Raw genomic sequence first — 72,089 nt, forward strand, 5'->3', positions numbered from 1 at the left:
ATAAAAAGTTAAAAAATAAAATATGTAAGATTTATTAACATATGACAATCCCTTCAAATACCTTTATAAATCTATTGAGTGTTATGAAGAGTTCTGCTCTGGGAGAGTATTCCACTGTCAACTGAAAAATAAAAATAAAACAAGAAACACACAACCTAAAAGTTGCAAGTTATGATTTATTTGGTGGCCTTATTGAGGACTATTGCCTGGGAAGGCAACCTCTGATAGTTCCTTGGAATTGTGCCAAAGAGGTAAGAGTGAAAGTGAAAGTGAAGTCGCTCAGTCCTGTCCGACTCTTTGTGACCCTATCTATGGACTGCAGCCTACCAGGCTCCTCTGTCCATGGGATTTTCCAGGCAAGAGTACTGGAGTGGGTTGTCATTTCCTTCTCCAGGGGATCTTCCCGATCCAGGGGTCGAACCCATATCTCCCACATTGCAGGTAGATAGTTTACTGTCTGAGCCGCCAGGGAAGCCCAAGAGCTAAGAGAGGAGTCTCCATATATGAGTTTTTGTTGTGGAGGGGAAAAAGTAGCAGAACATCAAAAGATTACTGCTAATCACAAAAACAAACAGCAAACAAAAGCACACATCTCAAGTTAATGTTCTAGTGCTTTTCTACCCATGGGAAGATGCAAGAGTCTGTAGTCATTGAAATTATTTCTTGATTATGCATCTTAATTATCTAGAGCCAGTATCCTGTTTTTCTCCATCCTGAATTCCCCTCAGGGCACACTAATGGGCAGGCTCCCATGACTGATAGAGTGCCTATTGTTTACTAAAATGGCAGGCAACTTTTTTTGTCACACAACAATAAAAATAAGTGGTGCTAATCTACAAGGTTTGAAAGAAATAAGCAAGGGTTAATCTGCACACCATAAAAGCAAGCCAGAAGGAAGTAAATAAAATTTGCTTCAAACTTCTGTTCTTGTTTTAAATATATCTGTTACTTTTTTTTTTCTTTTCTCCCTCCTGATAATAAGATCAATTGAAGAGAATAAGAGTTAATACTTAAAAGGAGATATAGCTGGTTGGAACCTTATTATTTCCTCTCCATTCCTTTGACTTTTCATTGTCTTCTCTGTTTTATCCACATTGATGCAGTTATACCTTGGACATTGTATGAAGAGATAGTATTTGATGCTGTTTTAGAATAGATGCTTCAGAAAATCTTCAGTTAAACTGATCTCACTGCTGCTCTGGGAATTTCTGTATTGTTCTCTTGGGATATCTTTATTGCTAAGAATAGCCTTTTAAGGTCAAGAATTAATTGTGTCTATTATGATGTATCTCATATGTTTGTTGATGATTAATGGGACGGGCAATCAGTACCTTAATGAAATACTGCTTTTCCAATATTTAGAACAAACTACTGATTCTTATTATGATCTTTATCCTAATATTAAATCTAGGAATAGCTAAATGTCAGAATCTTTCCATTAAAGACTTCAGCTGAAGCACTGCATCTCTGTTAAACTGTAATCAGGGAGTTGGCACAATGACACTCATGCTGCTTGAGTATAGCCACATAGGAACTCAGAATACATATTAATTAAGAAGGAAGAAAGGGAGGGAGGACGGGCAATCCTGCTTTTGCCATCCATCTTATAAGAGAAGGGTGAGTTACTTTTAGATTCACGGATGTCTCTCCAAAGCATTCCAAAGGTATTCAATCATGATGTTTGGATTCCTGATGGCTGAGGTGTCACAGAGGAGGTGCCTGGGTCACTGAAAGGAAGGGAAGGAAGGTAGAGTCCTATTGACAAAATAGGAAATATGTCACTGGACAGAAGAGAATATCCTGAAAGATGATGTTTAGAGAAGGGGGGAGGTGTCAGCATGGGGGAGGGGGGCTGAACAGGGGGTAGGGAAGATGGAGAACTACACAAGTTCTTTATAAACAGAGGCTCTTTTAATTTTTCAAAAGAACCCCATGGAGGCAATATAACTTGCACATCATAGATAAGAAAACTAAAATTTAGAAATATTAGACAATTTGTCTCAGACTAAAGAGTTTCTTGGGCTTCCCTGGTGGTTCAGACTGTAAAGTCTGCCTTCCAATGCAGGAGACCCAGATTAGATCCTTGGATCTCCATGATCCCCTGGAGAAGGGCATGGCAACCCAATCCAGTATTCTTGCCTAGAAAATCCCAAGGACAGGCGAGCGTGGCAGGTTACAGTCCAGGGCGTCACAGAGAGTTGGACATGGCTTAGGGACTAAACTACCACCACCACAGAGTTTCTTAGTAGAAAAGCTGTTAATAGAACCCAGACTTTGCCCCAAAGTACATACTCTTTGTACCATACCACCCTAGGCGGGTTTGGAGCTTGGGAAAACTCACATCTCAGGCTGTTAATTTTGGTCCCCTGGAGGTAAGACCATCCTCAGCAGATGTGTACAAGGCTGCATACCTGACAGCTGGTTATTTTCAGTGGATTCTCACATCAATCCCTTTCTCCTTCCCCGTGCTCTGAACTCCAGAGATCATTTCCAAACAATCTTTCTGGGTCATAAGTACAGCTTTTACAAGGTGATACTTTTCCCTTCCCTGTAATTTCTGTCCTCAAACCTCCCAGATAACCTGGAAGGCATAGAGTCTTTTAACTTTTATTACTTTATGAAGTTTTCTACTCTAGCACACATGTGTTCTTCAGTTATTCAATAACTGCTTTATGACAATCATGATGAAAGGCCTGGTTCAAAATGTTCAGTTGAAACAATTAAAATTACTTTATATTCTTACACTATTACATGCTAAACAATTTTGCCTACTTCTTCAAACCTTATTCCACTTTCCATAAGCTGTGGTATGACTTAACCATTTGTTATCTCACGATTTCTAGTTATCAGCACAAAGGGAGGCTCCTCCTTGAGGGCAAAAAACATTATCTGCTATTTTGTTTTTAATATCCTACTCACCTGTGGTTGTATACCATCTTTCTTTTTTAATAAGGCTTGTATTTTTGTTTCTTGATTTTTTTATCTTTTCAATAAATGTTTTTTTCTTTTTTGATCAATTTGCCTTGCTTTTTATTTTTCTATTTTATTAATTTCTGCTTTTATTTTCAATGAAGTTAACATAATTTTTTGCAATTTCTTCTATGTTTCTTGGTTTGTATGTTGTTTTGCAATAAATACATTGAAGGTTGTATAGCTTTTTTATACTCTCCTGATTTTATGTAGGATTTTTGTTTTTCTTCTGTTTCTAAAGAATTTGTAGTTTCCCATTTGTGCTTCCCTTTAATCCAGGTTTAACACATTCTTAAATTTTTAATTGTGCTATATCAATCAGGGAGAAATGTGCTATTTATAATGTCTGCCACTTAAAATGTGTCTGTCTAGAAAAAACAGTGTTGACAATGGATAACTAACAAGGACCTATTGTATAGCACATGAAACTCTGCTCATTGTTATATGGCAGCTTGAATAGGAGAGAAGATTGGGAGAGAATGGATACAGGTACACGTGTGTCTCTTTGCCGTTCACCTGAAACTATCACAACATTGTTAACTGGCTATACTCCAATGCAAAAGAAAAAGCTTTAAAAAATAAAAGAAAAAGAAAAGAGTGGATCTTTATTTGTGATCTAGTTAAGTGTTGAGAATGTTCTGTTTGTATTAAAAAAAAAAAAAAAAAAAAAAAACACCTATTTTCCATTTGGGGGGTGCAAAGATATGTGTGGTTGTATTACATATATCATTTAAAATGATTTTTAATGGTCTAGATGCTTCTGCAAGCGATAGCAGTTTTTCCCCACCTACAGTTCAAATAATTGCAAGATCTCAACGCCATTTCATAAAACCTTTGACAGGACAGAGAGATACTTGTTTCTACATTCCCACAAATGTACAGTCACAGGGAGTATGCAGGGAGGCTGTCAAAATCTGATAAGAAAACTAAACAATAAATAATAAGACCTAAAAACGGGTGTAAATAGTATTGATCCCACCACAAAATGGCTTGGTGACCTTGGACAAGTCACTCCTCAAGGTTTCTATTTCCTCATCTCTCAATGGGGATGGTCATACCTGTGCTCCCAACTTGACGAGGTTTGTCAGGAGAAGCCAAGAGGTAAGAAATGTGAACATAAAGTAATAAATAAAAAATATTAGGAGAGGTTGCTAATATTTAGATACAAGATAAAGAAAAGATAACAAAATGTAAAACGGCCAACACAGACTCCAAGGTGCTCATTTTCTATTGGTTCCCTTCCCTGCCCCCAACACCTTCAGGTTCTTTTGAGGACACATCCCTCCAGCTTGGAGAAACCCCCGCCCAATTGTGTGAGTCTCTCTCTTCATTGCAAAGACAGGCAGCTTGGAACCTGCCGGAAGCTCGTTGAGGAGGGAGCCAAAACCTGCCCGCAGCTGAAATTCGCGCTTCAGCACAATGAGGCCATGTATGGTGTCTTCCTTAGGCTGTGGGGGTTGACTGGCAGCTGTTGCCCAAAGACTCGTCAATCCAAGGACGCTTTCGCACCGGACGCCCCCAGGTCTTGGGCATAGTCAGCTACCGAGATATTTGGGCTGGAAGCTTCAAGGGCCTCTGAGATCTCATCCAGCAACCGCGGCACTCTGTCTAAGCACTATGTCCTCGGTAGAAAAGGGATCGATGGTGTTCTGCATGAGGGTTTTCAGGGAAGATGCTCCTCACGGTCCCACGCCTCCTGGGGAAGATAATTGAGCGCCGAGAGCACGAGCTCTTGTTTCGGCGGTGCCGGAGCCGCGGCAGCCTGCCTGGTGTGTGCAAGCACCTAGCCTCCTCCGAGCCCTCTCTTCCCAAATTGCCTTCCTGCCGCAGTCCGAGCCCAAATTAATTCTCTTCCCTGGGCACGATCCTTCCGTTTCCCCGATGGGATCCAGCCTTTCAACCATTAACCTCCCAGCTACCGGGAGAAGGGAAGGTGCAGGATGGAGGGTGTTGGGGGCGGGGGGCGGGGAGGCATTTTGCACGTTCAGGGGCGCCAAAATTAACTGCCAAAGCTAAAAGGGTTTCCTTTCTTCCGTTTTTGACAGACGAATGCGGTGGGATGCCTGCTGGGCCGACTGCCGCCCCGACCCGGAGCCCTGGGTTCACTTCGCAGCCTGCCGCTGAGTTTCAGACCGCAGTACTCAGCATCCGTCCGGCTTTGCCCCCTTGCCGAAGTCTGCAGATCGATAGATGCTGGGCGTAGGCTTTTCCCCAGGCTAAAGCCCCAAAGCCCCCACCTTCGCCTTCTATTTATTTGCCCGCTCCCACCACTACCATCGAAGTACATGCCCCTCTGGTAGTGTTGGCGCTGCCACCCGAGCGAGGGAAAGGGCGCCTCCCCATCCCCTCCTCCCCATCCCCGCCGCGACTCGGGGATTTACTGCGGCAGCCGGAGGTGACAGTGACGCCTGAGCCTCCTCCGCTGCTCGCAGAGCCCCAGCTTCCCCAGCCTCCGGAAAGCGCCTCCTTCTGAGAGGCTGGTCCCTGGAGAAGTGCTAACGTGCTGCAGGAAACCAAATTTAAAAATGTAGAAGTCGCTGGGCTGCATTCCTCCGAGGACGAGCCTGATCGCCCAGGACCGAGAGTGGCAGCGTGTGGGAAGTTGGGACCACAGAGCAAGGGGGGAGGGGAGCGGTGCAGCCGGCATTCCCTTCTGAAAGGAGTCGTGGGGAGCCGTGACCGGGTGGACACAAGTTTGCCTGGGAGTGTTTTCCTTCCGTCAATAATTAATCACCGGGATCAGGCTGGCAGAATTGGAGTTTTAGCAATAGTGCAGAGGGCGGGGCCGAACACCTAACTCCTGGAGGTTTGAGGTGCCCAGCGCAGTAGGAAGCTCGCAGCAGTTGGGGAGGAGCCAAAGCGCTGTGCTCACCTAACCCGCAGGAGATATACCCAACCCAACCGGGAGGTAAGCATCTTCCAAATACATGCTTGAACGGTAACGTCGCTTTTAAAGGCTAGAATTCCTGTCTTTAGAAGGAAAAAATAATACCGAGCCATAAAGCAATGTATCAGCTTATTATTTAACTGCACTAAAAATTTTAAGAATTGAATGGGTTTTTCCATTTGCCTTGAACTATGTTAGAAACTAAGATGTTTCAGTCAACAGAAGCCAAACTTCACTACTGAAACTTTTCCAGCCAAAAGAAGAGAAAGTTACTTTGTTAATTACTTTTGGTTTTTGTCTTTGTATAATGCAGTAACACGATTCAGAGAAATGTCATTGAGAGTTGCTTGATTTCATTCTTAAATATTTTCTTTATCTTGTTTCGTGTTTTTATACAATACTTTTTGCCCATAAGCTACTTGAGGCAATGATACACACAAGTCAATTGCCCCCAAAGTAAAGAATTTCCAACAAGGGATACATTTGAACATTTTATCATGATTTCTTATGCTGTATTGCTGTTTGTTTTAGTTGACAAGTCTTGTCAGACTCTTTCGCAATCCCCTGGACTGTAGCCCACCAGGTTCCTCTGTCCATGGGATTTCCCAGGCAAGAATGCTGGAGTAGGTTGCCATTTCCGTCTCCAATTAAGCAGTATGTATTTTCTTTAAGGTGATTAAGTGACCACGTATAAGTAACTAGACTTCTAAACCCAAGGAGAAAAGTACATATAGATAACTTTGAGAAGGGGGTGAGGATATGGCATAATGGATAGAAAAGAGTTTAGATATGAACAGAAATTCTAGATCTGTGTCAACTAAAATGACTTTCAACTGGTTGGCATTTAACATATGAACCCAGCCCTTGATCCAATAAAGAATTTGAAGAATTATTAACTTTAAATTTTAGCCCTAAAACTACAAATAAATGCACCAAGAAAGTTGGGGCAATTGTTCTCCTATATGACTTTGTGGTCTGGTAGTTCTTTGGAATTAAATAAATGTTAAGAAATGCATGATTATTTTTGCTTGTGAGTTTTGTAGGTTAGTGTGTAAAATTAATTTTCACTTCTGAATTATTCCTATACTTTTTAAAGGACATCTTTTTATTGTTATTTTTAATTGGTTTTTTGTTTGTTTGTTTTTTCATTTATTTTTACTAGTTGGAGGCTAATTACTTTACAATATTGAAGTGGGTTTTGTCATATATTGACATGAATCAGCCATGGAGTTACATGTATTCCCCATCCCAATCCCCCCTCCCACCTCCCTCTCCACCCGATTCCTCTGGGTCTTCCCAGTGCACCAGGCCCGAGCACTTGTCTCATGCATCCAACTTTTAATTGGTTTTTATTGGAGGATGGTTGCTTTACAGGGTTGTTAGTTTCTGTTGTGGAGCAAAGTGAACCAGCTGTAACTCCTCTTATTTGGATTTCCTTCCCATTTAGGTCAACAGAGCACTGGGTATCGTTCCCTGTGTTACCTATTTTATAAGTTGTTGTTTGGTTACTCAGTCGTGTCTGACTCTTTGTGATCCCATATACTGCAGCCCACCAGGCTCCTCTGTCCATGGGATTTCCCAGGCAAGAAGTGGTATATGTATGTCAGTCCCAATCTCTCGATTCATCCAGCCCCCCTCTTCCACCCCTGGAAACCATAAGTCCATAAAACAGGCATCGTTTTGATGATTGTTTCAATGGCTGTTGATGGTTTTAGGCATAGATTACTAGAGCAACAGCAAACATGTGAAATGAACTATCACCCTCATTACCCAAAGATTTCTATACAACTGTTTGATAACAACAAATTAACAATGGTTTGCCAAACCAAATTCATGGGCATTCTAGAAATGTAGTGGATATGAAGTTGAAAGTCAACCAATCCTCAACTTCAATTGGCTTTCTTAATCCACTGTTTGTAAATTTGCAAATACTTATGTAAAAACTGTCCTTTGTAATTCTGTATCTACTGGGCTTTTATGTCAGCATAAACTATTTTACTACCAAGTATACAAGATGGAAAATCTTCATTAAAAATTATCTAAATGGGACTCAACTTCCAGTATGGTGGTATGAGGAACTCTGTGAACCTACCTGCTTAAGCAAAACAACAATAACTTTAAAATTACTGTTGGAAATTGTACATAAGCAACTATTTGGTCTCTAGAAATTGTCCTGAGGAAATACAACAAATGAAGAAAACTTTGTTAAAGACAGTCTATTAAGTTTCAGTAAGAATAGCAAGAGTTTGGATTCTGAGCTACAACCCACTTCCTTCACCAGCTCCACCTGGACATGCTGGTGCTCTGCTCTGAGGGGGACTGCAGCCAAGAACACTGGGCTCACTCGAAACCTAGACCACAGCTGAGGGCTGTGTCATGTCCCGAGAAAACAGGCCACCAGCATCTCATCCACCACCAGTGTTGCAGAAGCTCTATTTTAGTCAAGAGCAAGTGAAAGGTCCGAGGCTCTCTTCTTCCAACCATCCCCCATTCTTAAGGCGAAAGAGAAAAAACTCAACAACTCAAAAAGAACTAACCCATTTTACAATGGGCAAGGGACTTCAGACATTTCTCTAAAGAAGGTGCATAAACAGCCAATCAACACATGAGGAGGTGCTTACCACCATTAGTCATTAGGGAAATAAATATGAAAAACACAAGATACCACTTTATACCAACCAAAAAGACTAATCAAAAAGAAAGATAATAACAATTGTTGGAAAGGGAGTGGACCAGCATGTATTAGACCTGCATAAATTAGAACCAGCATATATTGCTGGTGGGAATGTAAAATGAGTAAGTTGCTGTGGAAGATAGGTTGTGAATTCCTCAAAAAACTGAAATTTACCATTTTAGCCCAGCCATATATCTCATATTATTTCACTCCTAGGTATTATCCAAGAGAATTGAAAATCTAGGTCCATGTAAGAACTTGTGCACTGATGTTCACTGCAGCATCACTCATAATACACAAAAAGAGACCATAACTCAAGATCCCATTGACTGGTGAATGGATAGATAAAATGTGATATGGAATGCAATAATGGAATATTATTCAGCAATGAAAAGGAAAAGGTATATGCCATAACATGGATGAACATCTAAGACTATACTAAGTGAAAGACCATATATTATATAATTCCACCTATATAATATGTCCACAACAGGCAAACCTATAGACCGAAAGTAGATTTTTTGTATGTGTGGTTAAGTATGACTGAAGTGGGGGCGGGGGTGGAGTTGAGCAGGAATGGGGAGTTACTGCTAAAGGGTACAAGGTGTCTTTATGGGCTAACAAAACTGGTCTAAAACTGATTAGTAGGGTTTGCATAACTGTGAGTATACTAAAAACCACTGAATTGTGTGCTTTGGGTGAATTGTATGGTTTTTGAATTATATCTCTTTATTGAGCTGTTTTTAATAAATTATACAAGGTATTAAAAGGAACATATAGGTTCAGAATTTGGAGTTCATGAATCTTCATGTACCACCAGACCAATAGTTTACATGAAGCTCTTTCCTAAGGGCTACATTGAAATAGATGAAATAATTGAGTGATACAAGTGATACAAATGTGATTTGCATATGTTTACACACCTGCCCAAGCTATTCTCTGTTTTGAAATGTCAAATGTCTTTAATGCAGTCCTATAGAGAATTGGTGTGCAATGCCCTAACTTTTTTAACTCATGCACTCATTAGATTAATACAAGTTCAGTGAGGCCAGTTGTTCCTCCTGTTTCTAGATAAGTCTAGCCCGTTATCAGTTCTTCAGGCCAGTTGTTGAGAGAAGCCTCAGTAGGTGAGAGAGGGAAGGAGGGTACCTGAATCTCAGCCAAAAGTGTACTTGTCTGCCACTTAGACAGCCCCAGTTTCACTCACACTAGAATGGCTCAGAAGTAGAAGTCTTAAGGAGAAAGGATGAGCTGGAACAGCCACAGTGGTACTCAGCACACTGACATGTCACTGCTGGGATGCATCTCTAGTGGTTTCAACAATCTCAAATACAGAAGCTTCCAAATAATTCATATTCCCCTCTGCTCATCTTCTGTATTTTGAGTTTCTATAAACTACCTGATCCTGTACTAAAAACCATGGAATCGGATGATAATGTTTTGTTCAAAAACAGGAAGACAAGATTAGTGAGTCTGAGTTTCAGAGGGGTAGTCAACAACACCTGAACTTGTTGTCAGGAACAGGCATGAGCACATGGAGCCAAAGGATGCCCTTAGCTTTAGGGATTCAAGCAAGTCCACCGGCATCAGGAAACCTCAGGATTTTCCACTCTCACCAGGCCAAGCTTATCCTTCCATATTTATGTTTAGAAGAGCACCCCATGCTGGTGAAAATGGGTTCCATGCAGTTTTTGACCATTGAAGATTTTATAGAGATCCTATTGTCATGTTTTGTCAGATTTCTATAAAATAATTTTAAATGTCTAACCAATTGTCCATAAATTAAATCCATGTAGGAAAAATCTGATTGTAGTTATTATATATTTATTACTATTGCTTTGATCAGGATTAATGATTCTTTTATTCAACATATTGATGGTGCATCTAACTCTGTACCCGGACAATTCTAGGCCCTGGATGAGTAATAAAACAGACAAAATTCCTACGCTTAAGGAATTTAACATTCCAGAGGGGCTGTCATATAAATATGTAATTTTTAAGTGAATTATACAGTGCATGAGTAGGAGATAAGGGCTCTGGAGAAAAACAGAGAAGGGAACAAGTTACAATTTTAAACTGTGGCATCAGGCTAGGAAGTACAATTATGTAATTAGATAATATAAAGATCATATATGGGGTGGGCCATGAGGATTACCTGCTCCAAGTTAATTTTTTCTCCCTGGAGCTTCATTTCCCCTTCCCGTCAGCATTATTTTACTATCTTGAATTTACTGCTGTTTCACCAAAGAAAATATTACATTAGCCCCAACATTCCAAGCAAGCATAAGGAAGACAGAACTTCTTGCCTTTTTTAAAGACAACTACAACCCAATCCAAATAAAACTACACCCAAATAAAACACCACCTTATGACAACAAAAATTCTTGTTAAGGAAAATCATTAGCCTGGTCTTTCAGTTTCTTCTGGCTTTTCTCTCTCACTGTGCCCTGGATTCTTGTAGTCTGCTAGAGGATTGTGTGGTCAATGATTAAGAACCACTTTCCCAAAGTTAACACCTTTTGAAAGAGTGGATTGAGTACAGGAGAGTTTGAGGGGAAGAAAAATTTCCAGGCAGAAAAATTTATCTGGAAAGGTGAAAGGAGAACAGATCTTTCAGAACTGCAGAACATAGCATGGAACCTCACTGATCAACTGGATAAAGGGGAAAAAGCAACCTGCTTTCCCAGACCAACCCACAGTCTCTCCTCAGGATTAAAGATACCTGAGGTATCTGATATCTGATACTTAAAAGGTACCTGAGAACACACTGTTCTAGTAAACTATAATGGGTGTGGCAGCTCGCCTGAAATAGGACTTTTAGAAAATGGCTTAAAAGGGATCAGGGACTTGATTATTTTTTTTAAGTCAAAAGGGAACATTTATTTTAGGCTTGGAAAAGAAGTGTTTAAGAGTCAAGTTAGAAATAAGTCAAAAACCTCCTGTTACAATGGAGTCATATGGATCATTAGAATTCTCATTTATTTAGTAAATATACTTTAATTGAGCAGCCACCATATGTCAAGTACTAGGGGAACTACACAGGCCTTGCTTCAAAGAACTTTCCTTCGGTCACCTTATATGCCCTTTGACAAAGTAGTCAAAGCACACAATGACGGGACGAGAACTTTTTGACCTGCCTATTCTGACACCCGCTTCTAGTTTAGATTAGAGGCTCCTTCCTGCCCCAGAGTACCCTCCACTTCCCTGTCATAGCACCTATCACAGTGCATGGGATGCCTCTGTAACTGTCTCTCCTCCTCTCTAGAAAGTGGTCTGAAGAGAGTATGTCAGTGTTATTCACAGTTTATATATCCCTAGTACATGCTTACTGAATATTTGACTAGATGGACGGATGGATGGGTGATTTGCCAGGTTGTAACCAGAGGTCTCTGCCAAGAGAGGTAGTCTGGAAGAATAGTAGTTAAGAGTGTGTTCTCAACATTAACTATGAGACTTTGGGTCAATATTTAAGTTTCTCAATGCCTCAGTTTCCTCATTTGTAAAATGCATATAGAAACAGTGCTTCTGGTATAGTGTTGTTTAAGTGAACTAAGGTAATATATATAAAATTCTGAGACATAAGTTGCTCAGTAAATATCCACTATTATTACCAGTACAGTATGGTGGTTTCCTGGGTGACCATTTGCTATCCAAATATTACATCCCTGCCATTTTGGCTCCATTATAAGATCAAAGGATGTCCATTAGGGCTACAGTTATCACTTTGGGTTCAAGATCTCTGAAAAGATTAAAAGGAGAATTTGGAAATGAATATAAGTAGAAATTGAACTAGAAAATTAAAAAAGGAAAAGTGCTCAAGATGGCATGTCCAAAGCAATTTTTCTGGGGCAATAATACCTCTGCTTCTCTCACATCCACCAGCCAACAGGCCAGTTCATCTCTATTCTAGAACATACGTATGCCTCATGGGATGTCATGCCCAATAAACATCAATAAGTGTTTACTGATGCAGGAGAAGAAAGAAGAGTGGGAAAAAATTTTATTTGAAGTCAAGCCTTATCTAAACCTAAGATTGTTATATAATCCTTTTTGTTTCTTTTGAAAGTTTAATAATCCTCTTTTTGTGTGAGATCTGTAGTCAGGATTATCCTAGTACGTCTTCAAATGCTGTGTTTATTACCTTCTAAATAAGGTGAAATGCCAACTTGTGACTGTCTGTGGAAACCTAGTAATTTTAATGTCTCCCTCTACTGCTATTAAAGAGAATTCTCTTGGCCTCTTCCCCAGTCATAGGGGAATCTCTCTCTCTCTCTTTTTTTATTTTCTCCTAAGAATAGCAAACTGATTCTCCTTTATTAACTCATCCATTGAAGAGTAATTTTTAAGTAAAGTTAGTTTACAGTCATTTTATGGATAGAAAAAAATTAGAGTAAGAATTTGTAACAAACCCTGATACTTCAATTACCAACTCTTCTTATTCCTTGAGGCTGCAGATATTTTACTCCACAAGGGAGAGCTTGGTCATTAAATTTTTAATAGGATATCTTTTGCTTAAAACGTTAAACAAAGGAAAAATCAATCAGGTTGGCCTAGTTCTGATCTTGATGGGCAGGAAAATCATGTTATAATTCAGAACCAAAAAAGTGGTTCTACAGGTTTCCTCCACTTATGAAACCCTGATGCAAATGTAAAATAGATGATATGGTACCCCTCCCCATGACCTACAGGGTGAATTCCTTCTCCCAGACTCATGAGAGTCACCATTTTACCCAGTTACATCATTTGTGCTTTATGAGTTCAAAAGAGTCACCTGAAAGGACTCTCTTAGGAGGAACAATAAAATGCATGTAGAAAATAAGAGGAACAAATAATATTCTGATAAAAGTTACCATCTTTGAGCCATTATTAAAACCAGGCTCCATTAAGTATCCTTTCCCAATGTTGTATAATCTTCACAACAACACAGAAATAACTAATCATCTGTGTTACCAACACTTAACTGATGTTTACAGAGGTTAATCAATATCCTGAATATCACATGACAGCAAACTCCAGTTTGCCAATTTCAAAATCCATATTCTCTCATTATGGAAAAAAATTAATGAAGCAAATCATTCTCCAATTGGATATTGAGTTCTATTATGGAAATAGCACCTTAGATATGATGAAAGCTTAGTAATCTCTTCTTCAACCCTTCTTCCTGATTGTTAGCAACCCCCAGAAGGTATTATCCAGATTCTGTTTGAACAGTTTCCTAATGGAATTCTCACTACTTCAGTCAGCTAACCCTTTCCCCTTTAGATTATTCTTACTGTTTAAAGTTTTTCTTGAGCTTTTTCTTTTTGTCTTTGGCCATGTCACACAGCTTAGGGTATCTTAGTTCCTCAACCAGGGATTGAACCCAGGCAGCCGCAGTGAAAGGGCTGAGTCCTAACCACTGAAACACCAGAGAATTCCCCAGTTTTTCCGGAGATTAACCTCTGAAAACAATAAAACAATTCCAAACCTTTCCCTCCATCATAGCTTATAACACCATTTAAAATCTCTTAGATCTTTTAAGACTTCCATGATACATTCCTTCCCTCGAAATCTTCTTGCAACCTTTCCTGTTGGAAGCCTTCCAGATTTTCTCCATCTGGCTTCCTGAAGACATGGTCAGCTTCCTGGAGTGACTGTTTTCATCAGATGGAAGAAGGATGGTAACCAAAGCCAAGAGCTGTGGCCCTCTTTTCTTATCTGTGGCACAACACTTATACTGGTGCTATGGTCTGAATGTGTCCCCCTCGAAATTCATATGTCAGATCCTGACCCCATAGGAGATGGTATTAGGAGGTGGGTCCCTTGGGAGGCGCTTTAGTTGTGAGGATGGGATCTTCATGATGACATTAGTGTTCTTTGGACGCTGGAGTGATCCCTTGTCCCTTCGACCAGTCAGAAGGTAGCAACTAGGAATAGGAAGAGGACTTGGCCAGAACACAACCACACTGGTGCCTTGATCTTAGACTTCCTAGTCTCCAGAACCATGAGAAATGAATTTCTGTTATTTATAAGTCACCTAGTCTATGGTATTTTGTTATAATAAACCAAAGAGACTAAGACAATTGGATCACTTCTTTGTAAACCATTTCATGACAATATTGGTTCATAATGAACTTGAAGTCAAATAAAATTCCTTAGTCTTTTTTATTTGAATGATTCCCAATCTTATCCTTGGACAATTAGCTTTTTGAACTGAAGAACAAGACTTTGTATTTTTCTCAAAGTTTTACCCTTGGTCATTCTTGGGACTCTGTAATCAACTAAGTCTTTTATAACTACATCCCATAACTCTGGTTCATCTGCAAATTTGACCACCTATACTTTCTCGGGGCTGGATGAAGCACAAGCTGGAATCAAGATTACCTGGAGAAATATCAATAACCTCAGATGTGCAGATGACACCACCCTCATGGCAGAAAGCTGAAGAACTAAAGAGCCTCTTGATGAAAGTGAAAGAAGAGAGTGGAAAAGTTGGCTTAAAGCTCAACATTCAGAAAATAAAGATCATGGCATCCAGGCCCATCACTTCATGGCAAATAGATGGGGAAACAGTGGAAACTGTGGCAGACTTTATTTTGGGGGTCTCCAAAATCACTGCAGATGGTGACTGCAGCCATGAAATTAAAAGACGCTTTCTCCTTGGAAGAAAAGCTGTGACCAACCTAGACAGCATATTAAAAAGCAGATACATTACTTTGACAGCAAAGGTCTGTCTAGTCAAGGCTATGGTTTTTCCAGTAGTCATGTACGGAGGTGAAAGTTGGACTATAAAGAAAGCTGAGTGCTGAAGAATTGATGCTTTTGAACTGTGGTGTTGGAGAAGACTCTTGGAGTCCCTTGGACTGCAAGGAGATCCAACCAGTCTATCCTAAAGGAGATCAGTCCTGGGTGTTCATTGGAAGGACTGATGTTGAAGCTGAAACCCCAGTCCTTTGGCCACCTGATGCGAAGAGCTGACTCATTGGAAAAGACCCTGAAGCTGGGAAAGATTGAAGGCAGGAGGAGAAGGGGATGACAGAGGGTGAGATAGTTGTATGGTATCACTGATTCAATAGACATGAGTTTGAGTTAACTCTGGGAGTTGGTGATGGACAGGGAGGCCTGGCATGCTGCAGTCCATGGGGTCGCAAAGAGTCGGACACAACTGGGCGATGGAACTGAAGTGATACTTTCTCTGACATAATTCAGATGGACAAAAGTGCTACAGTGATCAGGACAAGATGCAGAGCCCTAGAGCTCATCACTCAAGTCCTACTCACCATCTTTATAAATGCTTCACCAATTATAAAACAATTTCACAAAGGTCATTTCATTTAATTCTTATAATTAACCTGTGAAAAGAATATTATCATCATTCTATTGTGCTTTGCTCAGTCATGTCCGACTCTCTGTAGCCCCATGGACTGTAACCCGCCAGGCTCCTCCATCCATGGAATTTTCCAGTCAAGAATACTGGAGTGTGTTGCCAGGTCCTCCTCCAGGGGATTTCCCAATCCAGGGATTGAACCCGTGTCTCTTCTGTCTCCTGCATTGGCAGGCAGATTCTTTACCACCAGCACTACCATTCTATACACGAGGACAGAGCTTCAGAAAGAATATCTGACTTGCCTGATGTGATACAGCTAATAAATGACAAAATAGGAAACAGCCTTAGAGCTTCTGTCTTTGTTTCTAGTGCTTTTTCAAAGATGAATGTTTAAATACAATGATTAACCTAATCTTTTTCCTTTTCCCCTCACATAGATATCAACACAGACTAATTAAAATCATGAAATATTTTCTATAAACAAAATCTAGTGTTTTTGTTTATAGAAAATATAGAAAACCCAGAAACCTAGTGTTTAAAGCAGATTAAAAGCAGTCTACTCTGATATAAGTGAGACGAGGGCTCTCAGATTCTCTCTCTTTGTCCCACCTGGGGCCTCCCTACAAGCCCGCCATAGATAGTAATGTGGCACCTTATAGTCCTCAGAGTACATTGGGAAGTCACTAGTCAATGGCATGTCCTCAAACTGTAACCTTCTCTAAAAATAGATTTTAAAATAAGGCTGGTTTCTGATATCTTGTTTTTATTAATATAATACATTCTAGAATTCTGTGGGAGATCATCTCTCTAAGGTTTAAAGACCTTTTATATAGAATAGAATTGTTTTAAAGTTTGAAGGCATCTTTGAGTTTAATTCAAATCTTAATTTCACAGATGAAGAAACTGCAACCCAGAGAGGAGAAGTAATACACACAGAATCATTCCTCAGGGGAAGCAAGGACAAGAACCCAGACCTGGACTCTCCTAGGTACGTAGATTCTTCTGGTTATATCATGGAGTATCATTTTTAGAAATCTGCCCCTTTTCCTTACAAGGTGATATCTTTAATGAGATGAAGTTTCTGGTTCTCACTTAAGCAACCATGAAACATTTATGATATATTTGATTTTACAAAGGCATTTAAGAGGATATATAGGACTGAAATGTGCAATTAGCTTTCATAATGAGGCTTTGAAACAGTGATTCTTAATTTACAGACATTACAGGCCCCTTTGAAGTGGGCTTCTCTGATGTTTCAGACGGTAAAGAAACTGCCTGCAATGCAGGAGACACAGGTATGATCCCTAGGTCAGGAAGATCGCCTAGAGAACAGAAAGGCTACCATCTCCAGCATTCTTGCCTGGAAAATTCGATGAACTGAGGAACCTGGTGGGCTACTGTCCATGGGATCACAAAGACTGGGAGACTAGCACTTTGAAATGGATATTAAAAAATGCTTATGCAAAATTTGAAAACATTTCAAGAGGTTCATAGATTCCACACCCTCCCCCCTCACACACACAGCAAGTTATTGGCCTCCTGGGTAAGAACCTCTGGCCAATTCTAGTACAAGTGCCAAGGTAAGGATTACATAGCACCAACTGCTATCTTATTTATGGGTCTGCTGGTTAAAGCTGCTCTGTTTCCACATCCTTCATTTTTTATTTAAATGGAGCAATGTCTTATCCTGGAAGACTTCTGATACAAGAAAGGAGTAAATGTTTCAATAAGTTCTCAGTTAACCAAATTAAGAGAGAAACTTGATAAAATAAAAACATTTTCATAAAAAGTGTTAATGAAAGTAAGGCTGGTCAGTGTTCATATGGGGCATTCATTTTCTTTCAACTTATTTTATTTTTAAGAAAGAAAGAAAAGGAAATGGAGGGGAGAAAACCTTGACTGCCACTGGCCACATGCCCACTTTTATTAAGTCTGTGTTGTAGAGGTTTAGCTTCTAAGTTGTGTCTGACTCTTGTGACCCCATGGTCTGTAGCTCACCAGGCTCCTCTGTCCATGGGATTTCCCAGGCAGGAATACTGGAATAGGTTGCCATTTCCTTCTCCATTGTTCACACATTTTGCCTTGAAATGATCTCATTCTCATTTATTCTTTGCCTGGTATTCATAGCCTCAGCAATAATATATTAGCATAGCATATAATCATCATAACAGTTAATATTCACTTAGGCCTTCTTTCTATGTTTTATTCTAAATACTTTACACCTTTTAATATTCCCAGAAATTGTATGAATGAAATTCTATTATCAGTCCTTTTTTCCTAGTAGAGGAAGTTGAGTCTGAAAGGTTGAGCAACTTAGCCAGGGCCAAACCTAGACAGGATCCAGAGACAGGGCTCATAAACACTCACCACCCTGCCTCTTGGTAGGATTCTCACCTGGATTCTCACCCAGCTCCTCACGTGGTCACTGTGAGACTTTGGGCCTCAGTTTCTTCATCATAAATAGGAATCATTTAAGTTAAACATTTAGCCAGTGCCTGTCACAGTGCTACTTAATAAATGCTGTTTCTGTTCCCTAAAGATAATTCCACATGATACAATTCTAGTACCTTTAAGGAAGAGATTTGAATTCATTTCCTAGGGCTGCTGTAACACTGGACCACAATGTCGGTGACTGAAAGCAAGAAAATTATCCTCTGATAGTTCTGGGGGCTAGAAGTCTGAAATCAAGATACCAGCAGGGCTGCAATCCCTCTAAAGAGTCTAGGGGACATTCTACTTTTATTCTTTCAGCTTCTGATGGCTTCTTGGCTTATGGCTACATAACTCTAATCTCTGCCTGTCTTCACTAGCCCTCTCTTCCATGCCTGTCTTCTGAGGACACTTGTATTGGATTAAGACTGACCTGGGTAATCCAAGATGAGCTTTTGTAGAGATCTATAACTTAATTACTTCCAAAAAGACACTTTTCCCAAATAAAGTTATATTCACAGGTTTCTGGATGTGGATGTATCTTTTGGAGGGTCACCATTCAACCTGCTACAATATCTTAACCCAAATATTTTTCTATCCTGGCAGATTTCCTCTGGTATTCTTGACAAACCAAACCATATTTTTTCAAAGAGGGCAAAGAACATTTCATCTCATCCAGTTTGAGCCTATAGTTAAATTGGTTACAAATCTATTGGTTGAAATATTTTTATTAACATGCCCAGTTGCCATTAGCCTTCTCCTTGAGAATCAACAATGTTCTTAGGAAACAAACAATTGTTACTTATTTAGAAGAATAATCTTGGAGCTCAGCCCTTTTCTGCTTTTCGCTAGAAGCATGCAGAAACCCCTGTACCTGGGAGCAGGTGAAGGAGAATGAAGCCAGCGTAATATGTCTATACCATTCTGCCCAGAAGAATGAGATATCCACTAGACTAAATTGTCACTGATGCTTTTTTCTTTTAGTATCTCACTTAAGTAACTCACTTCTAAGTATCAGATTATAAAATCTAATTAATTTCTTTGCCTAAAGGCAATGATGTCTTGACAGGTAGCTCTATTACTCCTGCTCCTCCATTCTCAACTCCCCCTGTTCTACCTAGAAACTGACCTACATGCTAACCAACCCAGTAGGGAAATCTCCCCTGAGCTGGGGGTTAGCAGAGAGAACACCTCGACAGTGCTGTATCTATCTCCATGAGCGTTGGAGTCAGCTTAGCCCTCCATTCCGTTTTCTTAAAAGCAGTGATAACTGAGATACAAAAGCAAGTCAGGTGAGGGCAGTAAAAGGGTATTGAAAAAAAAAAAAAAAAAACCAGCAAGAGTATCTTACTATTGTCACCAAAAATATCACACCTATGCAAGTTCAATGTTACTAATCACCAAAAAATTGAACTCATCACCAAAAGCTTTCCAGACAACGCAGTAAGATGTAAAGAACAAGCCAGAAGAAAGAGGAAAAGAAAGAGGAGGAGGAGGAAGGACAGAAAAATAAAAGCAATTGAAAGTTTTATGAGTAAATCTATTCAGTGTCATCCAAAAAATTGCCCCCAAAGGACAAAAAAAAAACCCAGAAAATTAGTATTAGAAAATACTATCGGAAGAGTCTTGGTTGACCAACTGCTTATGCAGCCAGATTTCCTTTGGCAGAACACTGGGAACAAATGCTTAGCAGGTATGCTTTTTACAGATCGGTATTGTAGTAACTCACCTTCTTTGCCTTCAGACTCCTTGGGGAAAAAAAGTCTTCTATTTCTGAAGACACATCAAATATAATGGCATTAGGCAGGGATGAGAGAAAGGCTTGATTTTTTGTGCTCCAGGCTTCTAGCTCCTAAGGAAACTGAGTCCTTAGAAACGAACAGTAAGCGGGTATTTCCTTTACCAAAGTATAGGTTTGATGGTGAAGATCTGGGGATGAAAAGAGAAAGTCAGAATTGTTATGATGTACATGGCACATAGTTGCCAGTAAAGGGGTCTATAATGACAGTACAAAAGTAATAGCTTCAGTCAAATGATTTAGCCACTTTTCCATTTACTTTTAAATATTCTGGGTTTGGGGGTCTTATGAGCCCCTTATTTCACAGTCTTGTCAAAAACAGGTAAGCATATCACAGAATTTATAATTTCCACAAGTACTATAGGAAATTAAACTTTGAAAATTTCACAGATGCCAAGAGTCAACCTAAATAGATCAACACTCCTCTCAGAAGATTCTTTGCATTTCAGCAGTTTCCAATTTTCCTCTTATATCCTGAAAGCCAAGGAGAGGAAAACCCCAACTGGGACCTTAAAATGATTATTTGAAGACATTTTAGGGTCATTCATTTATTCAACTACAGATGGTCCATCCAAGCAATTTTGCTAGACTAGTAGTGCCCACTACAAATTGAGACTCTCAATGACTTTTAAAAGATACTGTTCTGAGTATTTTTAATGTATCTTGCAAAACTGAAATTTCATACCCAATGAGCAAGTCCCAGTTTCTCCCTTTCTCCAGCCCCTGGTAATCACTATCCTACTTTGTTTGAGTTTGACCACTCCAGATATCTCAGATAAGTGAAATCATACAGCATTTGTCTTTTTATGACTAGTTTATTTTACTTGGCATAATATCCTCAAAGTTCATCCTTGTTACAGCATGTGTCAGAATTTCTTTACTTTCTAAAAATAAATAATATTCCATTGTAGGTATATGCTATTAATACATTTTGCTTATCCTTTCACCTGCCAATAGACATTTGGATTGTTTTTTGGCTATTGTGAATAATGTGCTTTAACATGTGTGTACATTTAATGACATTTAAAAATAACTGTTCATGTCTTTAAGTCAACTGTTAGTGTTGTAGCTGTATTCACGTTTTACTTCTAAGAACAAAAAACAAATTGGTAACCTTTGGGAACAATATCTGCAGAAGGAAAAAAACAACCCAGAAGCTGTACTCTATCTTCTTTCCTTAGGATAACAGGGTTTTTCTTTCTTTTTTTTAATAAAACAATAAAGTAAAGAGGTTCATCCTAGGAAGTGACATTAGAGTTAAAAAGTTGGTCCAGAAGTCCTACTCTCCATTCCCAAGTTAGCAGAAATAAAGAAGGATACTTGCCCTGTTTCTTTCTTTTTTTTTTTTTTTTTTTTGCTGGTTTTCTTTAAAGAGGCTTTTTTTTTTTTTTTTTTTTGTCCTCACATGGCTTGCAGAATCTTAGTTTCCTGACCAGGGACTGAATCCAGACGTGGTGAAATCACAGCATCCTAACCACTGGACCATCAGGAAATACCCCTCACCCTGTTTCTATATGAGTTAATGACAGGATACCAGGAATAACTATATCATCCCCTATTACAAGTTCCTCTTCCTATGCATAACATCTATTCAGCATTAATATGTGTACTGCTTTTTTTTTCTTGGTTTTATTATATGCATCACCTTTTTAATAGCCACATGACATTGAAATTGATCTAATCTGAATTTTGTATTTCCTAAATGATTATGAAATTTTCTCTTAAAGTGAAATTCCAAATTTCCTTTCCCAGAGAGAAGTCCTTCATTCATAAATTCCTCTAGAGTCTGTCATAAAATGAGAAACAGCAAGGACTGCTTTGAAATTAGTATTTCAACACACATTGTGTTGCCCAATGGCCTCAGTTGATAGTTGGACTAGAAATACGTGTTTTCTATTGTTTTGCTTTTGTTGGTCTTAGTGGAAATTGGAAGCCAAAAGTTTGGTTCCACAAAAATACTCTACTCTTGTATATTACACAGACTAACACCATACCAACAACAACTGGGCTCAATTGTGGCTGAAACTTTTTCCTCTTAGTATACTATTTCAGTAACTCACTTCTAAGTATCAGAGTATAAAATTGAGTAACTTAGCTGCCTAAAAGCAGAAACATGCTTCAACTTAGAATTGTTTATTTCTTCCTCTTCGAGGAGTCTATAAATTGTTCATCTAATTCATGAAAGTATAAAGAAAGTTCCTTAATTGCCCTATAGTTATTTCATTTGCTTCTCACAAACTTTTAAGTTTTTTGTTTGTCTTTTTTTTTCAAAGCTCCCTCTGAAGATCTGGACTTCAAATCCATCACTTCTGGTCTGATATCTAATATTCACCTTGGTATCTGACTTGCCAAAGGGTGGCTGGAGAGTATTTTAAGATGAAAAGGAAATTCTCCAGAAAATGTTAAGCAAAAATAGAACCTTCTGTGGGATACAGAAAAAAACCGGAGTCACCCACAGAAAACTTAGAGCCAAACTCAGAGGAAGTCAATAAACTATTGTTATGTCTGATTCTTACACAGACACAATGTGAGCTTTTTCCTTAATAATACAAATTTGTACCTCTGTCAATCAAATTGTGTTCATATAGAGAAGCAGTTTGTGGTTAGGTCCTCAAGATATGAACAATGACACAAACTTAGGCAACACACAGTCCACACAATGGTATGTGGTGGCCCTGCCCAAAATACATTTAAAAAATTGTGTGAAGATTGTAACACCTTTCAAGTAATGGTTTGTGGCAGTGACTATATATATGTGTTGTTTTGTTACAATTTCTTAATGTATTAGGCAATTCATCTAGCAAACATAAATAGGACTGAGGTTTTTTCCCAAAGCACTCCGTTGTTGAGGTGACCATTATAGACTATTCTTTGAAGAATCTTTGACTCTAAATTATAATTAATAAAATCTTGCAAATAGTTTAAAGTTGTACCAATCCACAAGGAACAAAAACAAACATCTATTACTATCACTATGACTCTTACAAATATTCCTAAAGAACTCACAAACTATGCCTCCATTCCTTATTACATCACTGAAACAGAGAAAATTACCAATTGTCTCCATTTCACATAGACAGGCTGTGACACAGACCTTGGAACTTTCTCAAAGACACAAAGTAATGAATGAATTAAGAGAAATAAAGAGAAAAAGAGATGAAGAGAAAAAAAAGCTGTAATACACTTCAGGTCTTCAGATGTTTTCATCCTGGAATTATTCCCATTAGAACCACTTTTCTACCTTCCAATCTTAAATTGTTACTCACCTGGAATATTCCCTTGTAAAAAGTTATTTTAATGGGATTTAAGACAACTTTAGAAGTGTTTTTATTTCCCCCACAGAGTCCATGAACTTTGAACAGTACTGGAAAATTAAAAAGCATTTGTCATAATAAAAAAAATTAGTACCAACTCCCTTCCATCTTACAAAAAACAGATTACACTGAATTTGACAGTACTTAGAAAACAATATGTCTAAAACTCATTGCCTGAAAGCAGACAATGAGAATTCATAAGTTCCTTTTATACCCACATTGTGCTATGGAAATATTTAATAAGTACAAGTGTGGTCCCTGTGCTCCACAACCTTACAGTTCAGTAAGTCAGTCAGCCAGCCAACCAGCTCATGAGCCGGTGTGTAAGTATCCCATTCCAGACACTGGCGATAGAGAGATGACTGTGGCATATCCTCAGTATTCACAGACCTCATAGTCTAATGGGGAAACATTGTATTGAATATGTGGCTAATTATAACACAGTATATTTGCTACAATGGTAACCCATAGAAGAAAGCAATATACATTCCTTGGGAAAGGTAGTCTCCTGAGAATGTTTCCTAGAAGAGAGAATATAGGAGCTACATCTTGAAAACAAATAAGATTTTATCTAAAAGAAAAAATATTTCTAGAAAAGGAAAGCAGGTGAACATAGAAGCTTAAGAGTGAATGGCATTTAGCAGGAAAGTTCAAGAGGTGGAGGTCTTAGATGAATGTTTCATTTCATAGGAAATGGAGAGCTATTGAAAGATTTCAAGCAGAAAAATAAATCTGTTATTTTAGAAAGTTAATTCCAGCAACAGCATGGAGGAGTGTCAGGTGAAAAGGAGACAAGTGGTAGATGGGCTGTTACATTAGTCCAAACAAGAGATGGAAAGAGTCCACAGCACTGTCCAAGAAAATTTTTTGCAGTGATGGAAATATTCTGTATCTGTGCTGTCCAGTATGGTAGCCATGAGCCACATGCGGCTACTGAGCACTAAAATTTTAAATTTAAATTTAAATTTGCCAAATTGGACAATGCAGAGACATCTTGGGTTAAACCTTAAAGGAGAGTTTTTCCAACTCAGGTTGCAATTGGTGGGTTAAGAAATAGATGTGGTAGGGAGTTCTCTGGTGACCCAGAGGTTAGGATTCTGGGCTTTCGCTGCCATGTCCCAGGTTGGATCTCTGGTCGGGTAACTAAGATCCTGCAAGCTGTGCAACACAGCCCCCCAAAACTGATGTGGTGGTTCATAGTCGGTATTTTTTAATGAATGAAGACAATAACACAGAAGACAGCAGAACAGAAATGAATGGAGTAGAATAGGAAATAAAATGTCAGCATGCACTAAAGAGTTTATTTTGAGAGGTGCTTATTTCAGTTAAAGGTATGTGTGTGTGTGTATACCTTGGATCACAGTGTAAAGTGTGCTTTTCTTCTGTATTGTGTTTGAAAATGTTTGAAAGTCAGTCTTTTGTGGAAGGCTATTATTTAGCTACATTCAGAGTTATGAGGAAGAGACTTCCAGAAGGGAAAGACAATATAAGCAAAATTCACTGCAGTTTGGAGTTAGGATAACTAGATGTTTTAGGACTTTCTTAATTTTTTTTTTTTTTGCTTTTGTTAGAAAATTAGAATATTTAGCACATTTTTAGACCTACAGAAAAACTGAGACAGTAATACAGCAAATTACCGTATGCGCTACACTCAATTTCTGCTATCAACATCTTACATTAGTATGACATGTGTTCTAATTAATGAGCCAGTGTTGATGTGCTATTGTTAAAGCCAATACATTACTCAAATTTACTTTCTTTTAGCTAAAATCCTTTTTCTTTTTTCAGGATTCCATCTAGGCTAAAATACTACATTTAGTTGTCATGTTTCCTTAGGCTGCTTTGGGCAGTGACAATTTTTCTGTTTTTGCCTGTTTCTGATGACCTTGAGAGTTTTAAGTACTAAGAATTTTAAGGGCAGGCATTTTGTAAGAGGCTCTTCTGTTGAAATTTGTCTGGTGTTTTTTCTCATGATTAGACTGAGGCTGAGTTTAGGAGAGAAAGACAGTAGAAAAGTGCCATTTTCATGCCATGATATCATGGATACATACTGTCAGCCTGAGTTATCACTGTTGATAGTGGCCTTGATCAGCTGACTGAGCTTATCAGTCTCCTCTGTAAATTTACTCTCGTTTATCACCACTTTTCACACTGTAGTCTTTGGAAGGAAATCACTCTGCTCCCTCTCTAAATGAATTGGTTAATTAAAGGAAGGCTTCAACTTGAGTCAGTCATATTGAGCTCTTTCTAAAGAAAGCTACTTCCAAGTACAGACACAATCTCTTTTTAGATACAGCATCTCCCTCTGCGGCAGCAGGCAGGATACTTTTCCCACTTCTCAGGTTTTCAGATTCCAAATATGAAGCACAGAAAAAGCTGAGTGATTGACGTAGGATTCCAAAATAAGTTGGGAAGGAGTTAGCCCACGATCAATTGTAGATCCTTCTGACTTTTCTCTTTAGCCCTGGATTCTGACATTTTAGAAAGAGATTTAAACCAAAATGTGTTAGGTCCCACACCCACCTAGAGAGGGAAGATTCATTTTTTACCAATGTTTAGAAAGGAAAATCCCTTTCTTAGAAAATCCAATCATTTGGAGTACTTTCTTTAGGCAGAAGAGGGCTGCAGGATCAAGTCTTTTGCAGTATTCCCAAGGTAAACACCACCCTGACAAATCATCAAGTACTCATCTTTCATTGTGGTTGCCTAACTTTTTACCACTTCCGTTCCCATGGAGAGATCCAAAACCAAAAAGCCTCCTGAGCAAGCCCAGCCTCTACTTTTTTCCCCACCCTGAAGTTTCCTTTAACAGTGTTCTCATTTCGTGACTCATAGATTACATGGGTTTATGTGAGCATATGAGGTTTTTTATTGCTCTATTTATTCTAACCTTCTTCTCTGCTCAGGCCAGAAGAAAGTTTTGTCCCTGACTAATGTGGATCCCAAGTCCCAGGACTTCTCCCTCTCACTGTGAGAGACGAGATTAAAATTTACCTTTCCTCGCTGTATACAATCTAGTGAGAGAGAAATCATTCAGTGACCATATTCAGAAATAAAAAAATCATTCAGAAAGTAAAAATAGCCACTAACTCTCCAATCAGTTATGATGTAACTTCTTAGGGGAATTCCAAGTTCTCCTGTTTTCTACTGTCACTGTGTCCCCATTCATTCCCTGGGTTCCCTGCAGGAATCTCTCTCTCCCTCTGGTTCCCAAGACTCTCGTAATCATTCTCTAATAATCTCTTCCTCCCAGCTTTTTCTCCCCTCAACTTGGCAAAACTCCACTTTAGGTCTTTTATCCATGCTAAGTTGTACACTGGTAACAGGAGCCTTGGCTTTCGCCAGTTCCCAGTAATATCTGCAATAAGTGGGCCTTCAGACCTTTATTTGACTGGAAGCGAATCTGGGGTTTCAGGAGTCTTGAGTAAGAGAAGAGTAGAATCTGGGGAAATTGAGAGAAGGTGGGGCTGAAATTCTTCCAGATACCTACACACTTGATACCAATGTCCTTGCTCAACTTTGAATCTTTGAAGATCACAGAAAGCCTCCACTGAAATGTCTACTTCTTTCATCCAACATCAGTTCACAAACACAGGGTATTCACCACCTGGAATAATCTAGTCACTTTAATTTGGTTTGACAAACCAATTTGACATCAAGCAATTTAATATCCATTTAATGTTTAGCCACATAGGCTTGACCCTTTTCTTTAAAATTAATGACTAGGTCTAGGGGATTCTACAAGTCCATCCAGACACTAACATTCTAGGATTACACTTTAGCTACTTAACACATGGTGAATATTGTCTAAAATGCATATATGTGGAATATATCCAGCTAAATTATAATTATCACTCTTGGGGACAGTGGCCATGATTGTCTTAGTCACTATGGAATCTCCAGTTCCTAATGCAATTACCAGGATGGTAGTAAATAAAAAGGAAGGTAGAGAGAGAGGAAAGTCTTTCTCTGGTTAGATTCCATCTTCCTATCTATGTACTTCTTCCATATACAAATCCCTTTACTTGATGCTTTGCTTGCATTTTTGCTAATCCTAACAGCAACCTTAAACAGAAGGGATTGTTATTTCCATTTACAGATGAGGAACTTGAGGTCCAGAATAATTAAGTAACTGTGCCAAGTCTACATGCCCAGCAAGTGGGGGAGTCAGAACTTGAACCAGTGCTTAGGCTTAGTCACATATACATACATACATACATACATACGTATATATGTATATACACGTATATTTACACACACTTACACATATAAATACACATAGAAATTGAATCACTGCTATATACCTGAAGCTAACACAACATTGACCACTATACTTCCATTAAAAGAAAGAAACATTAAAAATCAAACAATGGCCCAGAGAAACCTTTTCCTCTGGCCTCACAATCCATCCCTCCAAGCAACAGTGCTGGCCTTTGTCCCACCCCCATTTTTTTACCGAGCACTTCACTGACTTTGTGTCCCACAGGGGCTCCCAGCCCTCCCCACTCGCCTTAAGGCATTACACACAGCTTCAGCTGCTAGAGCCAAACCCATCCAGGCCACTGTACTACTGAACACATACCACCATGTGCTTAGGCAGTGTCACCTTTGAATGCACAACCTCCTTAAACATTTAAGAGGGTTTTTAAAAAATCATCAAGTTTAGAGGAAAAATTAAAAGAAGCAGGAAGAAGAGGAAAAACAAACTACTTGCCCCCTCTTTTCCATATACAGGAAATCATCTTTTAAAAAACACATAATTAAAAACAAGGAGATGCATAGTATGCTTAAATAGAGTAAGCATTTTGAGTCTTTTTTTAGCATTACTAGGATATGCCATCAGGTCTTTAAGGGCAAGTTAATTTCACACTTCACTGTGAAAATTAAGACATTAAGATGTTTGCTGTTATCTAGTTCCAGGTTGGGCTTTCCTGGTGGCTCAGTGATAAAGTATCCTGCCAATGCAGGAGATGCAGAAGATGTGGGTTCAATTCCTGGTGAAGAAGAGCCCCTAGAGAAGGAAATGGCAACCTACTCCAATATTCTTGCCTGGGAAATCCCATCGACAGAGGAGCCTGGCAGGCTATAGATCATGGGGTCACAAAAGAGTTGAACACAACTTAGCAACTACACAACAACAATAGCAGTTCCAGGCTACCTGTGGATAATTAATTTCATGCCATTTTTCTCGTCTTATTTCCCGCCATTTTTCTCATCTTATTTCCCAAATTCAGCCAGTTTTCCTAGCTTGCTTCTTAGCATTTTCCATGCCCTTTCCCCTCATTTAGTGCTCATTCCTGGCCCCCATCACTGCATGCTTGCTACCTGGTCCAGTTTGCTGCTGCCAAGAAGAGCATCTTCTGTCTGCAATGCCATTTTGGAATGGATTCCTTCTGAAGCTGTTACTACTCAGAAAAAACCACAGAGCAGTGCTCAAAGCGCAGTTGTTTAATGAATGAACGAATTCTCCTTCCCACATCGCTCATCTTAAGTTGTCTAAAGTGGTTTTCTTAAATCTTACATGTTGTCCCATAGGAAATTTAAAAATAGACTCAAAAGGAAGGAAAAGCATATTATCTAAGCAAATCTAGAATCTAAATATACTGTATATTCTAACAATAGGTTGTAGCAGATGGTTTACCAATAATAACCAACTCTCTTCTCTTCTCACCTTTTCATGACCAACAGTAAATAGATAATCTTTAAAACTGCATCTCATTAGTAAGGGGGAAAAGAACCAAAGGAAAGGGGGACATCCATGTTTTTTATTGATTCTGCTACTTTGTGAGACTGGAATGAAATGGGACCATAAAAGCTTGTCAGAGCTGAGAACTGAGAGGGCTGGGAAGTGATCCGGGGCACTGGAGAAATGGGCGAGAATAAAAAAGTTCGATCTTAATCCTTTAAATTGTTAGCAATATGTAACCAAGTCTTTACCAAGTATCCAGCTTTGGTGTGATGCATGTTGGTATGCTCTAGAGCTGTTGTTTCCTTGATTGTTTGACTTTAACAGCTAAAAACAATGAACACTGACCACCTCAGGACTTCCATGGCTTAGAAATTTGGGCACAAGTTAGCTCAGTGCCTCTGGCTCAGGATCCCTCACAAGGGTACAATCAAGGTGTCCACTGGGGCTGCTCAAGCAAGAAGTTTAATTTTTTAAGAGAAACCAATGGCTAGGCAATTAATTAGTACATTTTTTAAAAGCTAAGATGTATAGGGGGAAAAGTCAATGATATTTCTAAAAGAGTGATTTATCTCATTTATAAAAGTAAAAAGAGTAATTGAAAATATTTTAAACAGATTTTCAGTACATGGTTGATTCTGAATGAGTAGTTCCCATGGGAGGGCAGAGGCATAGATTTACTGAAAATTCAAAAGCATTTCAACTTGGCTTTAGGATACAGGGAAGGCAACATGTCTGTATGAACTTTAAGCCTCATCCTCTCAAGCCCACTACAGCATTCCCGTATTAAAAACCTCTGGAGCCCCCTCACTCATAGGTTCAAGCTCAGGGTGTGTGGCCTCACTCTGGTCATCCCCTCCTCTTCAGTTTTCTCACACTCCCAGTCTCCCTCCCCAGATTCTGTGCTCCATTCACTGCCCCACCCAACCACTCATCAGACTCCTTCCAAACACAAGTCGATTCTTCTGTCTTGGCCATTCTCCCCACCTGACTTATCTGTTAGACTCACAATCATCTCTTGGATTTTACCTCAAATATCTCTTCCTCAGAGACATATACTCAGTCTGGATTAATTTTCCCACAGCCCCTTTATACATCGCTCCTGTCCTTTAGGGCATAATGTAGTTGATAATTATATATTGATGTACATTGTTTGATTGCTACTTGTCTTCCCAACTGGATCAAGCTTCGTAAGGGGAAGGTCTGGGCCTCCCTGAACCATCATTCTCCCACCTTCACCCAGCATAGTCTGGGACTTCATACCTGATGACTGGACTCGCACGTTCCTAGTCACTTACCTGGCACCACCCTAAACTGTCTAAGTAATGAAGAGGGAGCAAGTATGGGTATCCATGAATGAGATTCTTAAAAATCAAATTTAGTTTGAAACATACAGTTGTCTAACGAAACAGCCTAAAAGCTCAAATAGTCATTATCTCCAAATTTTCTCTATCAGTCTATCAGTGGAAAGTCTTGCTTGCTTGGATATTATTCACTAAAATTATCACTCCTCCTGTCACTCATTCTCTCTAAGACCTTTGACCTTTGCTCTTTCTCTACAACTAGAGTTAGGAATGAAGAACACTGGAGGTAACTTCTCACTGAAGTCCACCTGCCAAGACAATGCATTTGTATCCAATGACTTAGTCCCCACTCTGGCTTCTAGAAAAGATGAGAGGCTCACTTTTCTTTTCATAGGAAAGTGAAAACAACTTCAGTTTGTATTATCTACTTATTTGGATTATTATGACCATTATTACAAATAATCATGACCTGGTAACACAAAGGCTTTCCCATTTTAAGTTTTTGTGGAAATTATCCTTATCAGAAAGGGTTACTTATTATCAAAGCCAAGCTGTTGAAAATCAGCAATAGCCAACCATATCCCACTGAGGTCCAGACTATGAGTCATCTCTATTTTTTTTTTAAGTTAGTTACATGTTATTCATTCATTTGCTTATTTGTTCAGCAAGTATTTGCTGATGACTGTCTTTATGCTAGGTCTTAAGATCATGAGAATCTCCCCATAACCTGAGGAGTCCACAGTCTTTTGCAGCAAAAATATATTGCTTTTACTCAAATGAGAATCAAAGAAAAGAGAGATGCATTCATGTCAGAACATAGGAATGATCTTCATAAAATGTAACTGTGACTTGAATAGTAAGTCATCAAGATGGACTTGGATTATGTGGCACCATGACATCCTGAGGAGTAAGCAGAACAAGCACAGGTCAGCTCGTGTCTACAAGGACACACACCATGTCTGTGAGTGTCTGATGGCCTTCCTTCTAGGAATTTTTAACTGTGATCCTGTCTCAGGGCCAACAAAACATTTTTTTGGTTTTCATAAGTTCTCTACCCCCAAACCAAATGACCACCCAAAGGTACACTTTCGGCTTCCCCTTTGTTTCCAAGTTTCTAAGACCAACCACATGTCAAGTGCCTCACTAGAAAACTCATAGGACTCAGCATATATTCACACTCACAGCTAAGGCTTACTGTAGCCAAATAATAAACAACAGGATCAGCAAGGAAGAGAGACATGGGCAGAGTCTGAAGAAATTTCATTTATAGGCTTCAGATGTTCTCTCCCTCCCGTGAGTGGACACCCAGAATGTGCTTCTTTCTTTACCAATGAAAAGTACCATGATACATGTCAAGTTTCTGCCTAGGGCAGCCCATTAGAGACTCAGCACCAAGATTTTTATTGGGGCTGGCTACATGGACATTCTTTGTCTGGCAATTACAAAAATTCCAGGCTCCTAGAATAAAGCAGGTGTTCACCATAAATTACAGTGTTTGCACAGTCTAGGCATGGTGAATCATCCTTATCCATTAGGGAGTGAAGAGAACATTCCAAAAGCCAAGTTCCCAGATGCCAGCCAATGGCCCTTCTAAAGATAGCAGCCTCAGGCTTGCTATATTAACTCTTTCCCGCATACTATTTTTTAAACTTCTTCTTCCAAAATATATGTTGTAGGAAATAGAAAATTCATATTTATTTCTCTTAATGTACAGGGCTAAAGAAAATGTGGTTAGCCTCAATTGTAGATACTAGTATCACTAGAATTATTACTAACATTTATGATTTTTAGATAAATATTACTATTAATATTGCTATTAATTCTAGTAGTAATTATTAGCAATAATGACAATATTATTAATTCCTATGATTAACATGCTATTTATTATTTCCATGTAATATTCCTATTAGTAATTCACTCAATGATCATTAACCTTCTTTGAAAATTTTTTACATGCTGAGATCATGAAAATCTAAGGAGATTCTGTGTACAGTGCCTTATTTATGTTTGGTTCTAATCTGTTACCTTGTTTAACAGGACAGACTTGCTGCAGCTTGAAGGAACCAGCCATGGATTTCAAGCGTGTGAAGGACTATTTATCCTGGCTCTACTATCAATATCAAATCATTAGCTGCTGTGCTGTCTTGGAGCCTTGGGAGCAATCTATGTTCAATACCATCCTACTAACCATCTTTGCTATGGTGGTGTACACCGCCTATGTTTTTATCCCCATCCACATTCGCCTGGCTTGGGAATTTTTCTCCAAAATGTGTGGCTATCACAGTACAATTTCTAATTGATCTTTTCTGCATTCTGCGAACTGGCATTGCATATGTGTATGCTGCTTCCAACGCATTGATTTAGGTGAATACTGTGGCTTCTTTCACTGTCTGACCAGGAAAGCTCTCCCCTCTCTATGCAGTCTTAGATCCTGCCTGAAATTTGAGATAGATGTCTCTTTAGGTTCTTTTGTACACGCTATGTTGTGCATTAGACCATGGATAACACAATGACCTTACGTCACATACCATATTCTCTCAACTTAAATCTATAAGTTTAGATTTTGTTTTTAATTGGTAAATTGCCTATAAGCTTCTTCTGGAAGATAGGCTCATAAGAGACCTATCAGAGGCATATTTAAAATGCTCCCTTGAAACCTATTCTGTAGTGAAGGATATATTTTTTAAAAATTTGTTCATAAGCTACTGTCAAAGTATCCTATCTTTGTTTACAACATACAAAAAGACCTGAATAAATTATATAGACCCCTAAAGTCTTATTTTCTAGGAACCTGCTGATTCTAAAATTCTTTTCCTTCAAGTGCAAAAGAATTGAAGGCATTGGTTGAAGGCAATTAACTCCGATCAGACACGGTTCATGAATTGTTTCAAATGCCTCTAAAAGTCTGGCTTTATAACAGTTCAAAATCAACAGTGTTGATTTTAGATAACCCAGTAAGTACTATAATACAAAATAATTTTAAGCATAAGAAAAAATATATAATCAAAATAAATTCAGATATTGTGATTGTGATGCCGCCTTGCCTTGCATGATGCTGAGGGGAAAGAGACAAGAAATTGCCTCCTTTCTGAGCTTTCACTCAGTGGAGAGGGTGGTAGGGATCATATATTGGGCTACAGGAAGAAAAGCTAATAGATAGGCTGGAAGTAATATTCTACCAGCAGGAACTTGACAGCTTCAGTTAAATGCTTTGATATAGTGGCTCCTTTGTAGAGCAAAAACAAGATTTATTAAATTTACTTCAAAGTGTTTATCTTAGAAACCAATACAAGTTTTTAATTATACTGTTGAGTCAAATGTGAATGCCAAAGAACAAACCTTGCAGTTTTCCTTTCCTCTCAATAAATATTAATGTTAGTAATTCTGGAGGGTAAAAGATATAAATAGTTTTTGGATAATATTTGCACCCTTCTTTGTGTTATGAAAGAAAATTTCAAGGAGAGCTAGAGAGAAAGATGCTTGGCATGCCAAATTACCTTGCATGTTTGTTAAAAAACAAAACGTGTTTTGAAGATAAACCAGATCTGAACATGTATTTGCTGATTTTTGCAAAATAAAATTAGGTTTAATTTTATAAATAAAATATCCACCTCCAGATTTCCTTTTTCCTCCTATTGCACTCAACACATAGATGCTTACATCCATACTTCTCTGCAAACATCATTTCTTACTAATCCAAGGTGGCAACTGATCTTAAGATGGTAGGGTAAGACTACATTTATCAAGAGTCTTCTACATGGCGGACATGCTTTACATGTTCAAATAGGTATTAAGGTCTCCCAGTTACAGATAAGGAACCTAGAACTTAGAAAAAGTACATTTCATGTTCAAGGTCCTTTAACTACTAGTGGCAAAGCCAGGAAGCAAATCCAGGTCAGGACCATACTGGGCCCTGAAATATTTGCAACATAGAAGCCCAGGGGAGGACAATGTGAGTAAATGAAAGTTAATTGTCTGAGGGCCCCTCACATGCTAGGAAGCAGAATGTCATCAATAAAAGGGGTGAGGGCCTGGGGATATAGCCAAGATCAGAAGAACAACAAGCCCAGATCTCAGCTCTGCTTCTGCTGCTTCTGTAGTGCTGTGTTTCCCATTTCTATGTTGTCCAGGCCCATGGGCCCATTTTATAAGAACGCTTTCACTTTTAAATATTTCACAGAGGATTCTCAGTTAAGCATGAACTTGGACGCATTCCCAGTTCACAATGATTCAACACCCTTATATACATGGACCCCTGCTAAGTACTCTTGGAATTCAATCACTGACCTTCTTAAATGCATTGACCTTCTTAAAATCCTCCTTCTAAAAATAAGAATTAAAATAAATGTGAATAGACACAGTAAAGCTTAATAAAGGATATTGCAAAGCACTGCCCCAGGATGTCACTTCAAAGGTAAGCATTTCCTCTGAGCAATCAAAATAATAAATGCAGGGTCCAAAAAATATAACTGACTGTAGTTGGAAAAAAAAACTCTCTGCATGCAGAAGGAAGAAAGCTCTACATGCTCTTCTCTGTCAATTTTGCAGACTAGGCAGAGATGCACTTTACCTTGACCATAGTTAGCCTAGATAAGCAATACTTTTTATATGTTTTCCTTTGCTTCTATAATGTGTATATTTCAATGGTATGTACAGAACTTAAAAAAACAAAAAGCTAGGAGTTTCATGGTTTCAATGGGCTTGCATTTGTCACTCGCTAAACTAGGAATCATAAAATATTCCTTCATTGGTATTGTCTAAGTCAACAACTGTTTCTGCTTACTTGTGCAACAGCAAACACAAAAGGCCAAGAAATCACGCAGTTTTAACATTGCGATAGCACTGGTTGGTCTTTATTAACAAGTCATGACTGCAAAAAAAAAAAAAATCTCTAGTCGACATTCTCTACTTCTTTCTTCTTCTATCACTAACATATTTGGATCTTCTCACTATTCAAGCATGTAACCCTGGAAGGCAGGACATTTGTCCTTATTTCTCATTTCTCTGGCCTCCTCAGTTTTCTGGCCCAATGCCTGGTACAGAGCTAAACAGATACATGCAGTACGGAGCATGACAGAGTTCCCCATACCTTGTGTCCACACAGAAACAAGGAAGCGTAGTGTTTGTGTTGAGTCACCTTAGGACATCAACCTCTATTTACCGAAGAGTAAATTCTTCATTTACCCATTCATTCAACAAATGTATTAAAAGTCAACCATGTGTTGATGGGTAGATAGAGGAATGGAAAGATGGATAAATACGTGCTGAAGAAAGTACAGTAGAAACTAGGGGTGAGGTATTCAGGTGTTCATTATAAAGTTCTCTATAGTATATGCTTGAGATTTTTTATTTTAAAAATGCTGCGGGGAAAGGCCATCATGTCCATTATTGCACTTGCCACTAGGAACCAAAGATGAACAAGACAAAAATATCCCTGAATTTATGAGTCATACAATCTGGTAGGCAAAATGATACAATAAAAAAATAAGCAAATGAACTGTTTACAAATTATTGTAAAGTCTTATGAAAGAAACAGCAGAGTGTTGGAGAGAAAGCAAGAGGATGGGGGAGAGGGGACTGCATTAGAGTAATCCAAACTTCCCTCACTGCAGGTCTTTCAGCAGGTGCAGTGTGGGATGGGAGGTCATCTACACTCTAATTGAGGCCACTGGTTGTTGTATGTGAGAAGATGGAATGGGGGCATAAGTCTGAGCAGATGGAGCCAACACAGATGAGAGCCAGACTAAGGTGGTGGCATCAGAGACAGAGACACAGTGTAATGGGATGGAATTTTTGGAGCTATAAAGTCAACATATCTTGCTTATGGGTTGGAGCAAAGGAATAATTTCATTAAATACATAAAGTATTTTTTAAAAATCATCTAAAGGAAACTTCCTCATTTTGGGAAAGTTATTTGCAGAGTGATTAGCTGCCCTAAAGAAAGGATATAGTCTTTGAGAGGTCCAAGGAAACAAACTTCATATATTTTCACCTACTTTTTCTAGCTTTTGAAGCTTCACTGTATTTCAAGAGTCCTTACACTTCTTATTGAAAGGAAAGACTACAATTTTCCACCATGAAATAGAATGTTATTCTCTAGGTACATTGCATCATTGAAGTTGACTAACCAAAACACCAGTAGCATTGTTATTCCTGCAGATTAAATTAAACCAACACTAAATTCTAGAGCTTGAAAAGGCTTTGAGAGCAAACTTCATAGTTTGTGTTCTCTTTGATTCATTCTTGAATTATTATGTTGATAAAAATGAATGTGATAGTATTGAGGAGATTTAATGGTGGGGTTAGCAGGGAAGAGAGGACCAATTTTTTATTTCAATTATTTGCTTGGATATTATAAGGAAAGAGGAGGCAGAAGGAGTTCCAAAATAAAATTACAGTTGCTTTTACTGTAATACCAAAGTCTATTTTTGTAGCAGTGATGACGCATTCCATTGACAATATTCATACTCCTAATCATTTCCACATGAAATTTAAAATTCAAATTGCTCCTTTTTATTGTTGAATTTCTACTTCTAACAGAGATAACACTTAACCCAATGTCTGATTGTGGGGCAGAGAGAGACTGCAAAATGGAGGCAAGGGCCCCCTATGCCCCACCTTCCAGCCTCTGCTGGTACGGCCGTCCCCACACACAGCAGGTGAGTTCCCTGGGTGGCACCATCTCCATCACTCGGGAAGCACTATTGGAGAGAGCCTCATGTCACTCAGCCTGGATTCCCACTCAGTGATGACTCTTGACTGGAGAAAGGGAAGAGGAGAGAAAATGTGAGAGAGTAGTGGAGAAGGAAATGGCAACCCACTCCAGTGTTCTTGCCTGGAGAATCCCAGGGACAGAGGAGCCTGTTGGGCTGCTGTCTATGGGGTCGCAGAGTCGGACACGACTGATGCAACTTAGCAGCAGCAGCAGCAGTGAAGAGCAAAAAGGAAAAGGAAGAAGCATTATCCTTTTGTTTTCAGAGCTTACATGGGAAGGCCTCACTTCTTAAACAGCACATTAAAAAGCAGAGACATCCCTTTGCCAACAAAGGTCCATCTAGTCAAAGCTATGGTTTTTCCATTAGTCATGTATGGATGTGAGAGTTGGACTATAAAGAAAGCTGAGCACCGAAGAATTGATGCTTTCGAATTGACAGCAAGGAGATCAAACTAGGCAATCCTAAAGGAAACCAACCCTGAATAATTACTGGAAGGACTGATGCTGAACCTGAAGCTCCAATACTTTGGCCACCTGATGGGAAGAGCTGGCTCATTGGAAAACACCCTGGTGCTGGGAAAGATTGAGGGCAGGGGGAAAAGGGGGTGACAGAGAATGAGATGACTGGATGGTATCACGGATTCAACGGACATGAGTTTGAGCAAACTCCGAGAGATAGTGAAGGGCAGGGAAGCCTGGCGTGCTGCGGTGATGGGGTCGCAAAGAATCAGACATGACTTACTGACTGAACAACACCACCTCCAAGTAAATTACAATGCTGCTCCTCTGTCCTTATCTCTCCAAGAACTACCCTAATCTTTTATTTTTTTCTAACATGAGTCATAACTAAATGCTTCACATCTGGTTCATACTAATATTTCGGTTTCTTTAGTTAAAATAATTCACTTTTACCCAATGTTAAAACCTGAATAATCAGGCAGCTAATCTCTCCATTATCCAGTAGGTCTTTGGTCTTCCCTTCTCTTATAGCCTGGCTTATAAGGTTCCCTCTGCCTCACCTCATCTCCACTCCTCTCCATCACTATTTCTCAAGGTTAGGTCACTTCATTACAAAATCAGAGTGGAGTGAAATCTCTCCAGTGACTTTTCCAATTAAAAAGTCTACAGTCTATGAAAGTCTAGCTTCAGCTTCCTGAAGCTTTGGTTATTGACAATCGTCTGACCTCTCTCTGAAATCCTTCCTAATCCTAGCATTAACCATCATTGTTGTGGGGGAGAAAAAAAAAAACATAGTCTATAAATAAAACAAATGAACAAACAATTACACAATATCCCAAAGAGCAATCAATCAGTCTTTTACCTGTGGCTGAGGTGAGAAAATCTATCCACTCAATGAATAGTGGGTTTATGGGAGAGGCCTCTCTGGGGGCTTCAGCTTGCAATTCAGCAGCTACACCTAATCCATACCCCATCCTCCCAATGCCCCACAGCCCCTCAGTCCTTTTAACCTCCTCCTAGCCCTCACCCTGCCAAGTATTACATGTGGCCCCAGGAAGGTTTTACTGTCATTCACTGCGACCTCAATTGTCACCGCCGGATGGGAGAAAGATGAGGAATCAGAGGTGAAGACGTATAGCTCCAAGTAGAATTTAAAAATGAGGGAAGGCGGTTCATGCCCTGATCTAGCCAATAGACAAAAGATCCAAAAAAATCAGCTGTTGGATATGATCTTCTTTTAGTTTATCTCTTACACCTTATACAAAGGCAATAGCATCCTCCCTGCCCAAGTTCCATTTTCAAGAACCTTAGAAATGTTAGGTAGTTAGAATAGGGAAAAGGAGTCCAGAATGGCAGTGGCTAAAAGATAAGGAAGGGAGAAGCCTACAAAAATAGAACAAAGGAAGGTCCGAGGACCGGAGTGAAGACCTCAGGTAGAACTAACAACACTCCTGGCTAGCCCAATTTACACAGGGCAGGCCCAGGGGGAGAAAAAAACATATAAGAGGAGCCAAAGGGCCGGGGCTCTCTCTCGCTCTCTCTCCCGTGCGCGCTGGGGCACTCTTCTCTTTACGACTTTGGGTCAACGTGGCCTCACGCCTACAGGATGGATTGTCCTGCTATTTTCTAAATAAAATAGAGCTGTAACACTGATTTGTCTAAGAGCTATAACACGGTCTGTTGAGACCTGAGAGCTATAACACGGTCTGTCCAAGACCCGAGAGCTGTGACACGCAGAGGGCTTTAATGTCCGTCACTCCAAATCTTTGTTGTGATGAGACAGAACCGAGGAGCACACACTCGCCTGACAGAAAGTACCTGGCTGCAAAGAAGGGGAGGGAAGAAGAAAAGTCCATTGTCCAAATACGCATATTTTGTGCCTCTCCTATGTCATTTTCCACAAAATTATCCAGCTGTCATTTTCTGGAGAGCAGAGACTATGCTTTTTTGCCCCATGTATTCTTGTAAAAGTTCATTAAGTGAATTTAATTGATGATTTGAAAAGACCCTGCTGCTGGGAAAGATTGAGGGCAGGAGGAGAAGAGGACAACAGAGGATGAGATGGCTAGATGGCATCACCGACTTGATGGACATGAGTTTGAGTAAACTCCGGGAGTTGTTGGTGGACAGGGAGCCCTGGCATGTTGCGGTTCATGGGGTCACAAAGAGTCAGACACGACTGAGCAACTGAACTGATCTGAAGTCATTTTTACGATTCCAGGTTAGGAAGCATAGAATCATATTCCAGACATGATTTGTCATTATAAATTGTATTGAATGATTCTTCTATAAGGAGAGTTCCCAAACTCTGAACAAGTAGGTGATGATTTTGAGAAATTGTTCCCCATCCTTTGTATTTTCCTACCTGCCGCTCCTTCTCTCTGCTCCTACATTTATTCTCACAGCAATCCCTACACTAGAGTTGTTAAAAAGGAGGATCAAAAAAACCAGGCTAATTGATACATTTGCTCCCCAAGGACCACATCATTGATTCATATTTCAGGCTAAACATTAGAATCATCTGCGACCTTTGAAAACCACCACTGCCTGGCCCACCCAAAAAATTAATTCACAATCCCTAGAGCAGGCCCCCAGCATGGGAGAGCTAAAAGTCCCCAGGTGAGTCTAATATTCAGCCAAGATTGAGAACCACTTTACCAGGTTTTCAGCAATGCTAATTAAGTCACTCACATTCAGCGTATAACCAGACACTCCACTTACTTTCTCCCATTTGCCAGGTTCCCTGAACATGTCTATGATATAGCCAAGTCTCTACTGTTGGTCTAGATTCACTCTTAACTGTAACAAACACCACTTCCCTACAGTTTTTTAGTAAAAGTACTTAACACTCCCATAAGGGCTTAAAGTGCTAAATCATTAAGAATATCACACTCCCTGCTGGATATCGTTCCACGTAATGATGTCTTCAATCATTTCATCATGCATCATTTAAACGCTGTAAAATATCACAATTTATGCTTACAGGCACAAAGCTCTAAGTATCCTCAGTCTGCTGTTGATGAGCCTGGCGGAGCTTTTCAATTTGCAACCTTAGTACAAGATCATGTCACAATAATTTGGTTAAGCCAGATAGATAGTGCCATCAACACTGCTGCAGCGCAAGAAAGGCTTATGGATTTCACTACAATGGTGTAGGGCATCTCCTGGATGAATGAGTGTGTCATGTTTCCTATTGTTTCATTTGCATCTACATGTCTTTAATAAATATGTGATATTGTCAAAATCAGAAACAGAGACCAGCCTGGAAAATTCCATGAGCAGAAACAATCAGTTCAATCATACAAGCAAATCTTAATTTAGTTTTTTTACAAGACCGACTTGACCTGGGTCATTTCTTGCTTATGCCTCTGAAAATTAAGAGCAAAACTTACAACTGTTTCCCCAAACAGATTATGTGGCAACCACTAACCCAGTTCCCTATCATTTAACAAAATTCTAATATTATAACCAATCATGGTGAAGAAAAAAAAGGCACTGTCTTCCCAATGAATAATTTGTTTTTCAGCAATACACTTTGAGCCGCATTCCATGTTTTGGTTTGAGGGTTCCTGGTATGTGAAGCGTCTCTGTGATGTGTACACAATCAACTTTTACTGATTACCAGTTCAATGAATGATTCATTGGTTTTACTTCTGTTACTGATGAACTTTTGACAACACATCTACACACATGCATATACACATACATACACGTGTATTTTTATATATGTATATTTAACCATTTATTAATAAAATTACATTGATGTACTTGGTGTCAGAAGCCATTCTAATTAGGAACTAAAGCCAAGTGATATGTTAGGAAAATAAACACCATTATATATGATGGAATGACAAATATCAACCAAAGAATAGAAAAGTCCAAGTTCTAGTTCTCACTCTGGCTGGCTGTGTGGCACTTGGGCAAGTCACTTAACTTCTTTAGGCTCTAAGTCTCTCTGAGGTGAAACAGGGGACTCACCAAGGAATGCCGTATGTGGTTTTATTTTCTTGGTTCCTCCAATCATTGGCAGGGCCTCCCAGGAGGCCCATGGTGAGAAACATTCTAAGGTTGCATCTTCTCACTGGAAAGAATACCATTATCAATATATCAGAATCTGTCATGAGCTCAGGAGTAGGGAAGTGGAGTGTAAGTTCCACTGGGCCAAATACCGAAGGATTACTTTCCCAGACCACTGCAGTGAATAGAGACGAGTAGAAATAAAACGAAAACAACTACACCACCTTAACCAGTAGTTTTTATAGCCTTATAAAAGTGTGTTCCTGCATCCTGGTAAAAAGTTGTCTTTACCCAACTCACTTATCCTTGACGTACATCTCAAATTCTACCTCTTTTACTAGACCAACCACATGCCAGAACAATAATCGGTAACACATCAGTAGCGTTTACAATGTGTCAAGCAGTGTTGTAAGCATTTTGTACACATAATCCATTAAATTCTCACAGCAACCCTCTTGGGTAGATACTATTTATCCCTATTTTATAGGTGGAGAAAGCTGAGGCACAGGTTAAGTGACTTGCTCAAGATTACAGTCAGTGAGAGAGCTGAAGTGTGAACCAAGGCACTGTGCTAAAGAAATGTGCTTAACCATCGGATGAAATGGTACATTCTGAATATCCAGGTCAACCATCCCCATACCATACATTTTTTCTTTTTCTTTTTTCTTTTTTTTTTGCATTCTATCATTTTCTGATTGTGTGAGTACAGGAGATCTATTAGTATGGAAAGCACTCTGAGATTGAGACATAATTTTATAGAGGGTGACCATACATTCTCATTTTCTGACTCTGTGTCTTTGGAAGGAGGTGGGGAAATTCAGAGAAGCCTTCCTACATGAAGTGATGCCTGAGTCACCGAGTTATTTAAGGATAAATACCAATTAGTCATGTTAAAATTGGGAGTTAGGACCAGTTTGTTCTCTAATACAAAGATTCTCCCTTGCCAATGATCACATTGTTTGGACTCCAGATTACATCCTTTTGTAAATGAAGTTGACTATCCCTTCCCCAAATTCAAAGAAAACACTAAATTACCTGTAAGAATAAAGTTCAGTCCTAGGGTAGTAACAGGACCCCCAGAGCTGGAAGCACAGACCCGGGAGAGGACGTGGTGAAGAAGAAACCTCTGGCCACTGCTGAGGAGAGCGGCAGGAAATGCCAACATGTCCTGGCAGAACTGGAGGTTGCCCTTGGACACCTAGAGGGTCTTTTTGCCTGAACATCAGCACAAGTGCTGACGCTCCTTGGGGGCAATGCCCGAAGTTCCAAGGAGTTCTATTTTAATCAATAGAAATTGATAAAAGGCCAGAGGAGGAACTCAGGCAGTGCTTTATTGGGACTCACGCTGCTGCAAAGGGAGAGAAAATGAATAACAGGTGCCCTTGCTCACATTCTCCAAGGAAGGCACGCTGGTTCCTTAAATGGGGGGAGGGGAGGGGCGGATAGGCGGACAGGCCAGAAGGATGTCTTAAGTGGTCTGCTCACCTTCTTGGTAGTGCTGTCTGCAGGTATCATGGTAGGACCCTGCTTTTGCTCTCAGCACATCAGAAAGCTTAGTTGGTTTGTGGCATTTTGTATTTGATTGTTCATGATTTGCCCCACCTGCACTTGAGCATAGTTATCTTCAGTCCCTAATTGTTTCTTTATGTTCTGCTGCTTCAGGAGATATTTGTCGAAGTACAACTGCAAGCCTGCCAGCACAGAGTCCCAGGTCCCAGCCGGTCTCAGTCCTACCAGCTGGACTTGCACTGACTGACCATCAATCGCAAGGACCCGAGCCTGAGCTCAGCAGGTTGCTTGCGCCGTCTCTTGCAAGCCATTTTCCGAGCGGACGCCTTCAGTAAGCTGCAGCAACTCTGTTCATGGGCTCCATGGTCAGAGCACAAGGCAGCTGTGACTGTGGAGATTGGTCTGGACCCAAGCTCAGCTGTAGAGTGCCCAGCCAGGGTCACAAACTGACCTTGTTCTGTAGATGACTCTCCACGCCCAACACAGCTTGGGAAGATTACATTTGGCTCCAGGCACTGGCCTCACTGAAAGTCGTCCATGGGTGAATCGGCACGGTTCTTAATCATGAACACAACGGCTAAGTTATCTTTCCTCTGGTGGCAGCTAGTGACTCATCTTTTGTTTGGAGCTGGACACGCCCTGCCGAGAGGAAGTTTCTGTCCTGGTTGCCTGCCTGTCTCTCTTCCTCAGACGTCCTGGCGGGCTCATGGTATGGTTAGGGCTGTAATGCTGTGACAGAACATCTTTTTGAATCAAAGACTAATTTTCCCAGAGAGTGCGGAGTTGAGTATTTCTATTTGAGGTAGGAAAGCAAACATGGACCCATAAATAGACCCTCATATGGTCCTTTTCTCCTATTTTCTGTGGCTTTCATAACTTTTACCAGGGACATAATGTGGGTATGACTCATGAACCTAAATATAATACGAATTGATTCATAGTAACTTTTGCTGAAACTCAAAAAAAAAAAATTCAGTCCCATCATAATCATGGTAGCTTACTTTAAATGTGGAAAGCTTTAGAAAGGGGAGGAAAGATTTAATGAAACTCTTGATACCAAAAAATTAGGAACTTTATGGCTCCAAAAAATATTTGGAGCCAAATATTTCAGGACACAAGAGAATGAGGGAAACAGTTTCTTCTTACAGTCAAGAACTTCAGACTCTCCAATAAATCAAAGGTAATGAGCTGGTAACTCCATGAGGATGTGAGAGAAAAGATGCTACATTTTAGTGAGTTTCAGACAAATAAAAATTGATTCTACTTATACTCTGAGACCTCGTTTAGGGAGGATTAGGCTAATAGGAAAGCAGGCTAACCAGAGAAAGAATAAGAGGGAACCACGTTGGAACTTCATCTTTATTTGTTTCTGGTTTGGTGATCATGATTTTAACAGTCATATGTTTTCAAATTTATTTTAATAATGAATAATGTTCAACCTGACCACAACGGCGACTTCTTCCATAGCCAAGCAGAGATACTAGCCTTGTAAGACACATTTACCTGTAATAGCTGAATGCACTGAGACACTCAGAGAAGAAAGGCAGGAAGGACAATTTTCACTTCTCCAAAGCCACACCAGAATGGCTCTGAGTTAATTACCATAATTAACCCAGCTTAAAATTCAATCTGCTCTAAAGATGATCATATATCCGGAAACTCGAAGGTGCCTGCCTGCCAGGTGATGGGCAAGGGGAAAAGTTGATAAAACTTATCAGAAGGGTGGGAGCCCAAATCTTCCACAGACAGAAATCGACTTATAAACAATAAGAAACCAGTCAGAGATGATTTCAGTTTACCATCAAAATCTGGGCAAAAGGGAAAATAATCAGGAGCTAGGAGAACAGAAAGAGGGAGCCCAGACCGAAGTGAGAAAACTCAGCACCTGCAGTGGGAATACTGCCCGAACCTCCCCAGCTCCCAACCCTGGTAAAGGGTGTCTGAAGGTTCTAAATTCCAGAGAGGTTGCGGAGAGTTTGGTCAACCTGATCCAGTGCCCAGTGCCAAACACCAGCTCCACCCAGTCCAAGGGACTCTCAAGAGTCTCCTCAGGATCTCCTTCAGGGCTTCATTTAAGGTTCTGCCTTGATTTCTCAGTGTTGACCTTATTTCTTCAAAGACATTGTGAGCTAGTAAGTTCAATAGAGGACAGCAGCTATGTTCTGAGTTCTCAGCAAGTGGTAAGTAGACACTTGATGATTGATTAATTTTATTAGATTTAGATACAATTGTGATACAACTCATTTTAAAGATGAGATACAGTCCCAAAAAGCAGATTACCACAGCTAACTGGGAGAATCAAAACTCACTTTGTCTTCCTGTAAAGTTGCAAATGAGTTCTCAACAGAAAAAAACTGCATGCTCAGAATTTTAAAAGAAATAACATTTAAAAAATAGCACAATTTTTAAATCACACTTGCCGAGGAATAGCAAGGTATTTTGATGCAGAATGAGAAATGGAATACAAAATAAATCAGTAAAATTCCTCATGCAAACTACAATATACTGATGTTCTCAAAGAACTTTATCCTGTCAACTTGCCTGGTCCTCTAAAGTTAGGCCTAAAGATTTCAACTGTTTCTTCCCTTTTCAAGAAGAGAGAATCTCTATCCTGTCTTTTTTTTTTCTTAATTTTTTAAAAAGTTTCTATTTTGAAATAATTCAAAAATTTTAAAAATAGTACAGCTTCCATATAACCTTTACTTACTGTCTTCTGATGTTAACATGTTGTATAACCTTAGCACAAGTATCAAAACCAGGAAATTAATATACCAACATTCAGTCAATACAATTGACTGAACTATAGATCTTATTTTAATTTCTTTAGTTTTTCTCTTAATGTCTTTTTGCTGTTCCAGGATCAATTCAGGATCCCACATTGCATTTGACTGTCTCCCTAATTGCCTCCAACCTGTGACAATTTCTCAGTCTTTCCTTGTCTTTTATGACCTTTAAACTGTAGTAGACGGGTATTTTGTAAAATATCACTCAATTTGGGTTTAAGTGATAGTATCTCATGATTAAAGAGAAGTTTATACCTTTTTTGACAAGATATCTGCAAAAGTGATCTTGTGTAATTCTCAGTGCATTATATAAAGAGGTAGGAAATACTGTTATATCTCAGTACCAGTAACATTGAACTTGACCATTTGGTTGCTATAGCATCTGTTCGATTTCTTCATTGCAAATTACTGTTACAAGTTATCATTTTTCCCTAGGGAGAGACAGTTTTGAGATTTTGCTAATATCCTGTTTATAAATAGCTTTCAACCACTGATTTTATCCATCAGTGGATCTTGCCTGCAATAATTATTACTGTGGTATTTGCCTAATGGTGGCTTGTATTTCCCTCATTCCTTCTGTATTATTGGAATTCAGTAAACAGGAATGTTTCCTAATATAATATTGATTTATGCTCCTCAGCAGATGTCTAGTATGGATAATACAGCCCTGGAAGCCTTGGAGGTCCTAGTCTAGTAATAGCTCTGCTCTAATAAGCTTTATTAATTTGGGAATGTGTCTGTTTTATACTTTGAAGCCAAAGAAAGTAGCCTAAAGGATGTTTTTTAGAAAAAAGAAGCAAGAGGAGGAGGAGAGGAGAAAGGGGAAGAGGAAAAGGAGAGAGGGAGGGGAAAAAAGGTAAATTAACTTTTGGGGTCTTTTTCTTAACTACCAGGAACTTCGAAAACAAGGAGTATTTTAAAGGGACATTTTCAATGAGATATTCTCATATTGAATTACAAAGAAAGATCTAGAAACAAAAACACATTTCTGGCACTCGTGCCCCCTGGATGAGTTACACAGCAGGATAATACATTTCTGAGGTTAGTACATACCAATACAATCACCATTATGACTTTCCCTCTCGTCTTTTAGAATAAGTATATCTTGAAACAGGAAAAAGGGGGCTCAAGCCACAGTACAAACTAGCAGAGTAGTAACTGCCTCCAATCTTGATGACCTTTGTACCCCATGCAGGAAAGTATTAATGGAACATAGTGCACAGTGATTCTCAAACTGGGAAATAGGTATATTCTGGGTCAATCAGGATTGACCCAATCTGGGTCACTCAGTACTGACAGCAGATACTAATTCCAGTGCTCATAATTTTTCACTGTGGTTTATAATCAGATTATTATTAATTGATCACTTGAAAGGATAGCATTTAACTTCTATGTGCTAATAGGCATAACTGAATGCATTTGAGCTGGCATGTCCTAACATCCAAATGACAACATTCTATGTCTGATATTGTACTTAGGTGGTTTATGTTAACCAATTACAAAGATAAATTTTGAGTTTGAAGTGATGCTCAAAATTGAAAGACATTGTCATGGACTAAAACCCTATTTCTTAAGTAACTTAATAAACTGAGATTTTGCTATATATCATGAAAATTACAGTATGCAAAACATACTCTACTGAAGCAGTCTAATGATGAAAGAACTGAGGCAGGCCTAGAATGGAAATGAGGCACCAAGGTCAACTGGAGGCCAAATTACCTCATTTTGTGCAACCTAAAAGCTTAACAATAGTTTGAGGAGGGAAATATTCGTTGGAGAGTTGTATCACTGTATACACATTAATCCAGATTAGTAACATAATCATTAGTACTATCTAGGAGGAAAGTATATGTAGCCCTCTGATCTAATTAGCTTAAAAAAGTTCACTATCAGAACATGTAATTGTAGAAATACATGGAAAATGTTTTTGTTAATATTCCTTCCTACTATTGAACTGAACCATTGACAATTTATGGGCTTCACAGGTGGCGCTAGTGGTAAAGAACCCATCTAACAATGCAGGAGACATAAGAGACACAGGTTCTATCTCTGGCGGAAAGATCCCTGGAGGAGGGCATGTCAACTCACTCCAGTGTTTTTGCCTTGCATGGACAGAGGAGCCTGGCATCCAAAGGGTCACAAAGAGTCAGCAACAACTGAAGCAACTTAGCACACACGCATTGGCAATTTAATTCAAGTATGTTAAACTGAATTACATTAACATTGACAGTTTAATATTTATTTTGAAATTTTGTTAGTTCTTCACTTATTCTGGTTTTATAGTTGTGTGCCACCTAGAAGCACAAGGAATTTTATACCTATATGTATTTAAGCCACAGAATAATAACATAATTCAAGTCACTATGGTAGGCAGGGGTCCAAAGAGGGAAAAAAAGACCAGAGTAATAAGTTGAACAAATTATAAACAAAATGACCTTATTTTTGTAAAAATAAAACAGCTATGTAGGTGCTTATAAATATGCAAATTTGTAAATATATAGGAAGGAGACATACTCTACCATTAACAGTGAAAACTTCTGAGGAGGGACATGTTTTGAGGGACAGAGATAAAGCTGAACTTTTGAATCTATCATTTCTGTACTGTTCCCATTTAAAACAAATAAATTCATCTAACTGAGTAGAAAATACTTTAAGTGAATGCACAAATATCAATAAAAGGGATCAGCAGATTAAGGAAATGGTAAAAAAAATAAATAAATAAAAGCATGGACCTTCGCTTTAAAAAACACGGGACTAAACTTTAATTCTCATGTTTCTTATGAGCTATGGGATTTGGGGCAAGTCATCTAGTTTCTATAAATCTCAATTTTCCTACTCTGCAAGATAGTACTGATACTAGGCGTGGGATGATTGTGATGATAAAATAAAGTAAGCAATGTGCTGAGTATACTGCTTGGCCCATAGGAGATGACCAATAGAGAAAAGCCACATTTTTTGCTGGATCAGTTATTACTACTAATATTAATTACAGCTGTTTTATGAGATTAGATTGACTCTGAAGTAGCCAGATGGGCTACCTGGCCCATGTCACAATTCTCTGTTTCTGCTGGACATTAGTTACTTGCCTCTTCAGGTCCACTCCTCTGCCTTTTCTACCTGCTCAGCACCTTAAAAAGGCTGACCCTTATGAAGGCATCTATGGACTCCCAGGCCTTCCAGCTTCCAGACCAGTACATCCAGTGGGTGCATTGGCAGGAGACTAGGAGGTGGGGTAAGAGGAAAGTCTGGTATTTATCCTGTATTCATTCTCACAGCTCCCTCCTTACCAGGGAGCTAGCAGTTGAATTTCTCCTCTACCAGTTCCCACATCTTCTGTCCCTAGCCCTCTCCTGGTTCTGATAAGCCCTCCCTCCCACTGCCTTTTCAGCCTAGGGTGGCCAGGTCTTCCCAAGTTATCTAGTCCAGGCTTTTGCACTATCCTTGGTGTTTTTCCTAACTCCATAAATGTTCCTTTTCTTATATTATTTTCAAATTATGCTGTTGGAGTATAGCATCTCTTTCTTCCCAGATACCTTTATATTCAGTGTTTCATAGTTTGATCCATGAGATAACCTAGCACAACACAAACAACTTCACTGCAGGAAACTCGCAGTGGAAATTTCTGCAAATCTCACCAGACCAGCCATGTACATAGGCAAGAGGGCAGTTCTTACTTTGTGCAATTTCAGTGGAATGGAAAAACATCCCTCTCCTGCTGGTTTGAAATTCCACTGCTACAACTATAGTTTGCTAACTGATAATTACAAAAGATGAAAGTTTTCTAATTACAGGTTATAATTCCAAACCACCCATTCACAATTTGTCCGTAGAGGCAGAGGATGGAATCTTGGAAATGTACATTTCTTGTTCTAATTTTCAAGTTTCTTCTCTACATGTGAGTTGCTCTTTAGTATTTCCTGTGCAGTCAGTTCACCTTGGGTCAGTGAGAATCAGCCTCTTAACAAAAACACTAGCTAAATAGTAACTGGACCACTGGCCCTCCCTTTACTACCCTTTCATCCTGAACCAAAAATGTCACTTCCTTGTTCAAAAACCAACAGTGGATTCTCATTTTATTAAACAATTACTGCTATAGAACTAAGTATTGGGTACTGGTCTAGTCAATTTATAATTTACTAGATTTACTCATTTAATCTTTATAATCCTCCTGTGATACCCATTTGTTTTAGATAAGGAAACTGAGCCACAGAGATATTGGGTAAGTTGCCCCAAGTTCCATAGCCAGTAAATGCTAGTAAGTAGAACTCACCTTCAAATCCAAATAGACTGCCTCCATACTCTGTAGCTTTAACCTCACCTCCCTAAAGCTTGTTTGTCCAATAAACTAATGCACACTTCTTACTAGATTTTTAGGTTTCTCTACAATATGGCCCCAACTAGCTCTCCCTTATTATCTCACATCATCTACTTAGTATCCATTTATCCAACAAAAAAATCAGTTGGACCCTATGTGGAGATGCAACCTAGAGTGCACAAGCGCTAAATTGCTTCAGTCATGCCTGACTCTTTGCGATCCTATAGGCCGTAACCTGCCAGGCTCTTCTGTCCATGGCATTCTCCAGGCAAGAACACTGGGGTGGGTTGCTGTGCCCTCTTTCCAACCCAGGCAGCGAACCTGCATCTCCTATGGCTCCTGCATTGCAGGCAGAGCAGCCTAGAGGAATGAGAGATGTTTAAAAAGAATTCATCAAATTAAATAAGTTATGGCAGCCTCCAACAATGGAATGCTATATAGCAGAGAAAATAAACAAGCTACAGCCAGAGGCAACAGGAGGGCCCAGCTAAGATTGAGGCAGCCAATGCTGGTGCAGGACCAGCAGTTTCAGCTAAAGGTAAAGGTACTCCAGGAAAGTGCTAGAGAACATGGCCTGTATGGGACAGGCACTGCTTCCAGTGTATCTTGAGCCATCCCAGCCCCTCAGAGCCAGGATCCCCCAGGACGAGATGGCTTTCTCTACTTTCTTGCTTTGCCTATTGCCTGTTCTAGCAGTTAAGTGCATTACTTGTCAATCTTGCAGCTCATTCATTCCTCCTGAAGAAAAAAACACCAAAAGGGTAGCATGATCTATCTCAAAAGAAAAGGTTACGACTAGTAAATGAAATCAACAGTGAAGTCCTGTATCTTTTTAAAGTAGTCTGTGACAAATGTTGGCATTCAAATCCTATCCTGCACATATGCCTGTATTATGACTCATGTAATAAACCTAATGAGGGAATTTCTTGGCAGTCTAGTGGTAGGACACCATGCTCCCACTCCTGAGGGCCTGGGTTCAATACCTGGTCTGGGAATTAAAATTAGGCAAACTGTGGCAGCACAGCCAGAAAAAATTAAAAAATAAAATAAACCTAGTGAATTGCCAGAAGATAAATTAGTTCCATCACTATCAAAGAAGACAGGAGTATTAATGATGATGAATTAGGATCAAACATTTTTGTATGCTGTAAAATCTTATGACAATATTTTCTATTCTTTGTGCATCCAAAATTTGTGATAAGGTAGTCTAGATTATTACTGCTGGTTAAATAATAATTTTTCCCAGTTTTATTGAGATATAATTGATATACAACAGTGTAAATGTTTAAGGTGTACAGTATAATGGTTTGACTTACATATACTGTGAAATGAACATAATAAATTTATGTGGGACCCATAATCTTATATAGATACAGTTTTTTAAAAAGCAAAAACATTATTTTCTGTGGATGAGAATTCTTAGGATTTACTCTGTTAATAATTTTCATATATATATATATATATATCAGACAGTAGTGTTAGCTATAGTCATCACGTCATACATTACACCCCTTGTACTTACTTATATATATACCAAAAGTTGGTACCTCTTGACCTCCTTCTTTCAGTTCTACCTACTCCCCAACCCCTACCTCTGGTAACCATAAATATAATCTTTTTTTCTATAGTTTGTTTTGTTTTAAGATTTCACATATGACTAAGATCATATTAGTATTTGTCAGTCTCCATCTGACTTGTTTCACTTGGGATAATGCCTAAGGTCCATCCTTGTTGCTTCAAATAGCAGGATTTTCTGTGTGTGTGTGTGTTTTAATGGTTGAGTAATATTCTATTACATGTATACCATAACTACTTTATCTACTCATTCATAGATGAGCACTTAGACTGTTTCCATGTCTTAGATATTATAATGCTGCTAAGAAAATAAGAGTGAAGTTATCATTTCTAGTTAGTGCTTTTCTTTCCTTTTGATATATTCCTAGAAGTGCAATTATTGGATCATGTGGTAGTTATATTTTTAATTTTTTGAAGAACCTCCATATGGTTTTTCCATAATGGCTGTACCAGTTCACAATCCCACCAACAATAGCGCACAAGGGTTCCCTTTTCTCCAGATCCTCACAAGCATCTGGTATCTCTTCTCTTTTTGATGATGGCCATCCTAATAGGCATGAGGTCATATTTCACTGTGATTTTGATTTACATTCCCCTTATAGCTAATGGGTTTCCCAAGTGGCGCTAGTGGTCAAGAACCTGCCTGACAACTCAGGAGACATAAGAGACATGGGTTCAACCCCTGGGTTGGGAAGGTCCCCTGGAGAAGGGAATGGCAACTTACTCCAGTATTTTTGCCTGGAGAATTCTGTGAACAAAAAATTCCATGGCAGGTTACAATCCATGGGGTCTCAGAGTCGGACATGACTAAAGCAATCTAACAACGCATGCAACAGCTGATAACACTGAGCATCTTTTCATGCACTTGTTGGCCATTCCTATATTTTCTTTGAAAAGAAATGTCTATTCATATCGTTTTCCCATTTTTTGAGTTGGACTGTTTGTTTTGCTATTGAGTTATATGAGTTTTTTATATATATTTTTTATGTTAACCAGCCTCTTGAATATATGGTTTACAAGTATTCTTTCCCACTCTGTAAGTTGTCTCTTCACTTTGTTGATTGTTTCTTTTGCTGTATAAATAATTATTTGTGCTCATTTATTTTCTTGCAACACTGCTATTTATGTTTGATACTTTGGCAAGCAATCATTTATGTATAAACTAAGTCTCAGTTAAGTCTTAAATGAATGAATATTTCTTTTAAAAACAAAGCCAATATTTCTGATTTTAATGAATTGATGAAGTCTAAATTTTTAGATTTTAGAATATATCCAATCTTTTTTGAATACCAATATTCCCAACATAATATACACATTAAAAAAATCCCTCACAAAACTGTATATAAGATGGTAGAATAGGAAGATCCTGACTTATCTCCTCCCACAAACACAACATACCTATGACTACATAGAGAATAACTGGATGAACAGAGTTTCCACAACAAAAGGTAAAAGAACCACACTGAGCCTGAGAGAAGAGGCAGAGATATGGGGCCTCACCAAGAAAAAAATGCACATCCCAGTCACAGTGATCCACAATTAAGAGAGATCACAAAGGTACAGATCTTTTCCCTGAGGAATGAGAGATTTGAGCTCCACATCAGCCCCTCAATCCTACACAGGAGAAATGAACCCCTAGAATACCTGACTTTGAAAATCAATGGAAAATATACCAAAGAAAACTATAGAACTGCAGGTAACAGAAATCCACTCTCAAAGAGCTCATGTGCAGGCTAACTCAACCCAAAATCCAGCAGAAAAACATCAGACTGAAAAGCACATGAACCATAGGTGAAGAGGACTCACTAATCTTAACACATCTACTTGAGAGGCAAGAACCAGTTGGGACACTCCCCAGGGACTGAGACCCTGATGGGAGCCATTTTTGTGATCTCAGGCTACCTTACTAATGCCAGCACTGGAGGGTGCCATTTTGGAATTCTTAATCTGTTAGCATCATTGGGCATGCCCACTGAGAGTCCACCCATCCCTACAGCTCAGCGGGGCCTCACAGTTGGGGAAAGGTAGGCAGTAGCCCAGCCCACCAGCACACCACAGCAGCTGTGGCCCCACCACATCAGGAAGGGGGACATAGACCTCATAAGGAGCATCTCTTGAGCTCCTGGCTCTTGTGGACCAGTGGCATTGCACTGCTGAACCCCACAGGACAACTCCTAAATAAGGCCACTCCTTCAAGACAAATCACATAGCTGATTTACCTAATACACCAAAACAAGCACAGAGCTGCAGGCAAAATGAGGAGGAAGAGGAATATGTTTCAATCCAAGAACAAAATAAAACCCCAGAAAAAGAACTAAACAAAATGAAGATAAACAATCTCCTTGATAAAGAGTTCAAAGTAATGGTTATAAAGATGCTAACTGAACTCAGAAGAAGAATGGATGAACACAGTGAGAACTTCAACAAAGAGATAGAAAATTCAAGAAAAGATCAAATATAAGTTATAGCAGAACTGAAAAATACCCTAAAGGAGTTCAACAGCAGATTGGATGAGGCAGAAAAATAAATCAGCAAGCTGGAAGACAAAACAATTGAACTCGCCCAGACAAGAAGGGAAATGAAAAAAAATTTTTTAAGTGAAGATACCTCAAGGTACCTTTGGGAAAAAATCAATAGAATAAAATTCACATTAAAGAAATCCCAGAAGAAGAGAGCAAGAAAGGACTAGAAAACTTACTTGAAGAAATGATGGCCGAAATCTTCTCTAGTCTGGAGAAGGAAACAGACATTCAGGTCCAGGAATCAGAGAGAGTTCTGAATAAGATAAGCCCAGAAACACACACATGACACATTATAATTAATATGGTAAAAGTTAAGGATAAAGAGAGAATTCTAAAATCAGTTAGAGAAAATAACTTGTTATGTACTAGGGAAACCCCATAAGGCTATCAGTGGTTTTCTCGGCATAAACCTTAAAGTCCAGGAGATGGTGAGATGATATATTCAAAATACTGAAAGAAAGTGTTCTAGTTTCATTCTTTTACAGGTGGTTGACCAGTTTTCCCAGCACCACTTGTTAAAGAGGTTGTCTTGTTTCCATCGTATATCCTTGCCTCCTTTGTCAAAGATAAGGTGACCATAGGTTCGTGGATTTATCTCTGGGCTTTCTATTCTGTTCCATTGATCTATATTTCTGTCTTTGTGCCAGTACCATACTATCTTGATGACTGTGGCTTTGTAGTATAGTCTGAAGTCAGGCAGGTTGATTTCTCCAGTTCCATTCTTCTTTCTCAAGGTTACTTTGGCTATTCGAGGTTTTTTGTATTTCCATACAAATTGTGAAATTATTTGTTCTAGTTCTGTGAAAAATACCGTTGGTAGTTTGATAGGGATTGCACTGAATCTATAGATTGCTTTGGGTAGTATAGCCATTTTGACAATATTGATTCTTCCAATCCATGAACACAGTATATTTCTCCATCTGTTTGTGTCCTCTTTGATATCTTTCATCAGTGTTTTATAGTTTTCTATGTATAGGTCTTTTGTTTCTTTAGGTAGATATACGCCTAAGTATTTTATTCTTTTTGTTGCAATGGTGAATGGTATATTTACACAAAAATAAACTCAAAATGGATTAAAGATCTAAATGTAAGACCAGAAACTATAAAACTCCTAGAGGAGAACATAGGCAAAACACTCTCTGACATAAATCACAGCAGGATCCTCTATGACCCACATCCCAGAATTTTAGAAACAAAAGCAAAAATAAACAAATGGGACCTAATGAAACTTAAAAGCTTTTGCACAACAAAGGAAACTATAAGCAAGGTGAAAAGACAGCCCTCAGATTGGGAGAAAATAATAGCAAACGAAGCAACAGACAAAGGATTAATCTCAAAAATATACAAGCAACTCCTCCAGCTCAACTCCAGAAAAATAAATGACCCAATCAAAAAATGGGCCAAAGAACTAAACAGACATTTCTCCAAGGAAGACATACAGATGGCTAAAAAACACATAAAAAGATGCTCAACATCACTCATTATCAGAGAAATGCAAATCAAAACCACAATGAGGTACCATTATACGCCAGTCAGGATGGCTGCTATCCAAAAGTCTACAAGCAATAAATGCTGGAGAAGGTGTGGAGAAAAGGGAACCCTCTTACACTGTTGGTAGGAATGCAAATTAGTACAGCCGCTATGTAAAACAGTGTGGAGATTTCTTAAAAAGCTGGAAATAGAACTGCCATATGACCCAGCAATCCCACTTCTGGGCATACACACCAAGGAAACCAGATCTGAAAGAGACACGTGCACCCCAATGTTCATCGCAGCACTGTTTATAATAGCCAGGACATGGAAGCAACCTAGATGCCCATCAGCAGACGAATGGATGAGGAAGCTGTGGTACATATACACCATGGAATATTACTCAGCCATTAAAAAGAATTCATTTGAATCAGTTCTAATGAGATGGATGAAACTGGAGCCCATTATACAGAGCGAAGTAAGCCAGAAAGATAAAGACCATTACAGTATACTAACACATATATATGGAATTTAGAAAGATGGTAACGATAACCCTATATGCAAAACAGAAAAGGAGACTCAGATGTATAGAACAGACTTGTGGACTCTGTGGGAGAAGGCGAGGGTGGGATGTTTCAAGAGAACAGCATTGAAACATGTATATTATCTAGGGTGAAACAGATCACCAGCCCAGGTTGGGTGCATGAGACAAGTGCTCGGGCCTGGTGCACTGGGAAGACTCAGAGGGATCGGGTGGAGAGAGAGGTGGGAGGGGGGACCAGGATGGGGAATACATGTAAATCCATGGTAATTCATTTCAATGTATGACAAAAACCACTGCAATGTTGTAAAGTAATTAGCCTCCAACTAATAAAAATAAGTGAAAAAAAAAAAAAAAACCCAAAATACTGAAAGAAAAAGCTGCCAGCCAGAGGTACTATATTGTTAAAACTTTCCTGGACAAACAAAAGCTGAGGTTACCACCAATAGGAGTTCATCACCTTATTGAAATTGCAGTAAGAAATACTGAAAGGCGTTCTTCCAGCTGAAATAAGACGATGCTAATTAGTAACATGAAAATATACAACACACTCTTCAACTATGAACAAAAATAAACTCAAAAAGAATTACACTTAAGTGAAATATTGAAACCACAAAAATTCTAGAAGAAAATATGGGCAGTTAGCTCTTTGACATTAGTTTTAGCATTTGGATATATCTCCTCAGATAAGGGCAACAAAAGCAAAAACAAACAAATGGTATTACACCAAACTAACAAGTTTTTGCACAGCAAAGGAAACCATCATCAAAGTGACAAGACAACCTATCGAATGAGAGATATATGTGCAAGTGATCTATTCAGTAAGGGGCTTCCCTGGTGGCTCAAATGGTAAATCGTCTGCCTGCAATGTGGGAGACCTGGGTTCGATCCCTGGGTCAGGAAGATCCCCTGGAGAAGAAAATGGCAACCCACTCTAGTACTCTTCCCTGGAAAATCCCATGGACAGAGGAGCCTGGTAGGCTAAGTCCGTGGGATTGCAAAGAGTCGGACACGGCTGAGCAAAATTCACTGGTTCACTGGTTACATGGTGCTACAGAATATCTCAGAATCCAAATATATACAAAGAATTCATATAACTCAATATCAAAAAAAATCAACAACCCAATTAAATGGTGAGCAGAGCAACTGAATTGACATTTTTCCAAGGGAGGCATACAGATGGCCAATAGACACACATAATATGCCAGTAATACTACAGGTCTTCAATAAATATTAACAATTGCTAAACAAATGAACATATAAACTGTGTAACAGCAAAGGACACAGTACAAGAGAGCAAAAGCAGATGGGATATACTTGAATTTGGCTCCTCTAAGAAAACATTATTCCCAGGATGGCCAAGCAGACAAGAGGAGAAGCGAGACCCAAGAGCAGGAGGAGGTGCACACGTGAAGATGCAGAGCTGGGACCAACTTGCTCACTGGAAGATGGACTGAGACTAGTGGCTCTGGAGTGACAGAGCAGGGAGCTGCAGAACCCACACTCCCGAACATGATACCCATGTTTCTGCCTCATGCCAGTCTCTCCCTAGCAGGCAATCCTCTAACATTTCATCCGACATTCAAGACTCATCACCAATCCCAACCTTCTTAAGAAATCTCTCCTGACAACTCCAACCAAGAACTAGGTGCAGCAGTGTTGGGGGAGGTCATTGAAAAGACATGATCCCTGAGCTGAACCCAGGCAATCAGAGGCTGCTTACCCCCTCTCTGTCCTTGGATGTACACTCTACCTACCACTCCCACTATGGGGGCTGTTCTGAGGACACAGCCTTGAGAAAGCATGGAATCCTTGGGACAGTCTGGACAGAGGATGCAACTGAACCCACTTTAGGCCTCTATGTAGACTTTTCAGATTCCAGCAGGTGGGTGCAGAAATCCACTTTTTAAAAAATAGATATTTATTTATTTGTCTGTGCTGGGCCTTAGTTGTGGCATGTAGGATCTAGTTCCCTGACTAGGGATTGAACCCAGGCGCCCTGCATTAGAAGTGTTAGCCACGGGACCATCAGGGAAGACCCCAGAAATCTTCTTATCATGCTGTTGCCCAAAACAAGCCTCTTAAGTAAGTTCCCTTGCTTGTTAAGCCCACCACCTACCGACCTGGAATGATTTGCCTCTTTCTTGGATCTCTCCCTGCTCTCTGTGTATGGCAGTCAGTTTCTGATTATACCCAGGAAGCTCCCGAGGAAACTGCAAGCCTACAATTGACAAGTCAAGCAGGACACTGAAGAAATGGGCTTTGAAAAAGAGGCATCCACGGGGGAAATCCTGAGTTGACCATCAGTCTCTGTGTGGGGATGGGTGGCCGGTTAAGTCAGATGCTTGTGGACTGCCATATGAGTATGGGGATGCCTGAAAAATGCCAGCTGGCATTTTGGGTTTGAGAAACTGCATATAGCACACTGCACCAAAGAAGCAAAATGAAGGGCTGCTGCAGTGGGCTGGACTCTACTTCGGGCCATGCTTAGTCGTTCAGTCATGTTTGACTCTTTGTGACCCCATGGACTAGAGCCCACCAGGCTCCTCTGTCCGTGGGATTCTCCACGCAGGAGACCTGGGCTCAATTCCTAGGTCAGGAAGAACCCCTGGAGAAGGAAATGGCAACCCACTCTAGTATTCTTGCCTGGAGAATCCCATGACAGAGGAGCCTCACAGGCTACAGTCCATGGGGTCACAAGAGTTGGACATGACTTAGCGACTAACCTATCACTACTGTGGGCAGCTCAACTGGACATCAAAGCCCCATTGGAGGCTGGAGCTTGAGTTAAAAAGTTGGGAAAAGCTAAGGTTACAGAAAGACATGGAACTGTCCATTATTTGTAGGTTTGGGGCCACCGGACAAGATGGGAGGGTAGGACAATAAGTTTGAGACCTTAGCATACCATTTTGCAAAGACAGGAGGACTCAAGTTGTCATGGATAGGTCCAAGTGCTTGTGATAAAGTCTGATTAGGACACTAAGAGGTGGAATCCCTGGGAATATGAAGAGAATAAAGAGAATGCTATGGTGACTGATGAGAAAGCAGATGAAACACTCGATGCCATCCAATTACAAAGGGAAATTTTAAACAACAATTACCTCAAAACCCTAGGAGAAAACTCACATTTTTTCCTCTGTCTTTTGAAGTTATAAATCTTTATCAAGTTTTTGAAATATAAACACCCTGGGAGATAACCAAAACACTGCTCACAGAGACTGAAAAAAAAAAAAAAAAAAGACAGGGGAAGAGGCTTTTTAAAATACAGACTGTTGTAGAAGTTCCTTTGCCCAAAAATCTAGTCCACAGCCTCCATAAGATCAAAAATATCAATAAAAAGCTCTAGTCACATGAGTGTGTACCTGACTCATAGCTAAAGATTTGGGATAAAACCCATGGGGTTTCTGTTTCTGTCTGCATGTTTATGTAAGTCTATAAATGTATGTTTGTGTATGTGGGATCTTTTCTTACCTGCAGAGGGTATTACCAAAATTGTTTGTAAAAGAGCTAAGGTTTTTTACAAAACTACTAGAAATGACAAAGTTGAAAGAGAATGACTGTATCTGAAAAAAAGCTTTAAAATATAGAATGTGGGGTTTTTAAATAAAGAAAGGTATGGAGAACATTGTTTATCTGTTTTGGTAAAGAAAAAAAGAAAGTAATTTTGTCCTAAAGTAAAATGATTGTTCCAAGACTGAAAAAAAGATACGGCAAAACCTGGAATGGATATAGAAAGTTGTAAGTTTGTAAAAAAAAAAACATTGAGAAAGAAGTTTTGTGTGTAGTCAAGCTAAAATTAAAATAGATATATTTAAAAAGAAAAAAACAGAGTTTTAATATAAAAGTATAACACAAAATTAGAATTTGGTTTTCTCCCTGTTAAAAGGACAAAGTTTTCTTAAATTATTGATTTGCTCTAGTAAGGAATTATGAACAAAGTTTTTTCTTTACCTTAAAGTAATCTGTCTAGAAAACAAAGATTTTGTATTTTGTTTTTATCAGGTCTTTGAATACTTAAGAAAATTGAGTCTTCTCTATTAAAGAAGCTAAGTGCTTCACAACTATAAAATTTTTGGTATATGTTAAATGTCATGGGAAACACTGTCAAATTTAAGAAGGGGTGAAATATTTTCTTTAGGTTATACTTGTATGAAATTCCTCAAAATCTTCTATGTCCTGGTATAATGTTATCAGTCATAACTTTAAAATATATGTAACAGAAATAAACAAATTCTCTTGATAATTGCATTGTAATGTATTATAATGAACTCTAGTCAGTTGGTCATTTTTGACCAACATTCAATGAACTCTAACTTGGTCATTTTTTTGTCCTTTGTCATTAGCAGGCAGTTATTGTTTTACTCTGGTGCTTTGACAAAGGTGTTCCTGCAAAAGTGCTTATCCTCAAAAAGATTTATGGAAAAGAGTTTGAAAACTACAGGCTTCTGATAACTGAGATCAATTTGCCTTCATATAGGAGCAGCAACAGTGGACCTTTCAAGTGCTTCCTCAGGGTTACCTGCACAGTCCCAAACCAGGTCATGTGATGGTGGCCAAGACCTGTCCCTGTTCTCCTCCCTGACATCAGTAACATGGCCCATTACACTGATGATATACTGTCTAGTTTTGCTTGATGATAATATCACACTAACATGTGAAGACTTGCCGCTGCTGCAGGACACTTTACAGGCTTTGCTAGAACATCTGCAAGGGAGAAGATGGGAGTGAACTCACAGAAAAGTCAAGGCCCAGGCACCACCGTAAAGTTTTGACAGGAGTTGTTTAGTAGGGTAAGACCTGTGTGGTCCCAGAAGCTGTGTTTGATAAGATGCAAGCCTGTGCAGCCCCTAATGTGAAAGAGATGCCAGCCCTCATGAGGATTTTATGCTTTTAGAGGACTTTTCTTCCCTACCCAGCACAGTGTTAAAGAAAGGGCATACATGGGTCCAGGGGTGAGAGCAGCAAGCCACCTGTGAGAAGGTAAAAATACTAGTGAAGCCAATTAAAGCTCTGGGCATGTCCCAAGCAGAGCTACCCTTTGGGTGGGATATGTCTGTGACTCCAGAAGTTATGGGTCAGGCACCACGACAGATAAAACAGAGGGAGAGAGTGCCCCTCTGATTGTGGTCCCAGCTCTGGACAGTGGAGAGCAAGGTGATTCATGAGTGGGCCCCTGCGGGTCAGGATGTGTGGAAGGACATTTGGGTTTGCCCCAGAGGCAGTCCTCACTGTTTTCCGTGTCCTGGCTCATAAGGCACTGACAGCCCCTGGCAATACAGAAGTTGATGCTCCAGCTCAGGTCTGAGCCCTAGCAACTGATCCTTTAATAGATACAGTGGATTTGGTGTATAAAAGGGGAAGCCACCAAGTGCTTGGGCAGGACGGCATGTTGCCAAGGTTGCCAAACTGCCCTTGAAGTACAGAGACTTGGTTAATCCAGTAACAGCACGTCCCGTGCTCTCTAAACAATGCCCAAGGCAACATTATGGATGATCGGACCCATCTACCACAGCTCTCAACTGGGGAGGGACTGGCAGATTGATTATATTGGCCCCCTCCCTACAAGTGAGGGCTCAGGACATGTCTTGGTTTGTGTGGACACTGTGTGTGGTTTAACCTAAGCTATGCAAACCAGGCTACTACTGTTAGGGGATTAGAGAAGCTGAGGACCATGTATGGACACCCTCCTAGAATAGGCAGTGATCCGGGGGTCACATTTCAAAGGGCATCTGTGTAAGACTAGGCAAAAGAACATGACATTAAATAGAGGTTCCATCTCCCCTACAATATGCAAGACAATGGGGCTGGTAGAAACCAAAAGTGGAATATGAAGACAACACATTAAATTACTATCAAATAAAATCACCTTGGCAGAATGAACTAAAATACTCTCTCAGGCTTTGAGACATTTGATTGATCAACCAGTAGGGCCTGTTGCTCTATATGCCTGCTTAGAGATCCTTGCCAAGGCACCCAGTACTGTAAAGCTATGGAAATGGTGGGAAAAAACCATTGCCCAGGCTCTCGCCGTGGATCAACCTGTTATGCTGCTGAGAACACCAAGCCCCATCACTCCTGGGAATTATCTCCTGGAATTTGCAACGGGACATCTCACCCAGATCAGAGACTTCGCACCCCTGGGTGAAAGAGAATTATTCAATCTCCTCTGGGATCTCATTGTCCTGCTGCAAGCTGGACCTGTTGAAACACATGGCACCCGGAATGGCACACACAATATTGAAAGAGGGGAGAAGGTGGGCGTCCTGATCTGGTATATCTCACCCCCAGCCCATCGCCTCATGCCTGAGAGCGCCGCCTGCCCAGGCAGTGTGTATGGTGTGCACAAGCAGGCCAGCTTCCTAAAGCTGTCAACTCCTGTCTCTTCAGCACTAGGTGGGCATGTTCTGTTTCCCACTGGTACACACAGAGGAGCCCTTACTAAATTCACCCAGCAAGGCTTCGGTGATAGCCAGCAAGGCCTATCTTTACTAAACACCAAGTTCTCTAATAATGAGAAAGGCTGTCCTCCAATTTAAGATCCTGGTGGGTAAGTGGGAATATCTACTCACCTTATGGCCACCCAAGACAAGCAATGTAGATTTATTCCCTTCCTTATTAAACTTGTCACCTACCAAACTGGAGTGATCTGCCTCTTCCTTGAGTCTCTCCCTACCCTCTATGTGTGGGAAGCCAATTTTAGATTACACCCAGGAAACTTCCAAGGAGGTTGTGACCCAAAAGATGCACTTGTGTTACTTCGCTCTGACTGCTCCACGACAACCTGCACTTTTTCCATAATACTGTCCTATTCTACTTTGTATTGCAATTATGTGTGCCTTTACCTAAGTTTTCTTGATAGATAACAAGCTACTTAAAGACAAGGAATTTGTCTTATTCATCTTTGTAGAAACCTTGCTCCATTTACCTTACAAATATTGTCCATCAGGAACTGAGTTGGGGTGCTGGCATAATCTGACAAATGTGGGATGTAGAGGAATGGTGGGAAGCATTGTGCATATGAGTGGAGAGGAGGGATAAAGACCATATCAACCAGGAACACCTTTGTCTGCAAGTAACAGAAAAGATGAACAACCATAAATTGAACAATGAAGAATTTATTTTTCTCATATAACCAAAACTAGGCAACGACCAGCAATTGGTTAGCTACTCAGCTACACCAAAAAGTCAAAATTCCGGCTATATTTTTGTTCAATATTCTTCAGAGATTGGCTTTTGCCCCCATGGCTATCTCCCCATGGGTACAAGGTAGCTTTTGCATATCCAGAAAACTTGTTGATTTCAAAGAAAGAAGAAAGGGGGAATGGTCAAGGGCCAAGCCAACCATGCCTGTCATCTTTTATAGGGAAATAAAATAGTCCCCGGCTCATCAGCATCCTATACCTACATCTCATTGGTCAAAACTGGATTGCATAGCTAGAAACAAGGGAAGCTGACAAATACAGGAATGTGATTAAAATTTTTGGTGTAGGCCTAGATATATGCACTTTACCATCATAAAAAAACTACAGAGTCTCACTGAAAAGAAAGAAAACAGGAATGTCTCTTGGATTAGTAAACATATTATTTCAGCCTCAGGGGTAAACTGTGCCCCAAGATAAGATCACAGGTATAAAAGTTAAACTGGGCATCTTAAACCCAAAGCCTATGAGTGAGTAAATGAGCAAAACAGGAAGGTGATTTTTATACAAGTCTATGTTACATACCTATGAATCCTTAGGATATTTTCACTTCTACAAGGAAATATGCTTTCTACCATCATTGCTGGATCATATGGCGTTTTGGTCTGCCACATTCTTTTGACACAGATGAGGTCACAGGACATATTCTAACATTCTATTAATCTACCATCAGAAAAATAACCATCACAGGGATGGATGGATGACAGCTGACATTCAGCCTCAATGTCTGGAGGAAACAAAAGGGTGAGAGGGAAATGGACAACGGGGAGCTAGCTCTGTCCCAAATGAGCAGCCACATTCAGTTCTACCCAGTGATGGCTACTGTGGTGGTATGCTACCAGATTTTTCAAGAGAAATGCGGGTTTGCATGTGAAATATCCTGATCAAATGTTAATAATGAATGCAGGAAGTTTTAGATATAATGAAGGCTACATGTTCTGTCCCCTCTCAGAGAAACTTCCAAGAATGAGAGCTCTCACTGAAGAGCAAGCTCAGCCACCCCCTGGATCCACTGCAGATACCAGCATTTCCCATAGGCACATTCCTTTCCCACCTCCCAATGTCTAGATGTTCCCGTCAACTTTGACAAACCAAACCATTTTAAATGAGGACACTTTTTATTCTAAAGCTGGAGTTCATTTTTAAGAGCAATTTCTATTACTGTTGGAAAGTTCTTTTCAATTTTTTTACTAAATGTTAAACTATGTACCTTTAACCTTTAGTAAGAATTTCTAAAATTTTATAGCTCAGGTTTAAAAAACAAAATCAGGTATTTCTGATCATCATAAAGAGCAAATATTGATGCACTTCGTGGTGAGATGACTGATTTTTTATTGAGTCTTTCATTTATTTGTTTCCATTTAGAAAGTGCTGTTTGCTTTAGAAGTAAGACCAATGGTCTGTTTCCAGCTCAAGAAAATGCTGGACTTCTTTACTTTTTCAAATTTTCCAAAGTAAAACTTTAATAAATAAAACTCTGGCTTGTCATAAAGTATTTTGATTTTTCTTTTCTCTTCTATTGTTTCCAGTTTTCATACTTCACTCTGGCCCTAGGCCTTTCAGTTAGCCTATAACAAAGCCAAAAGTAATTTGACAAAGACTATCCTAGCTTCACAATGTAATATTCTTGGTGATTTATGTTACTGTAACTAGCAAGGTAACCATGCCCCAATCTTAAATCTAATACTGTTTTTCTCTCATTGTGATAGAAGTACATCTTTCAAACTTTGCTGTCTGACCTTAGAACATGTATCTTGTATCTGCATTTCTCAAATTGGGCCACTGTACAGCTTTCATACCAGGTTCATAATACTCCTTTTCCTCTGAGAAATCCTTTGGATTTTCTATGTCCTTTTCTTCTTCTCCTAGATATAAAAAATAAAAACAATAAAGTAACTAAAGGTAAAATACACTTTTTCAACACATGGTTCTTCCAGCTATACATAACATCCATCCGCACAAAGTTAACTTCAAGGACTCTCCCCACATAAGTTATATGTATTTGTAGTTTATACAGTTCTTTATAAATGATCTGTAAATGATCAGAAGTCAGTTTTCTAAATGATCCTCATTTTTCTTTCCTACTTATAAGCATAATATACACCACCTTCTCAGTTTTATCTAATAACTATTGCTCCTTGAATTTCTTAGTTTTACCATCACAGTGATTAGGTTCACTATGGCAAAAGGCATTAATTTTCCTTAAACATGAAACAGATATGAACTGAAATTTGCCAAATATCTTTATTTACAAATTATGTTATTTGTAGTTCTAAAATCATTTGTCATCACTTATAAAATAAAAGGGAGAAGGCAATGGCAACCCACTCCAGTACTCTTGCCTGGGAAATCCCATGGACGGAGGAGACTGGTAGGCTGCAGTCCATGGGGTAGGGAAAATTTGGACACGACTTCACTTTCACTTTTTACTTTCATGCACTGGAGAAGGAAACAGCAACCCACTCCAGTGTTCCTGCCTGGAGAATCCCAGGGACGGGAGTCTGGTGGGCTGCCGTCTATGGGTCTCACAGAGTCGGACACGACTAAAGCAACTTAGCAACAGCAGCAACATAAAATAAAAATATGTGTGGGTTTCCCAGATAGCTCAGTAGGTAAAGAATCCACCTGCAATGCAGGAGACACGGGTTCAATCCCTGGGTCAGGAAGATCCTCTGGAGGAAGGCATGGCAGCACACTCCAGTATTCTTGCCTGGAGAATCCTGTGGACCGAGGAGCCTGGCAGGCTACACAGGGCCACAAAGAGTCAGACACGACTGAAGAAACTGAGCATGTTTGCCTAATAAAAATATGTGATCAGGCTAATTTAAAGGAAAATGAACAGAGGTCAAAAATCTTTTAGAATCAGGATAATTATTATCCCAGAGCATCAAATCTGTCTTGAAGTTTTCTGGCATGCAAAGGAAAAGAAAACCAGAAAATTATGCAAAACTCTGATCATATAACCAAATAAAGTACATGAGTTCTTCCTTCAATAAGCAAATCCACTTAATAAATATTTGTGGAAGACTTACAATGCCACAGACACCATGCTTGCTGAGTGGATAAAAGATAGATAATATAAAAATGACTTGAAGAGCCCATCATCCAGTAGGGTAGACAGACATAATGATGACAATGGAATGAATTAAATTTAGTGATTGAAATATGTGCAAGATGTTACGGGAGCACTTTCTGGAGTCAGGATGTTCCCTCTCCTGAAGGAGAAGCAGGTGACTGTGTAGGACTGAATCTACAGTCATGGACTGGATACCCAAACTAGAGGACAACACATACACAAAGAATATGTGGGATTCCAAGTGAGAAAACCAATGTAGTTTGTGTTAAATAAACACAATCAATTTGGGTAAAATTTTAACTGTTTTCCTCTTTGTATTTGCCAGCATTGCAGGAGATCTGGGTTCGATCCCTGGGTCAGGAAGATCCCCTGGAGAAGGAAATGGCAACCCACTCCAGTATTCTTCCCTGGAAAACCCCATGGACAAAGGAGCCTGGTAGGCTACAGTCCATGGGGTCACAAAAAGTCAGACACAACTGAACGACTTCACTTCACTTGTATTTGTGGTGTCTCAAGTTCAAAATCCATTCAATTTGAAATGACTGGATGTGTACCTAGAAAAATAAAAACATGTTCTGGGCTCTATAATATATATTTAAAACATGGGCCATGCAGCTTTATTCAAGAGCAGTTCACACAACCTGCAGCTTTAAGACTGCGTATCATTAACTAACATTTGGATCAATTTGACCTAGAGGGAATTTGAGCAGTAAGGATTCAACCATGTCCAGCAGGGCCCCTTCATGGATGGTGTGCCTGTGCATGCAGGCACAGCATCTTCCTCAATGTGATGGTTAATCTTACATCAATTAACTGACCACAGGTGCCCAGATTAAACATTATTTCTAGATGTCTTTGAAGGTATTTCCAGATGAGATGAGCATTTGAATCAGTGGACTCAGTAGGGTAGATTGCTCTCCTCAATGTAGGTGGGCATCATCTAATCCACTGAAGAAAGAAAAATGTGCCCATTTTTTCCCTACCTCACTGCTTGAGCTAGGATACCTCATCTCATCTTCTCCAGTCCTCACACTGGGATTTACCCCATCAGCTTCCCTGGTTCTCAGAACTTCCTTTGAATTTGGGCTAAATTACACCACTGGCTTTCCTGGGTTTCCAGCTTACAGACAACAGATTATGGGACTTCCCAGTCTCCATCATTGTGTGAACCAATTCTTATAGATAGATATAGATTTAGACACAGACATAGATATATAGAGAGAGATATAAACATATAGATACAGAGATATGTCTATGCCTGCCTGCCTGCTAGTTTGCTTCAGTCGTGTCCAACTCTGCGACCCCATGGACTGTAGCCCACCAGGCACCTCTGTCCATGGGAATCCCCAGACAAGAATACTGGAGTAGGTTGCCATGCCCTCCTTCAGGGCATCTTCCCAACCCAGGGATTGAACCCAGGTCTCCTGCCTTGCAGGCAGATTCTTTACTGCTAAGCCAACAGAGAAGCCCCAGATATGCCTATGTCTATATCTATAAGAATTGGTTCACACAATGATGGAGACTGAGAAGTCCCATAGATATAGATATAGATATGATAGATACCCTACTGGTTATATCTGTATCTATATATACAGATCTTCTACTGGCCTGTTTCTCTGGCAAACCCTGACTAATGCACTTGGGAAGGGTGAATGTGAACACACACAGAGGAATCAGCAGCAATGGCGAGCAGAACTGCTCAACTCTGAAGGAAGACAGGATGACCAGGTGCCGTGAACTGCTGTTAATTACAGATCACAGTGGGCAGTGTGCGGAGAGTTGCTGAGAGTTCACAAACAATGCTGAGCTGTGTTCTTATTGAGGGAGGGCTGCTGAACATCCCAGGCTTGGGTGTACTGGGGCCTGGAGGGACCCCCACTCTAGCAGGTTCACTACTGACCTTTGTAGCAGACTAAATGATGGTGCCCCTAATATATCCATATTGCTAATCCCCAGACCCTGTGAATACATACCTTACATGGCAGAAGGGACTTTTCAGATGTGATTAAGTTAAGGATTTGACATAAGGAGGCAATCCTGGATTATCCAGGTTGGCCAAATATAATCACAGTGGTCATTATAACAGGGAGGCAGGAAGGGTCAGAGTCAGATAGAAGGAAATGTAATATCAGAAACAAGAGTTTGGAGTGATAAACTTTAAAGATGAGGAAGGAACCACAAGCCAAGAAAGCCAAGGAAGGTGACCATAGAAACTGCAAGAAGCAAGGAAATGGATTCTCCCCTCAGAGCTGCCAGAGGAACCAGCCCTGCCAACACCGTGACTTTAGCCCACTGAAACTGATTTGGGACTTCTGACCTCCAGACCTGTACAAGACAGAGCTGTGTTCACTCAGTTTGTGGTGATTCATTACAACAGCAACAGGAAATTAATACAAACATCTTTGTCCTCTCTCCCCTTTGACACTGCAGACCCCCTAAGCTCATTTAGGAACAGACAAGGCAGTATGATGACAGTTTCTGCATGAGCATACTTGAGGAAGTGATATTCACTCAGTGCCTGTGATAAGAGCTCGAGGGGAATACAGAAAACTGAAAGTCACTGGTTCCCCGAGAGGGGCAAGAGCTGAGAGCAGAATGCCTAATTTTAGAGGACTGATTCATGATCAGGGGTTGAGGAAATCAGTCAGTCAGTGAGTACACTGCTTGTTATAAAAGGAAACCAATTTGTCTACCCATAAATTCTAGAAATAACAAAGCACTGGATTCTTCAATAAAGGGAAATTCATAACATAACAGATAATGTCTTCAAGCCACAATTTTATAATGACATTCTTAAAACCTCATGAAAACCAGAGCATACTCTTCAATTACAGCCCAGGGAAAGCAAGTTTTATGGGAGCAAGTCAAATTGAGTCTGAATATATTATTTGCAGTAATCCAACTTGATTTAAAAAAAAAAAAATGTAGAGAGTTTAGACCACCTGAATGAGTTACCAAAGGTAAAGAATCTGCCTGCAAGGCAGGAGACCTCGGTTCAATCCCTAGGTTAAGAAGATCCCCTGGAGGAGGTCATGGCAACCCACTCCAGTATTCTTGCCAGGAGAATCCCCATGAACAAAGGAGCCTGGTGGGCTACAGTTCATGGGGTCGCACATCAGACACAACTGAGCGACTAAGCACATACACACATTCAAGGGATGTGGCCTCAAATCTTAAGAAAAGTGGGCTTTAAAAACCAGTGCATTAGCAGTCACTTCCTCATTTTTTTTTAACATAAACTGAATAAGTTTCATCTATGTGGACACGACCTTCATCTCTTTATGTCTCTGAATTATAACAGGTAGATTTGAAAGTCTTCTCCCAGGGTGGGTAGCTGAGGGCACAGATTACAGAGAGTTCATTTCCAAACTTTACTACAGTTCCTGGTTTGTGTTTTGTGAGGGAACTAAATATTCAGATGTATTTGTATGGATTAGAGAGTAACATTGCATGTTGTTCATTTATTTTTTAATGGAATATTAACAGACACACAGAGTAGACCACACCCACTCTGGAAAAATCAATGAATGTTCTAACCTGATTAGGTCTCCATCTCTTTTCAGCAATCATGAAATCCTAGGTGCTCCTCTTACAAGGCCCCAGTATCAAGGGTTAGATGTGAGGTCGAGATTCAAATTTTTAACTCTTCACACCGACAGGGCTTAGCTTGTTCTAATCCCACACCTCCTAGAATATGCAGCTGGATTTTAGCCAGAATTACAGAAAAATAAATAAAAATTTAACTCAGAATTACAGAAAAATATTTATCCTCTTTTATTATTTTTGTCATTCTTTCTATTTTACTATCTTCATTCTTTTAACCTTTTACTATCTTCATTTGTTTAATTAAATTCTTTTCATTTCTGTTTTGGGCTTCCATTCAGCTGGGCAAAGAGGAAACCCAGCCTCAGGACATGGTCCCTCCCCTCTGGTCATGCTGGGTGTCAGAATCGGGGCAGTGAAAGGCAGTCAGGGAAAGACAGACTCGGAGACATCCAACATCAAGGTGGTGGCCCCTGGAATTTCAGAGTTTTCCTACTGCTGCCTTAATCTTGCTAGGGCCTGGAAGTCTCTGAGAAACTGTCCCAAGCAACTTTCTTAACTCCAGAGTCTTGCCAGCTTCCCAAAGCCCTGCCTGGAAATTAAGAGAACAGTTAAGAAAAATAAAACCAGCTTTCTGGGTTCAATACTTAGCTCTGATACCTACTATGAGATCAGCAAATTATGTAACATATGTCTCAATTTCTTCATTTGTAAACTGAGACTATAGTATCTAATTCAATAGGTTGTAAGAAGTAAATACATGCCATGCACTTAGAATTCTGGCATACCAGAATGCCACACGTTTTGATGTTCACTAAAATGTAAGCCGCATGAGAGCAAGGATCTTCATGTACTTGTTCATCGCCCTTAGACTAGTTCATGGTGTATACAGAAGTTAAGGAATGAATGAATGTTGAAAGATTCAGAGCATGTTCCTTCTTTGTCCCAGGACCTCAGAGTGGTCTGTTTTCCTCACTCTCCAGCCCTGGAAACTCCCTCTCCAGTCTCAGAGAAACCTCAATTCATTTGGGTTTCTGGTCAATATGTTATTTCAGTACTTTCTGACCCACACCTTCCCCACCTTTGCCCCCAAAGCCAGAAAGACATGTAGACTATGCTTGCTTTTCTCCTAACCATACCCCTCCACAGAAGCAAAGAATAGACTTCACTACCCCGCATCAATAGGAGGAAGAGAAAGGAAGAAACACACAGGAAAAGCAAAGATTAAAAATGTCAAAATAGTATCCCAACCCAAGAGCTTTAACTTTTTTTTTTAACCGTTTAGTTTCTCATGAATAAGTCCAAGGGTTGTGCAAAATTATAGGGCTTTTTCTTGTGATCATTACATGTACATGAAATGAACTCATGCCTGCTCAGATCAGCTGAATCTAATCTGTCTGTGATTCATGGCCTAGTTACCATGTTGCTTTGCTGGTCAGAACAGCTTCCTCCTGGTTCCCCTGGACAGGATGGGGCTGGTTCTTTGTAGCCAAGTCATTGGAGTCATATCACTGAACAATTCGCCTTCTTTATTAAAAGCTCTATTCTAGCTGTTAGGTACACAGAGCCCACACCTAAACATACCACATATACTTTCTAAACAGAGGTGGGGCAAGAACCACAATGCTTGTTTCTTGCCAAGTCAGTAATGCTCCTCTCCTCCACCCTTTGTCGACCTAGTTTGCCATCTTTAGCTCTAGGCAGAGCAGATAATTACCAGCCTTCTATTTATTGGCCAAAGCTGACTGGGTTTCTTTGCCAAAAGATACACTCAGAAAGGCTTGTCCGCCCATATCCTTCCCAGATGGCTCAGTGATAAAGAATCCACCTACCAAGCAGGAGATGCAGGTTCTTTCCCTGGGACGGGAAGATCCCCTGGAGAAGGAAATGGCTACCCACTCCAGTATTCTTGCCTGGGAAATCCTACGGACAGAGGAGTCTGACAGGCTATAGTCCATGGGGTTGCTGAGTCAGACACGACTGAGCAACTTAGCAA

General features: G+C 39.7%; 1 protein-coding gene and 1 pseudogene across 3 annotated transcripts; both read left to right on the forward strand.

Moving 5' to 3' along the window:
• The first annotated feature begins 4,271 nt into the window (after positions 1–4,271).
• On the forward strand, positions 4,272–33,973 carry SPTSSB (serine palmitoyltransferase small subunit B). 3 transcript variants are annotated; one of them, XM_070466478.1, is made up of 4 exons: positions 4,272–4,739; positions 5,016–5,878; positions 16,732–16,825; positions 32,407–33,973. In XM_070466478.1, exon 4 carries the CDS (start codon positions 32,439–32,441, stop codon positions 32,667–32,669), a length of 231 nt encoding a protein of 76 aa, XP_070322579.1. In that variant the 5' UTR covers positions 4,272–4,739; positions 5,016–5,878; positions 16,732–16,825; positions 32,407–32,438; the 3' UTR covers positions 32,670–33,973. The 3 variants fall into 3 exon arrangements, with proteins under 3 accessions (XP_070322579.1, XP_070322581.1, XP_070322580.1); XM_070466480.1 differs by having other exon boundaries at positions 4,272–4,492; XM_070466479.1 differs by lacking the exon at positions 4,272–4,739 and adding an exon at positions 4,748–4,903.
• A 2,953-nt stretch (positions 33,974–36,926) lies between these two features.
• On the forward strand, positions 36,927–44,512 carry LOC110144658 (MAD2L1-binding protein-like; annotated as a pseudogene).
• Positions 44,513–72,089: the final 27,577 nt, after the last annotated feature.

This window comes from Odocoileus virginianus, chromosome 4 (genome assembly GCF_023699985.2).
Source record: "Odocoileus virginianus isolate 20LAN1187 ecotype Illinois chromosome 4, Ovbor_1.2, whole genome shotgun sequence".
Classification (NCBI taxonomy): domain Eukaryota; kingdom Metazoa; phylum Chordata; class Mammalia; order Artiodactyla; family Cervidae; genus Odocoileus; species Odocoileus virginianus.

Bases quoted from the DNA above. Each gene is read 5' to 3' on its own strand.
- SPTSSB (XM_070466478.1), top strand. From the start codon at position 32,439: ATGGATTTCAAGCGTGTGAAGGACTATTTATCCTGGCTCTACTATCAA.